Below are 72,089 nucleotides of genomic sequence, written 5' to 3'. Positions count from 1 at the left end.
TTTTCAGATAACTGAATATTTGGGGATTAAATGTGTGATGTTATTTTTAGAAAATAGCATTATTTTTTAAAAACGTCCTGCTCCTGGTTTCCGGTTGTATCTTTCAGAGCACACCATGAGCAAAGATAAGGAAGCATCGTCTTTCAAGTATAGCACTGAATTAAAAGACGCTGTTTTCCAGTTATGGTCTTATTTTGACCTTGTAGTATCCTGGGGATGATGATGTAATCTTTCTGAGCTTTAGTTTCGTCAGTGGAGAGCATCATTGTTAATTACTTTATGGAATTACCATGTCAATTAATAACACATTAATAATCTGATGGTCATAAAGTAACTCTGAGTGTCTTTGAAATCCACATGACGTGGTGGGGACCAATTAGTGTCGTTATTATAAGAAACACATGGTGTTTAGCACCAAAATGTTCATGGACAGGAAAAACTGTGGGCGATTGGGAGAAGACTGGTGTGAACTTGGAAAGAGATGAGTGGTAAGGGGGAGATGACATTTAATTTCAGGACATTTTGATGTATTTGACCAGAGATTTTGCAGTGCTACTTATAAAGGGGTGGACATTTTAGGAGGAGGAAGGAAAAAGAGAGCATGTGTGTTGAAGTATGTCACCTCCTGGTGCTAGGATATGGTACTCAGTACATGTGCACCTCCTCCCTTATTAATACTCCATTGTTATATCTGACTAGGATAGCTTGTATTTTTAAAAGTTTAAAAGATTTCTATATTGTAGTATAACTGATTTATAATGCTGTGTTAGTTTCAGGTGTACAGCAAAGTGATTCCGTTATATATACGTCAATTATTTTTCAGATTCTTTTCCCATATAGGTTAATACAGAGTATTGAGTAGAGTTCCCTTGTCAATTACCTATTTTATATATAGTAGTGTGTATATGTTAATCCCAAACTCCTAATTTATCCCTCTCCCCCACCATTCCCTTTTGGTAACCATAAGTTTGTTTTCAAAGCCTGTAAGTCTGTTTCTCTTTCGTGAGTTAAGTTCATTTGTAGAATTTTTTTTTAATTTCACATCAAGTGATACCATATATTTGTTTTTGTCTGACTTACTTAACTCAGTACGATAATCTCTAGGTCCATCCATGTTGCTGCAAATGACATTATTTCATTCTTTTTTATGGTTGAGTAACATTCCATTGTATATATGTATCACATCTTCTTTATCCATTCATCTGTCAAAGGATACTTAGGTTGCATCCCTGTCTTGGCTATTGTAAATGATCACTGCTGCTGCTGCTGCTGCTGCGTTGCTTCATTCGTGTCCAACTCTGTGCAACCCATAGGCAGCAGCCCACCAGGCTCCCCCGTCCCTGGGATTCTCCAGGCAAGAACACTGGAGTGGGTTGCCATTTCCTTCTCCAATGCATGAAAGTGAAAAGTGAAAAGTGAAAAGTGAAATTGAAGTCGCTCAGTCGTGTCCGACTCCTAGTGACCCCATGGACTGCAGCCTACCAGGCTCCTCCATCCATGGGATTTTCCAGGCAAGAGTACTGGAGTGGGTTGCCAAATGATCACTAGGGTGCTGCAATGATCATTGGGGCACATGTATCTTTTCAAATTATGATTTTCTCCAGATGTATGCCCAGGAGTGGGATTGCTGGATTGTATGGTAGTTCTAGTTTTAGTTTTTTAAAGAACCTCCATACTGTTCAGACGGAGAAGGCAATGGCACCCCACTCCAGTACTCTTGCCTGGAAAATCCCATGGACGGAGGAGCCTGGTAGGCTGCAGTCCATGGGGTCGCTAAGAGTCGGACACGACTGAGCAACTTCACTTTCACTTTTCACTTTCATGCATTGGAAAAGGAAATGGTAACCCACTCCAGTGTTCTTGCCTGGAGAATCCCAGGGATGGGGGAGCCTGGTGGCTGCCGTCTATGGGGTCGCACAGAGTCGGACACAACCGAAGCAACTTAGCAGGAGCAGCAGCAGCATACTGTTCAGATAACTTGTATTTTTGAGCAGCATGTTCAAAACACTGGCAGTTGACCTCTAACATATATGTCCTGGATAATTATAGGCATATTGAAATGTGTGATATTTATTTTCTTTATTACACATTAATTTCTCAAACAAAATTGTGAAATCTCATGTAAGTGACCACAACTTCTGATGAATAATGAGATGGACCCTGGTTTATCCTCCTCCTTTCCTGCTTCCTTTCTTTCTCTCTCTCCTTCCTTTTCTTCCTTCCTTCTTTTCCTTCTTTCTTTTTTAATTCAGAAAACTTTTTAATATAGAAAACAACAGATAACATAATAACTTATTATAAATTTAATAATGACTTATTATAAAATCATAATAATTTATATAGGTTATAATTTATAACAAATTTATAATTTTAATTTAATAATAATTTATTATAAATAAATTTATTATATAAATTATGTTATTATAAAAATAATAAAGAAAACTTTAAACTTTTCTGTTTTGCTACCTTTCAAAGCAAGATTATCTGTCCAAAGAATCTAGGAAATTACCTCTACTGTTTCCAGCTGATTTTGTCTAGACTGTTTCTGTGAAATGGTGGCTCTTTCTTAAAGTCAAAGGAAAACCAGTGTGAGCTTGGCTCTAAGGAGGGCACCAAGGAGGTCTATGAATTGGGGTCAAGATGTCTGTTGCTCTGGCAGGGCCCCCTAACTTCTTTGTTTACTCCTTCAACAGATAGTTTTTCAACCATATACTGCCTTGGGCACTGCAGAGCATAAAAAAGATGAGTAAGGCGTGGTCCCTATCGCCAATGAGCTTATAATCTAACAGGGAAATAACTCTCAGATCAGGCAGTTGGTGATATGTGTGTGTCACAAGCGGTCATGAACAGTTAGGGGTGGGGACAGTCCCTCTGGCTCAGAGGATCAGGGCTGCTTTGTGGAAGAGCTGGTGTCTGAGTGTGTGGCCGACTGTGCGTTCAAGTTGAACAGATAAAGAAGACAAGTGATGGTTGGGTAAGGCTGCTCAGAGAGGGTGCACTGGGAAGGGTACAGAGGAGACTTTACAGGCCAAGAAGCAGGCCTGAAACTCAATGGGTATGTTAAGGAGGGGCAGCCATCAGTTATCCTGGAGTGAATGAGTTCCAGGAGAAAAATCTGGCCAAGTAGATGTGGGCTGGATTTTGTCTTTGAAAATCAGGTCAAGGAGTTTGGAGACAATGGAGGGTACTAGTAATCTCTGAGCTGAGCCATGACATTTGCCAAGAGCATTTTGGGGATGCTAAGCTGGCAGCCGTGTAAGGGATAAACTCAAGAGTGAAAGAAAGCCAAATGGGGAGTCTTATCAAAATAGTATTAGAGGTGAAGAAAGAGGATCAGTGGGGACAGAACATAATGGGAGAGATGGGTGGGGATGAGATGTCAAAGAAGAAAATTAACACAACTCAGGGGTCTATGCACCATGAAAAAGCCTCCAAATAGCAGGGATTATTGAAGGGGACGGAAAGGGTAACAATTTTTCCAAAGGGCTGAGTCAACGTGAAGCTGGAAAATGGTGACATCACGGAATAGGGAACTTGAGAGATGTCATCTCAACGTGGGGAGTTATCATCCACTCACACCACCTGAGTTGCGGAGAGCAGCTTGCTGGCGGTTGGATCCCTCGCACCCTCTAGGTGTGTGATTAATGGGAGCATGGTGTTTCTCAACTCCTCATCTGCTCAGAACCGTCTAATCTCTGGGAACATATCAGATGTCTGGCTCCTGTCGTTTGGATGTATTTCCACGGGTTGTCTATGTCAGGTTGGAAGTGAACGTTTCTGCAGCTTTAGTGGAGAATAAAGGTCATGTATATACGTGCTCATTTCTAAATGGGCTGTAATTATATTCGCAACCCAGGACTCCATGACTCACCTCTGCCCTTATTAACTCCACCCAATGAACTGCCTCTTTCATTCAAATATGAAGTCACTCCTTCTACTTCACTTTTTAAATCTTGGGAGAGACTTAATGATATATATATATATATATATTTTTTTTTTTTTTTTTTAAAGGGAATCTAAATGTTTGAATGCCACACTCTCATGAGAGCCCCCAAGGATTCATAGGGAGACACGTCCACTCCCCAAACATGAGCTGGTTTGGTGTGTCTCTCTGAGATCCAGTGATTTCCACACCATCCCTGTAGGTGAGGAGAAGGGCAAAGGGTCCTTAGGTGGTGAGTAGGTTGACACATTGAACTTCAACCAAAGATCAAACAGCATAGTGGAGATTTTGGTTTCTTAATCTAAGTAGATTTAAACTTCTGGTGAGAGGGGAGAGGTAAAACAAATATGAACATAACATCCTGCTTTTAGCGCTGAGTGAGGCAGTTCACAGGAAAAGACCATAAATCAGAAGGGGCTGGCAGCTCACCCGTGGTCAGTAAAAGCGACATTTTCCACAGGGGAGTGAGCTGAAGTGAGGGAGGCTGGAAAACATCAGAATCCCTTCGGATTCCTTGTAAACACTCGTCTCCATGTGTACTTGTATTTACTACAGTCAGAAGACTGTGGTCAACACAGAGACACAGTTTCTGCTCTCTCCATATAATAAAACTTATTTATTTACCCATCACAGTTGCTAAGGTAATTACAAGGGTTTGCAGATGAGTATTTAGAATCTTTTATGGCTGTACAATGCTGTCTTTGGTCTTCCCTGGTAATTCAGTGGTAAAGAATCCACCTGCCAGTGGAGACTCAGGAGAAGCGGGTTTGATGGCTGTGTCAGGAACATCTCCCGGAGAAGAATATGGCAACCCACTCCAATATTCTTGCCTGGGAAATCCCATGGACAGAAGAGCCGGGCAGGCTACAGTCCATGGGCTCCCAAAAGAGTCAGACACAAGTTAGTGACTAAACAACAATAAATGCTGTCTTACAGATACAATCTTTGAAACTAATATCTTTGGTAATGACTTTGAAAGTATAGTTTTTTCTCTGAATAATCATGATTTTTTAAAAATACTTTAACCATGAAATATTATAGATGGAAAGTAATGATTCCTGCTTGCTTTAAGATTCACATCGGCTCAACATTCATGGTGTGCCCACACGGGATTTTCACATATTTTACACTATTCACAAATGTGAGATGTTTTAATCGCCTCCATATATATATATATATATTTTTTTTTTTTTTTCTTTTTTGGCTGGGCTGCTCAGCTTGAGGGATCTTCCCAACCAGGGATTGAATGTGGGTCCCTGGCAGTGGAGGCTTGGAGTCCTAATCACTAGACTGCCGGGGAAGTTCCTATTTCCCCTATTATAGAGATGGAAACAGGCTCAGAGAGGTTGCATAACTTCCTGAACCTTTTACTAGTAAGTGGCAGAATAGGGACTGAAACCCGGGTCTTCAGGGTGTAAATGCTCTGCAATTGTCCCATGAGAAAAAATAGACTAACCTTTAGGCTGATAGAAAAATATTTACATCTACCTTACCTCTACCCTAAAGTAAAGAGAATTTAAAATCCTCTTGGCATATAGACTTTGGAGTTGAGGACCATTTGGTTTCAGGATACTTTCTTATCCACCCTTCCCTTTTTGGGGTTTAAAATCCAAAGAGGTTATCTCTTGGACATCCAGCAAGCAAATCTTAGGAGATTTTCAGGTCAAATTGTAAAACCCATAATGTTTACATGGTCTAGATAAATTTTTATTGTTTATTTATATTTCAGTTTCCTAACTACTGGTAGTAAAACTGTCCTTACATAAACATGAAAAAAGTTCCCAACACTCAATATTATTTTTATCTGCCTTCAAGGTCTCCAAACCTTTCTGGCAATTAAATAATATGCCATCTTTGCTACTACTGTCCTTCCTCATTTGGTCCTGAAGTTGGACAAAAGTCTAAGGTTACTCTGAAGTTAATAATTAAAATCATCTCCGTGTGGACATTATTCACCATGTCTTGGGAGCCTTCTTAGGTCATCCGTTAGTTTCCAGTTCTGAAAGAGCATAGTGTAGATTCTTCTGTATCCTGTGATAGTGTAGATTCTTAAACAGTGTGATAGAAATTCTGATGTCTTGGCTAATTTTTTAAAGAACTTTTTAGTTTACATTGACGAATAGGTGGTTAACAATGTTGTATTAGTTTCAGATGTACAGTAAAGTGATTCAGTTATACATATGCATGTATCTATTCTTAATGGCTTTTTACCTAATGAACCACCTTGTCCATCTCTACTTTTAACACTTCCCCCTGTTAATCGGTAGCTGTTACGGTCAAGGCCACTTCCTCTTTACCATGTTGCTCTTCAACTAGCGTCTTAGTTCAGGGGAACTGCCTTCTGAAGAAAATTCAGAAACACACAGATTTCTGCTAGAAGAAATTTCCAATATTCTTTTATCCAATGCCTGTTTTAATACATTTTTCTAAACATAATTCTTTTTATCATCCAGACTCTTATGATTCATTCAAAAGAAATCTAGAACCCAAATCAGGTTTTCAAACATGTATTTCCAAGCACTGTTTTGCAGAAGCTGATCTATTTTAAGATCATCCAAAGGTTATTTCAGGTCGGTGAATGAGAATATGCTAATGAACAGCAGAGGCTGCGTTTGTTCATTTTTAAGGGAACTCAGATTTTCAGAGATTTAAAGTTTTTCTTCAGTGATTCATTATCAGTTTTGCAATTTGAAAGCAGTTTATGAGTCATCTGGTTTATTAATCTGTTGTCATTTCCTAGGAAAAGGACTGCCTTTCCTTATGGCTTTTTAAAGTTTAGTCCAGTTATCTGAAAGCTGTCATCCTACCCTCATTTGTCCTACTTCTCCAAGAAATTTCCTTTGTTAGTGGGTAAGGAGGCCTAGAGACTAGTGATGTAAATTATCTGAAGTATTGCTGTTTGGGAGTTTTTAAGTCACAGCAGAATGGATAGTTGTTTTGGGAAAAAAACACACAAAAAACCTATTAAAATACCACTGCCATTCCCCACTCCCCCCCACCCCCCCCACCCCCCCCCTCCCCCAGCCGGCCAAGTTCTAAATATGAGTTCTCTGTTTTCAGTTAACTTGTTTCTGCTCCCCATGCAATAAACTCTAGTCACCTGTAGGACCACTGGGCCATATGACCTTTTGTTAGGATAAAAGAGCAGCTTTAACTGAAAATCTTCAAAAAAAAGGTAAAATACCCTCAGTTAGTCAAGGAATAAACCCAGTAGACTAGTGTTGACAAGGCCCTTGAGCAAAGAAAATAGGCCTGCTTTCAGGTCCAGACAGATCATTTAAAGTATTTTTGGATTCCTTTTTGATCAGGAAATCAGATCAACACCCTTGTAGGGAAAGGTTCACTTGGTCACAGGTGGGGCACTTTAGTTAAAGTGTCTATTTCTTAGTCCATATTAGGCAACAGGAACTGGTTGCAAGGCATTTATTCTTCATTCTGTGTCATTCAACCATAAATGACTCAGTTCTGATATTATTTACCAAGCTCCAGTGAACTCCTAGGAGAGACAGCTGGACAACACATGAAATGCTGATTTTATACTCTGAGCAGGGAAAGCAGTGAGTGACAAGGGAAGGGGGAACTTTTTCCTTAAGATGTTAATTTAATAGCTGATTCACATCCTGGGGACTTGATTGAGCCCTCAAAATGCTTCATTTCTGAAATATTATGGGCTTAATCTAAGTAATTTTACTGTCACTCCCGGCAAAGCTTATTGAAGTTTAAGGGGGAGTTTTTTAAAAGTCACATTTGAAACCACATGGGATTAGAGAAACTGAAATGATTTAGTAGCAGAAAAAAGATGCAAAAATAGTATGGAACATTAATCTAGCATTTGGAGTGTCACCAAATCTTATTACTTTTTAAAAACAGACTTGATTTGTTACTGCAGTTTTAAGCTCACAGCAAAACTGAACAGAAAGTAGAGAAAGGTCATGCGCCCCCTCGTCCCCCACGCCCCACCATGCACAGCCTCTTCCACCATCAGCATCTCCCGCTGGAGTGGTACCTTTGTTACAATCAATGAACCTGCACTGACCCATCATACTCACCCAAAGTCCATAGTTTACATTAGAGTTCACTCTTGACGTTGGATAAATGTATATAAGGGTAAGTATCAAACAAAGCACATAGAGTAGTTTTGCTGCTCTAAAAACCTCTGTGTTCTACCTATTTAGGGATTTTTTTTGTTTGTTTTAAATTTAATGATCCAAATAGCTAAAATTCAAAAGTTTTAAAAAGCACAAGACCCTGAGTGTTTAAATGTAATGGTTGTTAAAAGTCATTAATAGTTTTACTTAAAGCATATAATGTTAAATGTCAGCATTCATATTAAAATTTCATTAATTTGGAATATGTGTCTGAAATTTACCTTTGCAGCAGCCATGAAAAAAAAAATCTGTTGGCTAAGTAAATTAAATGGTTTAACAGCCAAGGTATCGAACCAACTTTTACCAATTCCCTGCCTCTGGAACTTAGTTAAAATTAAGTAAACAATAATAACATAAGACAGAAAAATCTCCAAAGAATCTCTAAATATTAGGAAGATAAAATTCCTAGTATTTCTTTTTTTAATTAGTTCATTTTTAATTGGAGGATAATTGCTTTACAATATTGTATTGGTTTCTGCCATACATTAACATGAGTCAGCCATAGGTATACACGTGTCCCCTCCCTCTTGACCCTCCCTCCTACCTCCACCCTATCCACCACTCTAGGTTGTCACAGAGCACTGGGTTGAGCTCCCTGGGTCACACAGCAAATTCCTCCTGGCTATCTGTTTCACATGTGGTAATGCATATGTTTCAATGACACTCTCTGAATTTATCCCATCCTCTTCTTCCCCTACTGTGTCCACAAGTCTGTTCTCATGTCTGCATCTCTATTCCTGCCCTGTAAATAGGTTCATCAGAAACATCTTTCTAGATTCTATATATATATGTGTGTGTGTGTTAATATATGTTATTTGTTTTTCTCTTTCTGACTTACTTCACTCTGTATAATAGGCTCTGTGTTCATCCAGCTCATTAGGACTGACTCATGTTCTTTTTCATGGCTGAAAGTGATAACAGGCATTGTATAGAACAGTATGGAGAACCCTTAAAAAACTAAGAATAAAACTACCATATGACCCAACAATTCCACTCCTGGGCATATATCCTGAGAGGAACATGATTGAGATACATGTACCCCAATGTTTGTTGCAGCACTATTTTACAATAGCTAGGATATGAAAGCAACCTAAATGTCTACTGACAGATGAATGAATTAATATATTACTCAGTCTGCTACTGCTAAGTCCCTTCAGTCGTGTCTGACTCTGTGTGACCCCATAGATGGCAGCCCACCAGGCTCCCCCGTCCCTGAGATTCTCCAGGCAAGAACACCGGAGTGGGTTGCCATTCTTATCCAATGCATGAAAGTGAAAAGTGAAAAGTGAAAGTGAAGTCGCTCAGTCGTGTCCAACCCTCAGCGACCCCATGGACTGCAGCCTACCAGGCTCCTCCGTCCATGGGATTGTCCATGCAGGAGTCCTGGAGTGGGGTGCCATTGCCTTCTCTGATTACTCAGTCTAGTATTTCTTAATTACACACATTTTTAAATAACCATAAGTCTCAGAAGAAATCATAGCAGGAATTAGAATACATTGTGAACTAAATAAAATTAAAACACAATATATCAAAATTTGTGTCATGGAACTGAAGCCCTAACTGCTTAGAGAGATGCTTATAGCATTTAATACATATATCAGAAAAAATGTATAAAATTAAATATCTAAGCTTCCACCTTAAGAAACTAGAAAAAAGAGCAAATTAAACCAAACATAAGCATAAGTAAAGAGAAGAGTGGAAGCTCAATGAAACAGAAAATGGTAAAAACAATAGAGAAAAATCAATGGGGCTAATAGCTGGTTCTTTGAAAAGATTAATTAAATTGATAAACCTCTAGAAAGAATGATCAGGAGGAAGGGCCAAGAGGGAGGGGATATATGTATACATGTAGCTAATTCACTTTGTTGCACAACATTGTAAAGCAACTATACCCCAATTAAAAAAAAATTAAAAAAGAGGGGAAACACAAATTACCAGTATCAGGAATGATATCACCATGGATCCTACAGATAATAAAAGGACTATAAAGGAATATTTTGAACAATTCAATGCCAATACATTTGAAAACTAAAATGAAACACATTCTTTGAAAGATACAAGTTATTGAAACTGATTCAAGAATAGAAAAATCTTGCATCTATTAAAGAAATTAAATTTGTGATTTAAAAACCCTGACAAAAAAGACGCTCTTCCCAAATGACTTCATTGGAAAATTCTAACAAATATTTAAGAAAGAAATAATTCCTATCCTACACAAATTTTTCAAAACAGAAGAGGTAGCATTTCCAACTCATTTTATGAGGCTAGGATTACACTGATACTTAAACCAGACAAAATTATTATTAACAAAGAAAACCATAGGCCAATATTCCCCATTAATAATACATTAACAATCTCTCTTTCAATATATATAAATATACCTTGAGAGGAAGAGAGAGGCAGAGAGGATAATACATAAGGAAGATATATATCAAAATTCCAGAAATTCAAGGTTGGTTTAATTTTTCAAAATCAACAAATATGACTCATAGAATAAAGGACAAATCTATGCTCTGTTGGTGGTCCCCAAACTACCTTCAGGTTCAATGATTCTTTAGAACTCAGGGTGCAGCATATAGTCATACTCATGTGCTTAATTCCTAAAGCAGTGTGTTGTCACAACTCACAATAAAATACTCTTTACTAGAGAAGCTCAAGAGAGACTCTGCTCAGGGTTTTTCTTGGGAGCTAGTCACATAGGCATTCTGCTTGGCACATACCAAAATTCCAGACTTCTAGAACAAAAGGAGGTGTTCAACATAAACCACATTGCTTATAAAAACAGTTTAGGCACAGTGAACTACTCATCAGTTCTGAGAATGGTGGGAAATCTCCCAAAACCTATGTCCCAGCTGACAGCCAAAGGGCAATCTTGCAAACAGACCTTTCCAAGTACAGCAGTCTCAGGACTGCCATGTTAACTCTTTTCTACATGGTATCTCCACGGATGCATTCCCCAAATGAATGTCATACACTGCCAAGATATCTTTGGCCAAAATTTAGTACCTATTCATAACTGATGGAAAATGGGGAATAGAAAGGAATTTCATCAATGTAATAAAGGATATCTACAAAAAACCTAGTGCTAACTATATCCTTCATGATGAAACACAGAATGCTTTTCCCAGAGATTGGGAAAAAGACAGGGCTGTCCACTCCAATCTTTCCTATTCAGTACTCTACTAGAGATCCTGATCTGTGCAATAAAGCAAGAAAAGGAACTTAAAAGTATACATATTAGAAAGATGTAAAATTAGTTTTATTCATGGATAATAAAATTTTTTATGTAGGAAATCCCAAGAAATCTACCAAACAAATGTTATTAGATGTGAAGTTAGTAAGGTATTAGGAGAGCTTCCTAGGTGGTGCAGTGGTAAAGAATCCACTTACCAATGCAAGAGACTTGGGTTTGATTCATGGGTCAGAAGATTCCCTGAAGTAGGAAACAGCTACCCACTCCAGTATTCTTGCCTGGAAAATCTCATGGATGGAGAAGTCTGGCAGGCTACCGTCCATGGGGTTGCAAAGAGTCAGATATGACTAACTGACTGAGCATAATGACGAAGGTTACAGGATTCAAGGCCAATGTATTTACAAAAATCAATTGGATTTCTATATATTAACAACATACCACTGAAAATTCAAATGTTACTGTTTACAATAGCTATTTAGAAGCTATTTATAATAGCTAGTAAAATCATGAAGCACCCAGGGGTAATCTTAACAAAATATATATGAGATCAGCACACTGAAAATCCCAAAATATTGTTATGAGAAATTCTAAAAGATATAAATAAATAGGTAGACCTTGTGCATGGATGGGAAGACTCAATTTTAAGAAAAGATGTCGATTATCTCCAAATTGATTTATAGATTCATTGCAATCCTAGCTAAAATTCCAGCAGACTTTTTGTAGAAATTGGCAAGCTGATTCTAAAATTTATTTGGAAATAGAAAGAATGTAGAAATGTCAAAAAGATTTTGAAAGTAAGGGGCAAAGTTGGAAGACTCACATTATTTGATTTGAGGATAAATATTCAGCTACAATAATCAGACAGTGTGGTACTGGTATAAAGACAGACACATAGGTCAATGGAATAGTATAGAGTATTAAAAATAAACCCACATATATTTAGTCAATTGACTTTTGACAAAGTGGGCAGGATAACTCATTTGGGAGAAAAGAGAGTCTTTTCAACAAATTGGGCAGGAAAAAACATATCAACATGGAAAATAGGAGCCTTGATGTTTACCTTATGTCCTACACAAAGTTAAGAGATATGATTGAAATGCATCATGTCTCTTAGCACAAAATTTGTAGATGAATATATAGAGAAAAATCTCTGAACTCTTGGGATAGGCAAAAATTCTTTAACTAAGACACAAAAACATGAACCATAAAATAATTTAAAAATGAACTCTATTGAAACAGACATAGAGAACAGACCTATGGACACAGTTGGAGGAGAGAGAGGAGGGAGAAAGGGAGATGTATGAAGACAGTAACACAGAAACTTACAATACCATATGTAAAATAGATAGCCAATGGGAATTTGCTGTATGACTCAGGGAACTCAAACAGGGGCTCTGCAACAGGCTGAAGGGTGGAAGGGGGAAGGAGATGGGAGGAAGGGGACATGGGTGTACCTATGGCTGTTTCTTGTTGGTTTATGGCAGAAAACCACAAAATTCTGTAAGGCAATTATCTTTCAATTAAAAAATTTAAAGAAAATAAATTTTAAAAATGAACTCCATCAAAGTTAAAGCTTTTTCTCTTGCCACAATACTGTTAAGAAAGTTAAAAAGTAAGTCACAGACTTGGAGACGGTATTTACGATGCAAAAAGCAGGTGAAATGCTCAGCATCACTAGACATCAGGGAAACACAAAGAAAAACCACACACGTTCATTGGAACGGCTAAAATTTGAGAGCATGATAATACCAGCATTGATGAGAGAATGGAAAAATTGGAGCTGCCACATATTGCTTGTCCAATCACTTTGGAAAGCAGTTTGGCAGTTTCTCATAAATTTATGTGTATGATTCAATTCCACTCCTAGTTACTCATCCAAGATGAATGAAACGTAAGTCTATAGCAAGACTTGCACACAAATGTTTATAGCATCTTTATTAATAATAATTGCCAAAGAACTAGAAATAACCAGACTGTCCATCCACGGGTGAGTGAATAAATAAATTGTGATATATCCATGCAAACATTATTACTCAATACAAAGAAACAAATTAATAATTCACATAAACGACTTTCTAAAAAAATGTGCTAGGTGAAGGAAGCCAGATGCAAAAGAGTATCTACTGTATCATTCTATTCATGTGACACTTTAGGAAGGACAACTTGAGCCTAGAAAGCAGATCTCTGGTTGCCTTGGGTCAAGTGTGTTTGCTCCAGATTTACTGGGAAAGAACACAAGAGAAGTTTGGAGTGTTATAAATGTTCTCTATATTTTTGTTTTTTGATATGGACCATTTTTTAAAGTCGTTATTGGATTTGTTACAATATTGCTTCTGTTTTATGCTTTGGTTTTTCGGCAGAGAGGCAAGTGAGATCTTAGCTCCCTGGTCAAGTATCAAATCTGTATCCCCTGCATTAGAAGGTGAAGTCTTAACCACTGCACCACAAGTGAAATCCCCGATACAGTTTTATATCTTCATTGTGATTGTAGTTACATGGATATATTATTAATATATATTTGTCAAAAGTCATCAAATTTTACACTTAAAGTATATCTATTTTATTTTGTATATATTCTATCTCAATAATATTCATGGTTGATATTTTGACTGGTTTGATCTCCTTGCAGTCCAAGGGACTGCCAAGAGTCTTCTCTAGCACCACAATTCTGATGTGAAGCTCAAGGACTGACATTGAAGCTGAAGCTCCAGAACTCTGGCCACCTGATGCCAAAAGCTGACTCACTGGAAAAGACCCTGATGCTAGGAAAGATTGAAGGCACAAGAAGAAGGGGCTGGCAGAGCATGAGGTGGTTGGATGGCATCGCTGACTCAATGGACAGGAATCTGAGCAAACTCTGGGAGATAGTGAAGAACAGGGAAGCCTGGCATGCTGTAGTCCATGGGGTCACAGTGAGTCGGACACAACTTAGTGACTGAACAGCGACAACAATTACCTCAGTAAAGTTGCATTTACATCTCCAGGACTCTATTCATCTTGCAAAACTGAAACTATATGCCCTTAAACGGCTCCTTATTTCCCCTCCCGCACTCCTGGCAACCACCATTCTACTTTCTGTCTCTATGAATTGGACCACTCTATAAGTACCAATGGCAACCCACTCCAGTACTCTTGCCTGGAGAATCCCATGGACGGAGGAGCCTGGTAGGCTGTGATCCATGGGGTCACGAAGAGTCTGACACGACTGAGCGACTTTGCTTTCACTTTTCACTTTCACGCATTGGAGAAGGAAATGGCAACCCACTCCAGTGTTCTTGCCTGGAGAATCCCAGGGACGGGGGAGCCTGGTGGGCTGCCGTCTATGGGGTCACACAGAGTCGGACACAACTGAAGTGACTTAGCAGCAGCAGCAAGTACCTCCTTGAAGTGGAATCGTACAGTATTTGTCTTTTTGTAGCTGGTTTATCTCCCTTAGCTCAATGTCCTCAAGTGTCATCCATTCAAACATAATTTTGAGGAGCCATCATAATGACTTCCTAAAAGCTCATGGAGCCTCCTCTTTGCCACATGGATCTGTGTCTGCAGATGTCCTGCAGACGGTACTCAGTGCAGACAGATGTACTGCACTGAGTACTTCGTGGTCCTAGCTGGCACTCCTGTCATTTCTTGGTACCACCCTCACTGCCCTTGTTCTACCATGGCTATCTTGCAGTGGGGATGTTTCCTTCCCACCCCCACCCCCCCACCCCCAGAGTTTGAAACTGGCTGTGAAATAATGAAACCCACAGACTGAGAAGTAAGAACATATTAGGTAAAGAGAATTCCTATTAAACGAAAGGGAGGGGGTGGAAGTCCTTTCACTAAGGGAGGAGAAAGTCAGTAGGAATGAGCCTAGGACATTACCTGAAGCCCTCAAGAACACAGTTACCCCCCAACTTCCTGTGTCCAGTTGATCTGCCTTTCCCAACACACCTTGACTGGCCTGAATTCACAGCTTGATGTGCAGCTAAGATGCATGTGCTGCAGATAGATATTATCCCTGTTGCTGTTGTTCAATCTCTAAGTGGGGTCCAGCTCTTCATGACCCCATGGACTGTAGCCCACCAGGCTCCTCTGTCCATGGAATTCTCCAGTCAAGAATATTGGTGTGGGTTGCCACTTCCTTTTCCAGAGGATTATTCCAGACCAGTATTCAAACCCAAGTTTCCTGCTTGGCAAGAGATTCTTTACCACTGAGCCACCAGGTAAGCCCTAGGTAGATGTCATAGCAGCAAGCAATTATGGTTTGCATTGCCTGTTTTGAGGTACAAAGGCAACTGATTTTTGAAGCTGGTGGTTATCAAGGATAGAATCTGTGATTACGTCAATGTTTATCTAGGACCCTAATGTGCTAAGCATTTGTTATGATTACCAAATAAAGGAGCAGCACAGAGAAGCAATGTGGCCTTGATACTTTGAAGTTTCAAGGTGAAAGGGACCAGTTGCAAGGGTGGTCTGAGTGACTGGACAATTACTAGGTGAGTACCGTGTGGATAAGTATAGGGTGAAAGTGTGAAAGTGTTAGTCATTTCAGTCATGCTCAACTCTTTGCGACCCCAAGGACTGTAGCCTGCCAGGCTTCTCTGTCCAAGTGATTTCCCAGGCAAGAATACCACAGTGTGTAACCACTTCCTTCTCCAGGGGAACTTCCTGACCCAGAGATCAAACTCCGATCTCTTGCACTGCAGGTGGATACTTTACCACTGAACCACCAGGGAGGACCTTAAGTGTATGGAACATATATTTAAAGAAATATAATCTAAACTATTTTTAGGAAGAAGAAACAGTTAAGATGTTGATTATATTTGAGAGACAAGATCTATAAATCATAGTTACCAAGTCAAAAGAATGCTTTGGGTCTTCTGGAGGGATACTGGAGACACATTATATTGTCATTATTTATATTACATGAATACATGGTGAGTGAGTGAATAAACATATTTAGCTAATTACTTGTCTTCCTGGCTCTCATGTCAAACAGAGAAAAGCGCCCTTTCTACTTATTTATTTATTTTGGCAAATTATAGCTTTAATTTGATATCAGTCATGATGGGGTAAGGTTACCCAAACCTGGTGTTACTCTGGCTCCTTTGAAGATGTTTTATTTCACATAAAGCTACCCTGAAAGGAAAAAATTGTAAATAACATAAATAGAAAAGTTTAATATATTTTGATGCTTTCACAAATACAGTTAAATGCCAGACATGCTTCATCCATCTGATGATTGGTTAGCATTGACAAATCAATTTCAAATAGCTAGAGAGAATCTACCAGGTCATCGTCAGTCCATTCTTCCTCCTCATGTTTGGATTTCTTTGAAACATAATCATCATCTTCGTAACCTTTTCTCTTCTTCGTAACTACATTAAGTCCAAGCTCAGCAGAGTGACACCTCTTCAGCTTCTGTTTCAGAAAGCAACTTCTTCAGGTCTGGGTGGTTCGTATTTTTTTACCAAGCTCCTCATGCTTTTCATTATATCTAGTAATTGTGACAAGGAAGTTCTGTTCTCCTTGAGCATCAGACTTTCTGAGAAATAACTTTCCATAGTAATTCCTGCTCTGGATGCACTAAATAAAATGGCAGTCAGGGCAATCTGGGAAGGTGTGTATAAAAGGTGAGCATCTGTCAATGCAACTCTATTAAGAAAGTCATCAGCTGTTTTCCTCAAAATCTCTGGATTCTCCAACAGGGGATAGCGAGTCTTTAAATCAATGGGTCTATAATAGCCCTCAAAGGGTCTATAAGGATTGTGGACAATAAGGTGGAAATTAAGTTGCTGTATAAGCAGTTCATATTCCAGAATCTGTTCGAGGGCTTTCTCTTGTCCAAGAGGGCTCTCCCGCAGATTTCCAACAAAACTGTGGTCTAGATACATTGAATTCATCTACTTTGCAAGCCAAAAATTCACAAGTGAGCATTATTATCCGGGGGTGATATTTCATTACTGAGTTATTAAGATAAAAGCGCTTGAAATACATACAAGCTGTACCCTGGAAAATCCCATGGACAGAGGAACCTGGCGGGCTACAGTCCACACGGTCACAAAAGAGTTGCACATGACTTAGCACCACAACAGATCTTGACATTGCTGGCTTAAACACCGAACAGAATTCCAATAATCTTTTCTCATAATATTTGCAGAGCATTATTTCTTTATGAGGCTCAAGAAAGACTGGGTCATTTGGAAGAACTTCCGCTTACAAGTTCCCTGCCTGTGTTCTCCAGCCTTTCAAACACTGCTTCTGCCACACACGATCAAGAGCGTTCTGGAGACCAGCTCTGCGATTTCCGAACTCCTCCTTTGCACCTGTGGCTCTGTCCGCCGGGAAAGTCCTTTCCCCATCTTCTCCCCACCAGCCACGAAGAGAAACCTACCCCCGGTACATTAGCATCCTACAAAGGGTCTTCTTTGCCTTGTTACTGACTATACAGTCCGCCGCTCGACTGAGGGGATGGACGGCGTTGTCCATCTCCTTACCCACTGTACCTGGCAACGTGCTCGCTGTTGATTAGCTGGATAAACGCACTCTGCGCCTAGGAGGCGGGAGGGAGGTGTGGGGAGGTGGGTCCTGGGGGAGGGAGGGACAGGCAAGAGTTTTCAGAGCCCAAGGCCTAAGGGCGGCAGCCCGAGCCCTCACCTTCCCGTTCGCCACTGCTTTGCATTTGAATTTGCGGTTGGATGGGCCGGTAACCACGCCAGCTGCTCCTCCCTGGCGAAAGTCCAGTGCCTCTTCTGGCTACTGTCGGAGGCGAGGCCTAGGGAGTCTGTGGAGAGAAGACCGGGAACTGTACAAAACCTGACGTAAAGCACCTAAGCCACCTCCAGGATCCCACGGAAACCGCCCCCCCACCCCCACCCTTCTATTTAAAATGGATATCTTTTCCTTTTCCCTGAACCAAGACCCTCAGACCACGTGTCTATCTTCTTAATTTCATTTCTAGGACATGATTGATTAATAAATGAATTATCTAGTCCAGTGGTGGTAACATTTTTTGCATGAGGTCAAGTCAGGAAAAATGAAAATTTGGAGGTGGGGGGATTTTTTTCCCCCGTTTAAATATGACAAGACTTTCAGCCTCGTGGAATATATGTAGACTTTCAAAATTAAGATTATCTTCTTTTTTAAAATTTCAATTAATTAATTTTTGGGCTCTGCTGGGTTTGTGTTGCTGCATGAACTTTTCTCTAATTGTGACAAGCAGGTTTCTCATTGCAGAGGCTGCTGTTGTTCTGGAGCCCAGGCTCTAGAAGCTGTGTGGGCTTCAGTAGCTGTGGGATGAGAGCTCAGTAGTTGCCCCCCAGGCTCTAGAGCACAGGCTCAATAGCTGTGGCACACGGCCCAGTTGCCTCGTGGCATGTGGGATCTTCCCAGACCAGGGATCGAACTCACTTCTGCTGCATTGGCAGGCAGATTCTTTACCACCGAGCCACTGGGAAGCCTAAATTATCTTCTTGATTCAGTCATCAGGTGTGCTTGTGAAAATGGAACTGTGTTGTAGAGATCTGGGCAAAAATTAAAAAAAAAAAAAGTTAAAAAAAAAGTTGCTATGCAATAAAATGAAAAATTTTCTTCTAATCTTTTATCCAAAAATTAGATCTTGTCCTGTGTAATGGCAAGAATTGGTCTGTAAGCTCTACATCATTGATATGGACCTTTGGAGGTTAGGGTATCGACCTCTAACTGTAACCAGTGAGACACAGATAGTATCTACCTTACATCTTCCACTCAACAGGAGTGTAGCTTAAAATAAGACATTTAATGACTGGTACAAAATACAATAATACTTTAGCCATATTGTATTCAGTTCAGTTCAGTTCAGTCGCTCAGTCATGTCTGACTCTTTGCGACCCCATGAATTGCAGCACACCAGGCCTCCCTGTCCATCACCAACTCCCGGAGTTCACTCAGACTCACGTCCATCGAGTCGGTGACGCCATCCAGCCATCTCATCCTCTGTCATCCCCTTCTCCTCCTGCCCCTGATCCCTCCCAGCATCAGAGTCTTTTCCAAAGAATCAACTCTTTGCATGAGGTGGCCAAAGTACTGGAGTTTCAGCTTTGGCATCAGTCTTTCTAAAGAACACCCAGGACTGATCTCCTTCAGAATGGACTGGTTGGATCTCCTTGCAGTCCAAGGGACTCTCAAGAGTCTTCTTCAACACCACAGTTCAAAAGCATCAATTCTTCGGTGCTCAGCTTTCTTCACAGTCCAACTCTCACATCCATACATGACTGCTAGAAAAACCATAGCCTTGACTAGATGAACCTTTGTTGGCAACGTAAGGTCTCTGCTTTTGAATATGCTATCTAGGTTGGTCATAACTTTCCTTCCAAGGAGTAAGCGTCTTTTAATTTCATGGCTGCAATCACCATCTGCAGTGATTTTGGAGCCCCAACAAATAAAGTCTGACACTGTTTCCACTGTTTCCCCATCTATTTCCCATGAAGTGATGGGACCAGATGCCATGATCTTTGTTTTCTGAATGTTGAGCTTTAAGTCAACTTTTTCACTCTCCTCTTTCACTTTCATCAAGAGGCTTTTTAGTTCCTCTTCACTTTCTGCCATAAGGGTGGTGTCATCTGCATATCTGAGGTTATTGATATTCCTCCCAGCAATCTTGATTCCAGCTTGTGCTTCTTCCATCAGTGTTTCTCATGACATACTCTGCATATAAGTTAAATAAGCAGGGTGACAATATACAGCCTTGATGTACTCCTTTTCCTATTTGGAACCAGTCTGTTGTTCCATGCCCGGTTCTAACTGTTGCTTCCTGACCTGCATATAGGTTTCTCAAGAGGCAGATCAGGTGGTCTGGTATTCCCATCTCTTTCAGAATTTTCCACAGTTTATTGTGATCCACACAGTCTAAGGCTTTGGCATAGTCAAGAAAGCAGAAATAGATGTTTTTCTGGAACTCTCTTGCTTTTTCCATGATCCAGCGGATGTTGGCAATTTGATCTCTGGTTCCTCTGCCTTTTCTAAAACCAGCTTGAACATCTGGAAGTACACAGTTCATGTATTTTTGAAGCCTGGCTTGGAGAATTTTGAGCATTATTTTACTAGCATGTGAGATGAGTGCAGTTGTGCGGTAGTTTGAGCATTCTTTGGCATTGCCTTTCTTTGGGATTGGAATGAAAACTGACTTTTTCCAGTCCCGTGGCCACTGCTGAGTTTTCCAAATTTGCTGGCATATTGAGTGCAGCACTTTAACAGCATCATCTTTCAGGATTTGAAATAGCTCAACTGGAATTCCATCACCTCCACTAGCTTTGTTCGTAGTGATGCTTTCTAAGGCCCACTTGACTTCACATTCCAGCATGTCTGGCTCTAGGTGAGTGATCACACCATCGTGATTATCTGGGTCATGTAGATCTTTTTTGTACAGTTCTTCTGTGTATTCTTGCCACCTCTTCTTAATATCTTCTGCTTCTGTTAGGTCCATACCATTTCTGTCCTTTATCGAGCCCATATTTGCATGAAATGTTCCCTTGGTATTTCTAATTTTCTTGAAGAGATCTCTAGTCTTTCCCATTCTGTTGTTTTCCTCTATTTCTTTGCATTGATCACTGAGGAAGGCTTTCTTATCTCTTCTTGCTATTCTTTGGAACTCTGCATTCAGATGTTTATATCTTTCCTTTTCTCCTTTGCTTTTTGCTTCTCTTCTTTTCACAGCTATTTGTAAGGCCTCCCTAGACAGCCATTTTCCTTTTTTGCATTTCTTTTCCACGGGGATGGTCTTGATCCCTGTCTTCTGTACAATGTCACGAACCTCCATCCATAGTTCATCAGGCACTCTATGTATCAGATCTAGTCCCTTAAATCTATTTCTCACTTCCACTGTATAATCATAAGGGATTTGATTGAGGTCATACCTCAATGGTCTAGTGGTTTTCCCTACTTTCTTCAATTTAAGTCTGAATTTGGCAATAAGGAGTTCATGGTCTGAGCCACAGTCAGCTCCTGGTCTTGTTTTTGCTGACTGTATAGAGCTTCTCCATCTTTGGCTGCAAAGAATATAATCAATCTGATTTCGGTGTTGACCATCTGGTGATGTCCATGTATAGAGTCTTCTCTTGTGTTGTTGGAAGAGGGTATTTGCTATGATCAGTGTGTTCTCTTGGCCAAACTCTATTGGCCTTTGCCCTGCTTCATTCTATATTTCAAGGCCAAATTTGCCTGTTACACCAGGTGTTTCTTGACTTCCTACTTTTGCATTCCAGTCCCCTTTAATGAAAAGGACATCTTTCTTGGGTGTTAGTTCTAAAAGGTCTTGTAGGTCTTCATAGAACTGTTCAACTTCAGCTTCTTCAGCTTTACTGGTTGGGGCATAGACTTGGATTACTGTGATATTGAATGGTTTGCCTGGGAAACAAACAGAGATCATTCTGTCATTTTTGAGATTGCATTCAAGTACTGCATTTTGGACTCTTCTGTTGACCACGATGGCTACTCCATTTCTTCTGAGGGATTCCTACCTGCAGTAGTAGATATAATGGTCATCTGAGTTAAATTCACCCATTCCAGTCCATTTCAGTTAGCTGATTCCTAGAATGTCGACATTCACTCTTGCCATCTCCTGTTTGACCACTTCCAATTTGCCTTGATTCATGGACCTAATATTCCGGGTTCCTATGCAATATTGGTCTTTACAGCATCGGACCTTGCTTCTATCACCAGTCACATCCACAGCTGGGTATTGTTTTTGCTTTGGCTCCGTCCCTTCATTCTTTCTGGAGTTATTTCTCCACTGATCTCCAGTAGCATATTGGAGCATAACCGTATGTATATAACTATAATATGCACATGAAAATTACAGATGTGCTGCTATAGAAGAATCACTTATTATTCTTTCTAAGTACTGTGTATGCCATGCACCAAACACACACCCCAAAAAAACTGATCAAGATGGGAAGACAGAAGGTGCAAACCAACAGTACTAAGACTGAACTGGGGCACATAAATACAGATAGAGCAGATAAATACAGATATGCAGAGCTTAAAACGGTCAGAGAACATTAAAAACATCTTTAGGATCACAAATTGATAAATTCCTAGAAAAATGTAACTTAACAACAGTGGCTCAGGAAGAAAAAGTAAACCTGACTGGTCCTAAACTCTTTAAGGAAATTGAAACACAAAACAAAATTTTCCTTTGAGAGAATGTCAAGTCCAGGTGATTCTGCTGATAACTTTTACCAGACATTCACAGAAGAAATAATTCCAACTTTGCACAAACTCTTCTAACTAAGAGAGATGAAGTGAATATGCCTTAACTAATTTATTGAAACTGGAATCGATTTGTATAGTCATGAGAGCAAAACCAGACAAAAATGTACAAGAGGAGTATCCTTGGTATTCATACAGCTGAAAGAACTGAGGTGTAGTTACCACAGTCATTTCTCTCCAGGAACTTGGGTTTGAAGTGCCAGATTAAAGTTCTCTATGTGGGGCACTCTGTGAGCAAGTCAAACTAGACTAAACACAAAGGAGAAAAAGGAAATTTGACACCCCCTGGATTAGAATAGTGTGTGTCCTAGCAAATCACCAAAGGCTAGCCAAATCCTTGTGGAGAGACCATGAGTCCCTGACAAAGGTCTGTGAAAGGCAATAGAGAATAGATCAAGCCCTGAGCCTTTGGAGTGGAAGCACTGACTCCAAGACCCTAGACTACCAGAGAACTAACCCTAGGGAGTATCAAAATAGTGAGAACTCACACAAAGGAAACCACTTGAATACAAGACCCACCATCACCCAACCACCAGTAGCACCCTGTGCAGGACACCTCACCTAAACAGCAAACAAAACAAAAATACAAACCCAGTCATCAGCAGACAGGATCACCACCTCACTCAGCCTTGCCCATCAGAGGAAAAGCAAGCAAACAAACAAAAACCCAGCACAAATCCCACCTGATACAAAGCTTACACAAACCACTGGACCAACCTTCAGTTCAGTTCAGTCACTCAGTCGTGTCTGACTCTTTGCAACCTCATGAATTGCAGCACGCCAGGCCTCCCTGTCCATCACCAACTCCCGGAGTTCACCCAGACTCACGTCCATCGACTAACCTTAGGTGGGCAGAAACCAAAAGGAAGAAAGAATTCAACCTTGAAGGCTGAGAAAAGGAGACCTCAAACACATTAAGTTAAAAAATAAATAATGAAAAGGAAGAGAAATACTACACAAATGAAGGAACAAACTAGAAATACAGAAGTCCAAATACATGAAGAGAAAATAGGCAAACTACCTGAAAAATAATTCAGAATACTGATAGTAAAGATGATCAAAAACCTTGAAAACAAAATGGAGACAATGCAAGAATCTGTTAACAAAGACCTAGAAGAATTAAAGAATAAACACAGACAACACAGTTGCTGAAATTAAAAATACTCTAGAAGGAATCAATAGCAGAATATCTGAAACAGAAGAGCAAATCAGTTAGCTGGAAGAAAATGATGGAAATAACTTTTGAAGAGCAGAATAAAGTAAAAAGAAGGAAAAGAACTGAGGATAATCTCAGAGACCTCTGGAACAATATCAAATGCACCAACATTCGAATTATAGGGGTCCCAGAAGAAGAAGAGAAAAAGAAAGGGTATGAGAAAATTTTTGAAGAAATTATAGTTGAAAATTTCCCCAGCATGAAAAAGGAAATAGTCTCTCAAGTCCAAGAGGCTCAAAGAGTCCCATACAGGATAAACCCAAGGAGAAACATGCCAAGACACATACTAATCAAACTAACAAAGACTAAACACAAAGAAAGAATATTAAAAGCAGCAAGGGAGAAGCAACAAGTAACATACAAGGAAACCCCATATGCTTAACAGCTGATCTTTCAGCAGAAACTCTGCAGGCCAGAAGGGAATGGTGGGATATATTTAAAGTACTGAAAGGGAAAAATCTACAACCAAGATTACTGTACCTGGCAAGGATCTCATTCAAAATTGATGGAGAAATAAAAAGCTTTCAGACAAGTAAAAGTTAAAAGAATTCAGTACCACCAAACCAGCTTTACAACAAATGTTAAAGGGACTTATATAGTCAAGAAATACAAGAGAAGAAAAAAGATCTACAAAATCAACCCCAAACAATTAAGACAATGGCAACAGGAACATATATATCAATAATTACTTTAATGTAAATGGATTAAATGCTCCAACCAAAAGACACAGACTGGCTGAATGGATAAAAAAACAAGACCCATATATATGCTATCTATAAGAAACCCATGTCAGACCTAAAGACACATACAGACTGAAAGTGAGGGGATGGAAAAATATATTCCATGCAAATGGGAAGCAAAAGAAACCTGGAGTAGTAATCCTCATATCAGACCAAATAGACCTTAAAATAAAGAAGATTACAAGAGATAAGGAAGGACACTACATAATGATCAAGGGGTCAATCCAAGAGGAAGACATAACAATTGTAAATATCTATGTACCCAACATAGGAGCACCTCAATACATAAGACAAACACTAACAGACATAAAAGGAGAAATTGACAGTAACACAATAATAGTAGGAGACTTTAACACTCCACTCACACCATGGACAGATCATTAAAACAGAAAATTAATAAGGAAACACAAGTCTTAAATGATACATTAGATGAGATGGATCTCATTGATGTCTTCAGGACATTGCATCCAAATGCAGAAGAACACCCCTTCTTCTCAAGTGCACATGGAACATTCTCCAGGATAGACCACATCTTGGGTCACAAATCAAACCTCAGTAAATTTAAGAAAATTTAAATCATATCAAGCATCTTCTCCAACCACAACACTATGAGACTAGATATCAATTACAAGAAAAAAACTGTAAGAAACACAACACATGGAGATTAAACAACACATTTCTAAATAACCAGCAGGTTACTGAAGAAATCAAAAGGGAAATAAAAAAATTTCTCAAAACAAATGACAATTGAAAACATGACAACTCAAAACCTATGGGATGCAGCAAAAGCAGTTCTAAGAGGGAAGCAATACAATCCTACCTCAAGAAACAAGAAAAACATTGAATAGACAACATAACTTTACACCTAAAACAACTGGAAACAGAAGAACAAAAAAAAAGCCCAAAATTAGTAGAAGGAAAGAAATCATAAAAATTCAAGCAGAAATAATGAAAAAGAAATGAAAGAAACAATAGTAAAGATTAATAAAACAACAATTGGTTCTTTGAGAAGATAAACAAAATTAAGAAACCTTTAGCCAGACTCATCAAGGAAAAAAGAGAGAAGAATCAAGTCAACAAAATTAGAAATGAAAAAGGAGAGGTTACAACAGACAATGCAGAAATACAAAGGATTATAAGAATCCATTATGAACAACTGTATGGCAAAAAATGGACAACCTGGAAGAAATGGACAGGTTCTTAGAAAAGTTCAACCTTCCAAGACTGAACCAGGAAGAAACAGAAATTATGAACAACCAAATTACAAGCACTGAAATTGAAGCTGTGATCAAAAATCTCCCAAAAAACAAAAGCCCAGGATCAGATGGCTTCACAGGAGAATTCTATCAAACATTTAGAGAAGAGCTGATGCCTATTCTTCTAAAACTCTTTCAAAAAAATTTCAGAGGAAGGAGTACTTCTAAACTCATTCTACAAGGCCACCATCACCCTGATACCAAAACCAGAAACAAAGACAACACAAAATAAGAAAACTACAGGCCAATATCACTGATGAACATAGATGCAAAAATCCTCAACAAAATTCTAGCAAACAGAATTCAGTAACACATCAAAAAGCTCATACACCATGATCAAGTTGGGTTTATTCCAACAATGCAAGAATTCATCAATATACACAAATCAATCAATATGATACACCATAATAACAAATTGAAAGATAAAAACTATATGATAATCTCAATAGATGCAGAAAAAAACTTTTGACAGAATTCAGTACCCATTTATGATTAAAACTCTTCAAAAAATGGGCATATAAGGAACCTACCTCAACACAGTAAAAGTCATATATGATAAGCCTACAGCAAACATTATTCTCAATGGTGAGAAACTGAAAGCTTTCCCCCTAAGATCAGGAATAAGACAAGAGTGTCCATTTTCACCATTATTATTCAACATAGTTCTGGAAGTCCTAGCTACAGCAATCATAGAAGAAAAAGAAATAAAAGGAATCCAGATGAGAAAAGAAGAAGTAAAGCTCTCACTGTTTGCAGATGATATGATACTGTACATGGAAAGCCCTAAAGATAGTATCTGAAAATTACTAGAGGTACTCAGTGAATTTAGCAAAATTGAAGGATACAAAATCAATACACAGAAATCACTTTCATTTCTATATACTAACAATGAAAAATCAGAAAGAGAAATTAAGGAATCAATCCCATTCACCATTGCAACAAAAAGAATTAAATATCTAGGAGTAAACTTACCTGAGGAGACAAAAGAACTGTACACAGAAAATTATGACACTGATGAAAGAAATCAAATATGACATAAATAGAGAGACATAAACATGAAAAGATATTTCATGTTCCTGGGTAGGAAGAATCAATATTGTGAAAATGACTATACTACCAAATGCAATCTACAGATTCAATGTGATCCCTATCAAATTTCCAGTGGCGTTTTTCACAGAACTAGAACAAAAAAATTTCACAATTCATATGGAAACACAAAAGACCCCAAATAACCAGTCTTGAGAAAGAAGAATGGAGCTGGAGGAATCAACCTTCCTGACTTCAGATTATACTACAAAGCTACAGTCATCAAGACAGTATGGTATTGGCACAAAAACAGAAATATAGACCAATGGAACAAGATAGAAAGCCCAGAAATAAACCCATGTACCTATGGGTACCTTATTTTTGACAAAGGAGGCAAGAATATACAATGGGGCAAAGACAGCCTCTTCAATAAATCGTGCTGGGAAAACTGGACAGCTACATGTAAAAGAATGAAATTAGAACACTTCCCAACACCATACACAAAGATAAACTCAAAATGGATTAAAGACTTAAATGTAAGACCAGAAACTATAAAAGTCTTAGAGGAAAACATAGGTAGAACACTCGATGACATAAAGCAAAGCAAGATCCTCTATGACCCACTTCCTAGAGTAATGGAAATAAAAACAAAAGTAAACAAGTGGGACCTGATTAAACTTAAAAGCTTTTGCACAGCAAAGGAAACTATAAGCAAGGTGAAAAGACAATCCTCAGAATGGGACAAAATAGCAGCAAATGAAATGACTGACAAAGGATTAATTTCGAAAATATACAAATAGCTCATACAACTTACTGCCAGAAAAACAAACAACCCAATCAAAAAGTGAGAAAAGACCTAAATAGACATTTCTCCAAAGAAAGCATACAGATAGCTAACAAACACATGAAAAGATGCTCAACATCACTCATTACTAGAGAAATGCAAATCAAAACTACAATGAGATATCACCTCACACCAGTCAGAATACGTACGTGAAGTTGCTCAGTCATGTCTGACTCTTTGCGACCCCATGGACTGTAGCCTACCAGGCTCCTCTGTCCATGGGATTTTCCAGGCAATAGTACTGGAGTGGATTGCCATTTCCTTCTCCAAAGAATCTTCCCAACCCAGGGATCGAACCTGGGTCTCCCGCATCATAGACAGATGCTTTACTGTCTGAGCCACCAGGGAAGTCCATCATCAAAAAGTCTACAGACAATAAATGCTGGAGAGGGTGTGGAGAAAAGGGAACACTCTTGCACTGTTGGTGGAAATATAATTGATACAGCCACTATGGAAGACGGTATGGAGATTCCTTAAAAAACTAGGAATAAAACCACCATATGACCCAGCAATCCCACTCCTGGGCATATACCCTGAGGAAACTAAAATCGAAAAATACACATGTATCCCATTGTTCATTGCAGCACTGTTTATAATAGCTGGAACATGGAAGCAACATAGATATCCATTAACAGGTGAATGGATAGAGAAGTTGTACATATACACAATGGAATATTACTCAGCCATAAAAAGAAATGCATTTGAGTTGGTTCTGATGAGGTGGATAAACCCAGAACCTATTACACCGAGTGAAGTGAGTCAGAAAGAGAAAGATAAATATTGTATTCTAATGCATATATATATGGAATCTAGAAAAATGGTACTGAAGAATTTATTTACAGGGGAGAATTGGAGAAAGAGACATAGAGAATAGACTTATGGACACGGGGAGAGGTGAGGAAAGGGTGAGATATATGGAAAGAGTAACATGGAACTTACATTACCATATGTAAAATAGATAGCCAATGGGAATTTGCTGTTTGGCTCAGGAAACTCAAACAGGAGCTCTGTATCAACCTAGAGGGGTGGGATGGGGTGGCATACGGGAGGGAAGTTTAAAAGGGAGGGGATATATGTGTACCTACAGCTGATTCATGTTGAGGTTTGACAGCAAACAACAAAGTTCTGTAAAGCAATTATTCTTCAATAAAAAATTTGATTAATAAAAAAAGTTAGTTACAATCTAAGAATACACTACCAAAATCATTATGTAAACAAATTTAAATATGGTTTAAAAAAATAGGAGGGAAAAGAAAAAAAATGGTACAAGAAAGAAGAACTTCTAACCAATTTCACTCATGAATATAGCTGTTAAAAGCAAGTATTAGCAAATAGATTCAAGGATTATATGAGAAAGATAGTTTATTCTGGAAAATCTATTATAATTTTTCCCATCGGTTGCTTAAAGGGAAAAAATGATGTGATTGCCCCAAATCAATGAAGAAAAGCAAGTTGTAAAATTTAATATTCATCTATAATTTTAAAAAAACCTTAAACTGATTAGATATTCTTTTCTAAGAATATCCTTAATTGAATGAAGATAATTTATTTAAAACAAACAAGCAAAACTACAACAAAACTCAAACAATGGTGAAGCATTAAAAACATTCTTTTTAAAATTAGGAACAACTCAAAGACACCAAGTCTAGTCAGTGCAATAAGACAATAAAGGAAAGAAACATTATAGAATTGAAAAGGCAGAAGTAAAACAGAAACCATTCTGGATAAACAACAAAGTCCTACTGTATAGCACAGGGAACAATATTCAATATCCTGTACAAATCATAATGGAAAAGAGTATAAAAATAATATATATTTGTGCAACTTGGTCACTTTGCTGTATAGCGGAAATTAAACACAATAGTTTAGATCAACTGACTTCAATAAGATTTTAAAAAGAAAAAAGAAATCATTGTAGATGCATTTGACTGTCTTGTTAGAAAATCCTAAGGAATATACAGATACATTAATAAAGGATTTTAGAAATGTGGCTACATAATCAAAACCCAAAGATCATTCCTACAATGTTGCCACACCACCAACAGTGAAAACCAGGTAATAAAACAACACCATTTGCAGTGGTACTTGGGAATAGACATAATAAAAATGAGCAAGACTTTTGTAGAGAATGTTATAAAATTTGCCTAGCAGATATTAAAGACTTAAACAAATGGAGAATTATAGCATGCTTTTGGAGACATAACCTCCCTTTTTTTACTCCCCAGCTTTATTGAGCTTTATAATTGACATATAATGTTGAGTAACTATAACATGTTGATTTGATACACATATATATTGCAATTTGGAGGTTACCACCACAGTGTTAGCTAACGTCTCCATCATGTCATATGATTGCTTTTTCTTTTTTGTGGTGAGCACATTTAAGATCTAGTCTCTTAGCAAATTTCAAGTAAATAGTCAGCATTGTTATCTGTCATTGCAATGCTGTGCATTAGATGGCCAGATCTTATTCATCTTCTAACTGAAAGTTTGTACTTTTGGCCCAACATCTTCCCCACTCCTCCAATCCCTGGTAACCATCATTCTGCTCTCTTTTTCCACAAGTTTGGTTTTTTAAGATTCCACATAGAAGTGATATCATACCATATTTGTCTTCTTCTGTCTGACTTATTTCCATAACCTGTTAAACATACCAATTCTCCCCTAAGCGACCCATAGATTTAATGTTATTCCAATGAAAATTTCAACAAGGTGTTGGATTTGGTGGGATTTAGCAAACTGAACATTTTGCTGGTTGTAAAATAGTACATACAATAAGATTTCATTTTGTAAAAGGAAAACATGCACATTCACTGCAGGCATAAGTGGTCTGGAAAAAATTTTGGGTGGAGGGAGTATGTATTTTCTATCACTGTGTATCTAGCAGTATAAAACAGCACCTATTTATTAACTCAAGGTTCTGTAAGTCAGAAGTCTGCCATGGTGTGGCTGAGTTTCCTGCACAGGATATCACAAGGCTAAAATCAAGATATGGACTGGGTTTAGTTCTTGTTTGGAAGCTCAGCAGGAACATCTGCTTACAGACATAATCTGTTTCTTGTTGGCAATTTTTTTTTCAGCTCCTTGGGGTTGTAGGACTGAGGTGCTGCTTCCTTGCTGTCAACTGTGAGCTATTCTCAATACTTACAAGCTGCGCACATTCCTTGCCATGGAACTCACTCCATCTTCAAACCAGCAATGGTGCAGTGAACCCTCCATGCTTCAAATCTCTGACTCCCTTTTTTGTGACCAGTCAGAGAAAACCCTGCTTTTAAAGAGCTCATGTGATTAGATCAGGCCTACCGAAATATTTTCCCTATTTTGAGGCCAGCTAGTTTGGTACCTTAATTACATCTGCAAATCCTCTCCCTGGCAGTGCCCAGTATTTGACTGAATAGCTGCAAGAAGGTGTGTATGTATCAGGGGCCTGGAATTTAGGTGGGAGATTGCATTTTAGAATTCTGCCAATCACAGTGAGATTGCAAATATGCGTATACGTGTGTATTTATATATTTTACAATTGTTTGACATTGACTTGTTGAATTTCAAATTCTTTATTAGGCATAATATTTGTTTTATGTCCTTGGTATACAACCTTACCAATAAATCATTTTTAAATAAGAAAGTTGTTGAACATTATCAAATGCTTTCTCTGTATCTATTAAAATGATAGTATTATTTTCTCCACTAAACCAGAATTATAGTGAATTACATTGGTGGGTTTTCTGATATTAAACTATCCTTTTGTTTATGGAACACAGTGTTTTATTTAAATGTTTTAAAAATTAAATAAAATTTAAACAGGGGGCAGGGTCCTTGTTTCTCCTAGAGGAATAGACGTAACAGTATCTTTGAATTCTTCAGTAGGAACTAAGGCCCCCATCCAGGTGGAGGATGGTAACTTCAGGCTGAGCACAAGATTCCTGAAGCACCGCCCTGTTACCTCACCACTAAACAATCAGGAGAAAGTCCACATATAGAGGAAGATGCAACGATTCTGACCCTCTCCCCAAATGATTCTCCCTTTAAAAAGTTCATGGTTGAGCAGAATCTTCAGAGTTGGTTTTTGGACACAAGTCTACCTTCTCCCCATGTTATTTTTCTAAATAAAGGAAAATTTCCAGGAGCTTCCCTGGTGGCTCAGATGGTAAAGAATCTGCCTGCAATCCAGGAGACCTGGGTTTGATCCCTGGATTGGGAAGGTCCCCTGGAGAAGGGAATGGCTACCCACTTGAGTGTTCTTGCTTAGAGAACTCCATGGACAGAGGAGCCTGGCAGGTTACAGTCTATGGGATCACAGAGCCCGACACGACTGAGTAACTGTCACTTCCTTACCAACCAATACTTGCCTCTCAAATATTGACTTTTAAGCCACAAGCAGCCAAGCCTGAGTTTGGTAATGGTACGTGCCTGACCGCAGGAAGTTCTATTTGACCTGTTTGTCACCGCATTCCACTCCACAAGATCGTAACTTGTGTACAAATAAATCCGTTTGAGTCAGCCATCAGGCTATGAGTCCAGGCTTCACCTGTTACATTCCTGCTGGGCACCTCCATCACTTCTCACACCCTTCCTGCAAAGACTGGGCTATTCCTTTCAAAGAAAGTTTGTCAAAACTTTGATGTAACAGAAGATGATACTAGGGAACTTAAAACTAGATGCCAGATATATTGACTTGGAAGTCGTGAGGCCCAAGTCTTGAGATTTGGGTGCTCTAGCGTGTTCTGGCGGAGAAGGCAATGGCACCCCACTCCAGTACTCTTGCCTGGCAAATCCCATGGATGGAGGAGCCTGGTAGGCTGCAGTCAATGGGGTGGCTAAGAGTCGGACACGACTGAGCAACTTCACTTTCACTTTTCACTTTCATGCATTGGAGAAGGAAATGGCAACCCGCTCCAGTGTTCTTTCCTGGAGAATCCCAGGGATGGGGGAGCCTGATGGGCTGCCGACTATGGGGTCGCACAGAGTCGGACACGACTGAAGTGACTTAGCAGCAGCAGCAGCAGCAGCAGAGTGTTCTGGTGTCAATCACACTTTCTTTAACTCTCCAACACCAACTGGGAGCCCTGCAATTCAATTCAGTTCAGATACTAACTGCCTGAAGTTAATGCAGACCCCACAACTTAAGGGCTCAGTGTTACCGGACGGCCCCCACATTAGAAGCCAGGTGCAAGTCCTGGGCCACCTGTGCTTCTGACCAACTGGCCCCACAGTTGCAGGAGAGAAAGTGGGGCATGAGAGGTCGGTCACGTCTCAGGGCTTGGGCTAGTCCTGGGATTGGCTGCTGAATGTGGGTTCTTGGTTTTGAATTCTTGGAAAGAATTCAAGAGTAAGCCATAGTAAAGTGAAAGAAGGTTTATTCAGGGAGATGCAAACCCCACAGACAGAGTGTGGGCCATCTCAGAAGGTGAGAGACACCAGGGTACAGTGTTGCCAGTTTTTATAGGAGTGGGTAATTTCACAGGCTAATGAGTAGGAGGATTATTCCAACTATTTTGGAAAAGGGATGGGGATTCCAAAGAATTAGGCCACCACCCACTTTTTGGCCTCTTATGGTTGGCCTTTCATGGTGCCTGTGGGTGTGTTATTTAGCTTGCTGTGTACGACAATGGGCACATACTGAGCATATGTGCTCAGTGGCTAAGTCGTGTCTGACTCTTTGCCACCCCAGGCCAGGTAGTTGACTCAGGCACCATCTTGGACCTATGTATGTGTTCAGTCACTAAATCAGGTCTGACTCTTTGCCATCCCATGGACTGCAGCACATCAGGCCTCCCTGTCCTTCACCATCTCCCAGAGTTTGCTCAAATTCATGTCCATTGAGTTGGTGATGCCATCCATCTCATCCTCTGTTGCCCTTTTTCTCCTGCCCTCAATCTTTCCCAGCATCAGGGTCTTTTCCAATGAGTCAGCTCTTCGCATCAGCTGGCCAAAGTATTGGAGCTTCAGTTTCAGCATCAGGCCTTCAGTGGATATTCAGGGTTGATTTTCTTTAGGATTGACTGGTTTAATCTTGGACCTAGTTAGTTCTAACCAGTTTACGTCATGTTCTCAACAGCAGCATCATTTTTATTAACATTATACCCTGTCCCCTTCCTGTCTCACCACCACTCCCTCCTAAATTTTGATTACTTGCTAGAACCCAGGAAGGCACTTTTCCTATGCTTATCAGTTTATTATGAGAGACACAACTCAGGAATGCCGAATGGCAGAGATGCCCAAAGCAAGATCTGAGGGAATGGGGACTGAAGGGTGGCTGCTGGGAGCTGCTACTGCCCTCTCTGTGCGTGCACACAACTCTCACAGTTTTCCCCCGTATTCACCATCTCACCATCAAAACTTGTTGTTCAAGAGTTTTTATAGAGTTTAATCTTCACCTCCCTCCCTTCCCCTCTATGGACACACCATTTGGTCCTCTGGTGACCAGCTCCATCAGAGGCAATCTAGGGCCCCCACCCAGAGTCACCTTTTTAACAAAAACTCAAGTGTGATCAAAAGGAGCTCACACCTTTTGTTAATGAATGGCAAAAGACACTCTCATGGCTCAGGGAAGTACAAGGGTTTTAGGAACTCTGTGCCAGAAACAGGGGGCAAAGACCAAATATATTTCATATTGCTGTAGGAAGGGGGGCCCCTTCCAGAGCCCAAGAGTGGGCTCTTGTCTAACACTCAGAAATGAATTGTCCAAGGGGACACACATGCTGACAAAGCAAGAGACGTTATTAGAAAAGGGTGCCCGGACGGAGAACAGTAGGGTAAGGGAATCCAGGAGAGCTGCTTGCCAAGTGGCTCACAGTCTCTGGTTTTTTGGGGATGGGATTAGTTTCTGGGCTGTCTTTGGCCAATCATTCTGACTCACGGTCCTTCCTGGTAGCGCACGCATTGCAGGGATTGAACTCGTGTCTCCTGCTTTGGCAGGCAAATTCTTTATCACTGAGCCACCAAGGAAGTCCTTATTTAGTTTTCAATATTTAAAATTTGGAGACTTCGGCTTTCTCTTAAAACATGAGGAGGGACCATGATACTAGTGCATTGGCACCAGCTGTCTGGAGGTAAACGGAGCTGCCTTTGGAGGCAGACCTGCCCTCTCCAGTTTATCATGGTCCCCTCCCCGTCCCGTAGCCTTCCTGACCCCAGGAGACTAACACCATCTACACCTGGGTTTTCTGTTTGAATAACTCTGGGTTCATCAAGTGTTCCTGAAACAGAGGAGCAGCTAAGGGAAAGATGAATTCAAGCTCCCACTTTTGGCAACACAGCTAGTCTCAAAATACCTTTGGAGTCCCTTTCCCATAATAGTCAATTTAAAGATTTTTTTCCCTCATGTGCACCGTCAAGGAGGAGGCCAGTGGAAGTCCTAGGAATCTCTTTTGGAGCACAGGCCACCACATTTCCCCTGGTATACATGTCAATGACAGACTGGTAGTATAAATACTTATAATATGTAGGTAACATTCTGTCTTCATACCATCACTGTGTTTTCATTTTGTAAGTTCCATGTTTAGGGCGTTGGGTGTTTCTAACTTAGCAGGTGGCACCGGTGGCAGGAAATATTTCTCTGGCATGTAGACTGCTTCTGAGCTCTTCCCATTGCCACTTGGGGTAACACTTACTTCCACACTTCTTTTGTGAGTGTTCTGCTCGAGACTTTTGGCTGTTGAATTCCTTTGTTAATAGCTGTAAAAATATCATGGTGGAAATTTTCAACATCACTAAAGAGCTCATGGCAATGGGGGTGGGGGGGAAGGTGCCTTTTTCATGGATGTTTCAGAGTGGACTAAAAGAAAAAAAAAATACAAATTCGAATTCCTCAGAGAACTGACTGTGTTGAAATATTTACAGAAGGTCAAGGAGTTCTTTCCCCTGGCCCTGAGTGGAGACATGAAGCTGCGGCCGCGGTGAAGTGAGGCCGGCCTTTCCTTCCAGCCTTGTTTATTCTGGAAATAACTCTGGAAAAGGCCTCATATGGTTCCCCAGAGACCTGGAGGTGGGCCTGTGTCAGTTCATGACAAATCCTAACAAACCGTTCCTCTGAATCGTTGAGCAAAATGTATAAAAAAGATCTTTCTTAGAACTTCCAGACAGACCTGAGGGACTAGAAACAAACTTGAAAGTGTGAGGAAGTCAGAGGACGGAGCTAGACCAAAAAAACACATTTAACCCAACTTTTTACAACTGCGTTAGATAGTGGAATTTTACACAGTCACTGAAATCCAAGGGTTTGAAGTGGATTTTGAAATGCTTATTTTCATCCATTTCTAGCTCCGTAATGAAGTCATTCCTTGAGGACCGGGCCAGCTGTCCCTTCTCTGCGGGTCTCTGTCTTTTGAGACTCTCCTCCCTCCACCCCCACTTGGCAGCTTGTCTTTTACACCCGGTGCCTGCCCCGAGCCTGGTAGGAGGGCAGCACCCTTGGCTGTTGGATAAACAGAACTTTACATCCAATGGAACTCTCAAGAATGATGAAGGGATGGATGGTCATGAACAAGTCTGTCCCCAGGAGAGCCTAATACATGCTATTGATCATTAATATGATTTCTTGCTATAAAATTCTTAAAATTTTTTAAATTGAAGTATGGTTGACTTACAATATTGTGTTAGTTTCAGGTGTATAGCAAATTGATTCAGTTATACATATATACCTATTCTTTATCAGATTCTTTCCCATGGTAAGTTATAGTTGTTGTTCAGTTGCTAACTCGTGTCTGACTCTGCAACTCTGTGGACTACAGCACGCCAGGCTTCCTGCCCTTCACCATCTCCCAGAGTTTGCTCAAACTCATGTACGTTGCGTCAGTGATGCTATCCAACCATCTCATCCTCTGCCACCCCTTCTCCTTTTGCCTTCAATCTTTCCCAGCATCAGGGTCTTTTCCAATGAGTTGGCTCCTCACATCAGGTGGCCAAAGTATTGGAACTTCAGCTCCAGCATCAGTCCTTCCAGCGAATATTCAGGGTTGATTTCCTTTAGGATTGACTGGTTTGATCTCCTTGCTGTCTAAGGGACTCTCAAGAGTCTTCTCTACCTCCATAAGTTAATGTTATTATATAATGTTAGTATAAGATATTGAATATAGTTCCCTGTGCTATATAGTAGGTCTTTGTTGTTTATCTATTTTATATATAGTAGTGTATATATATTAATCCCAAATTCCTAATTTATCCCTCCTTCCTCTTTCCCCTTTGGTAACCAAGATTATTTTCTATGTCTGTGGAAAAAACCTAAGTGTCCATCAATGGATGAATGAATAAAGAAGATGTGGTATATATGTAATGGAATATTACTTGGGCATAAATAAGAATGAAATAATGCCATTTGCAGCAATATGGATGGATTTAGAGATAAGCATATGAAATGAAGTAAGTCCAGACAGAGAAAGACAATATCATATACTACTTATTTGTGGAGTCTAAAAAATGATACAAATGAACTTATTATTTAAAATCATTTTAATTCAAAGGCACTCTGACTCATAAAGCACTTATAAAATTGGGACTGGTCCTCCAAGAGTCGCTGAGGTCACTGTGGACATCTGGTGCTTTCATTCCTCTCCTTTTCTCTCATTATTTTGATCAGTCTCTGTCCTCTTCCCATCTTCTTCTCTCTCAGAGCCAGGTCTTAAGACTTGGTGTAGGGTTAGGTGGGCTTCTCAGGTGGCACTAGTGGTAAAGAATGTGCCTGCCAATGCAGGAAACACAGGAGACATGGGTTCAATCCCTGGGTGGGGAAGATCCCCAGGAATAGGAAATTGCAGCCTGCTCCAGTATTTTTGCCTGGGAAATCCCATGGACAGTGGAGCCTGGGAGGCTACAGTCCATGGGGTTGAAAAGGAGTTGGACACAACTGAGAGGCTGAGCACCCATGCATGTAGGGGTAGGTGACCTAAAGTACATCAACCTTACTTCTTCCTCAAGATTTTCCAAGCTGGGTGGATCTGAGAGGGAAAATCAATTTTCCTCCATGCTTTCGGAGTTACTAGGATGTGGGACTGGAAGCTGCTGGCAACCAGAGCTCCTGCTACATGGAGAGAGAGAATCAGTAGAGAGATAAGATTTAAGCAGCTTCAAAGCCAAGCGGTCTGACTGATGGCTTGGTAGGTGAGAATGAGGGGACATTCAGGGGGCATCAGAAGCCATGGATCCTGTCTGCCTCTTAAGATAAACTCCATTCTTGCCTTCTGCAGTGTGCTTACCTGGGGCTGCCCAGACATCCTCTTACTAAGCTAGTTTGAATTCAGTTTGCATCACTGACAATGGGAAGAGTCTTGAAAGTACCACTAGGAAAGCCATAGTGGACTCCCCGTTGTGATCTGAAAATGCAGGCCAAACTTCAATGTTCATTAAAAAAATTATTTCAAACTTGAAAGTGCACATTTTGGTCTGTGTGAGGATTTGTCCATTTTAGGGTTTGGTGGCTTTAAAATTTTTTGTTGGTTCTCTTCTCACATTTTTTAACATTCGGTTTCTTTCCCAAACACAAGATACTTTCTGAAAGTGCTGGAACAACACAACCATGACGAGTGTGAGCATTTGAGTATTTACTGTGTACCAGGTGACTGAGCGACTTCACTTTCACTTTGCACTTTCATGCATTGCAGAAGGAAATGGCAACCCACTCCAGTGTTCTTGCCTGGAGAATCCCAGGGACGGGGGAGCCTGGTGGGCTGCCGTCTATGGGGTCGCACAGAGTCGGACACGACTGAAGTGACTTAGCAGCAGCAGCAGCAGCAGCAGCAGGTGCCACTCTATTTGCATTAACCCTTTTCACCCTCATGAAAGCCTATGAAACATAGTGTCACTTCCCCCATTTAACAGATGAGGCAGAGAATGATTAAGCAGTTAACCCTGGGATTACTCAGCTAAGTTAGTGGCAGAGAGAAGGTTTGCACACAAGTTTGTTAGTTCAGAGATAGAGCTCTTTTTGTATTGAAAACCATTGATTTTGTTCAGTTATGATGATCATGTTTAAAACTGAATTATAAATTTCTAAGTTTTGGAAATAATTTTGTGCTATTTTTCAAGACAATGAAAAAGCTACAAATGTCCTGCAGTTCAGTTTAGTTCAGTTGCTCAGTTGTGTCTGACTCTTTGCGACCCCATGAATCGCAGCACGCCAGGCCTCCCTGTCCATCACCAACTCCTGGAGTTTACCCAAACTCATGTCCATTGAGTCAGTGATGCCATCCAGCCATCTCATCCTCTGTTGTCCCCTTCTTCTCCTGCCCCCAATCCCTCCCAGCATCAGGGTCTTTTCCAATGAGTCAACTCTTCGCATGAGGTGGCCAAAGTATTGGAGTTTCAGCTTCAGCATCAGTCCTTCCAATGAACACCCAGGACTGATCTCCTTTAGGATGGACTGGTTGGATCTCCTTGCAGTCCAAGGGACTCTCAAGAGTTTTCTTTAAAGGTATTCAACTCTATAACTTGAACTCACACATTAAAAAAAATATATGCATTTATTTATTTGGCTGCTCTTTGTCTTAGTTGCGGCATGTGGGATCTCTAGTTGCAACATGTGAACTCTTAATTGCAGCATGTGGGATCTAGTTCCCCTACCAGGGATCAAGCCTGGGCTCCCTGCACTAGGAACTCAGAGTCTTAGCCACCGGACCATCAGGGAAGTCCCTGAACTGGTGTATTAAGAGACTCTAGCCCACAGAGGTTTTCCTCTGCTTTTCTGTGGTAGAGGTACATTCCCACTTCTGTACCAGCTGGACCATCCTATGGATGGATCTTCATGTAAGTACTGACTTCACCAAAAAACCAAACTGGTAGCAGTCTGATCGTGAGGAATGGGTCTGAAATGGAAGAGGGGAATGTTGTGAAGTCCCCAGGTCTCCTTTCAATTCTTCACAGCATTGTATCACCACCCCTTGTGCATTTGGTGAGTAAAGAACCTCATCTCTCTGGCCAGCTTTTCATCCTGCAATGGTGTACAATGGATGAAAAGAAATGGTTAAAATGTTCAGCCCCATTTGCTAATGTCCCAGAAGCACATCGAAAGCAGGAAAAGTTCAACCAAGGTTCATCCCTCTGTCATTCCAGTGAAACATTTCATGCAGTTGCTGGGGAATTAGGTTGAAACCCATAGTTGTCATCCGGGGACTTTGGTGAAGTGTTCATTTCTTACCTGTTACCATTTCCTTTTTGAGCAACTGCAAAAACAGTGATCTCCTTAAGTCTCGAGCAGAAGGGAAGAGGGGACTCAAACACCCTTGACCCTGTCATTTCCTGTGAGATTGTGAAACAAAAAAGGTAAACATTTAAGGGGATGTGGTAACTGGGAACAATTGTCCCCATTGTGGAAGGAATACTGGTTTCTTTTTTACACAAACTCTTCCTAGTGGAAAGGCTGAACTGAAGAAGTCAGCTCTGCCATGGGCCCTCGAGGTTGCCCGGATTCACAGGGAGAAAATCCAGGGAGATTTGATTTGTGGGAAGTGTGTAGACTTTGAAGGGGTTGGGCTGCAGCGTCCTTGGGTCACATAGAACAGTTGTCTTTAAAGGAAGTCCTTCCGAGTGCTTCAGGCCTGGCATCCTTCTACGAGGATCCGCATCACTCAACAACCTCATTACTGAGAGTCTGAAACTTGGGTGACCGTGCTGTAATCCGAGACCCCTTGCTCAGAAGCCCTTGGCAGCTCTCTGACTTTCTTCCTTTTTAGGTTTCTCTACTGCGAGCCCTTCACAGAACAAGGTCATGGTGATCTATGGCAGAGGCTCACGCCAGGCCTCTCCAGGCCTCCTTAGCCAAGACACAAGAGTCTTTTTGCAAAATCTCAGGATAGTTCCGTGATGGAGGGCAAAGGGCTCCAGCAGAACCAATTCAGCAGTGTCCCTTGGTCTTTATTTTTAATTATTTGACTGAAAGAATTCCATAGGGACTTCCCTGGTAGTCCAGTGGTTAAGACTCCTCATTTCCAATGCACAGGACATAGGTTTGATCCCTGGTCTGGAAACTAAGATCTGACATGCTGTGTGGCATGATACTCCTGTCCTCCAAAATAAATAAAAGTGTAAAAAAAAAAAAAAAGACTTCCTTGGTGGTTCAGAGAATCTGAGTTAAAGAATCTGCCTGCAATTGCAGGAGAACTGAGTTCAATTCTTGGGTCAGAACTGAGTTCTGGAGAAAGGAATGGTTACTCACTCCAGTATTATTGCCTGGAGAACCCCACGGACAGAGGAGTCTGGTGGGCTATAATCCATGGGGTCACAAAGAGTCAGACATGACTGAGTGACTACACACTTAACTTCAAAAAAGAAAAAAAGAGTTCCATAACTACAGGGAAAGACTTCTTTGGGGTCAGGGTGAACTATTTTTTTTGTCCATTCAGCAAATTCTTACTCAGGAATTACTGTGTGTGTGTATGTGTGTGTGTGTGTGTGTGTGTGTGTGTATGTATGTTTCTGCCCCAGGTTCTACCATTTTATCTTTGACTTTGGTTCTTGACACAGAGCTCCTAAAAACCCTTATAATTTTCTGAGTGAGAGAAGCACCTTTTGTTAAGCGGTAGCTCCTGGATGGCTCCAGGGTAGGGATCAGTCACCAGAAGACCAAGCCATGATTAGAAGCTTGGCACCTTCAGCGTCGCCTCCCATTCTCTAGAGAAGAGAGAGGAGCTGGAAAATGGCTTAAGGATCCATCGTGCTGCCATGATGGAGTCTCCATAAAAATCCCCAAAGTACAGGGTTCAGAGAGCTTCCTGTTGGTGAACACATCCCCCGACCAGCATGGTGACACACTCGCCGCCAACTCCTGGGCACAGTAGGTTCCTGGGCTGGGGACCCTTGGGACCTTGTGTACTTCTTCACTTGTACACGCTATCCTTTTTTGTATAGTAAACCAATAAATGTTAGTGTTTTCTTAAGATCTATGGGTCTTTCTAGCGTCTGCTCAAATCCAAGAAGGGGAGTGTAGGAATCCTGATTCATAACCAGCCAGTCAGAAGCACAGATGACAACCTGGATTTGCAGCTGGTGACTGGAGTGGGGGATGTCTTGTGGGACTGAGCCTTTGCCCTTTGGGACAGAACAGAACTGAGTTGAATCATAGAACATGCAGTTGGTGTCTGCAGGAGGGCTGGACTATTGTCTGGTGTGGGAAAACCCACACACATCTGGTGTCAGGAGTGAAGAATTGAGAGTAGGAGAAAATAGTGTGGTTTTCCTAAACAACCTGGAATTGCCCTAATCTCTGGGCATACAATATTGCTGAAGCTGAAGCTCCAATAATCTGGCCACCTGATGTAAAGAGACAGCTCATTAGAAAGGACCCTGATGCTAGGAAAGATTGAAGGCAAAAGGAAAAGGGGGTGGCAGAGGATGAGATGGTTAGGTAGCATCATTGACTCAGTGAGCATAAATTTGAGCAAACTCCAATAGATAGTAGAGAACAGAGTTGCCTGGTGTGCTGTAGTCCATGGAGTCGAAGAGAGCTGAACATGACTTAGTGACTAAAAAACAATAACTGGGCATACAGTAGTGACCAAGTCAGACAATGTGTTCAGACTCATAGAATTCATAAGAAAATGGCCAGTAACAATTACAGTTTGATAAATACTTTGATGGGTAAACTCCAGGAGATAGTGAAGGACAGGGAAGCCTGGAGTGCTGCAGTTCATGGGGTCGCAAAGAGTCGGACACAACTTAGCGACTGAACAACAACAGCAGCAATGGGCCAAGTCGAGGGTCATGCAAAAATTCCCAAGGAGAGTTTCTGTCCTGGGTTTTTGGTTGGGAAAGGCAAAAAGAAGGAATGATTCATCCAGACCAGGGAAGGTCTCCCTCCTACTGTCTGTTTTCTTCTAGACTGACTTCTTTGAGGTGGTGAATGAACTCCTTTAAGACATATATTTAAGAGAAAATAATACGATGCCTTATTTATTTAAATTTTTGATATATTTTTACTAACCACACAGATCTACTGAAAAGTTGCAAATACAGTAGAAAAAAACTTTGTTCCTGAGCAATTTAAGAGTAAGTTGCCAATCTGATGACCCATCAAAACCAAATACGTCAGCTGGTACTTCTACAAACAAGGACATGCTCCTCCATAACTGCCATCGACCATCAGCATCAGGAAATTAGCTATGACTCATCACCATCACCATACTCTCAGACACCACTTGAGTTTGGTCAGTTGTTCCAAGAATGGCCTTTATGGTGAAAGGATCCAGTTCATGGTCATGTACTGATTGCGTCACATACCCTTCCTCACTGTTTCCTTGACCTTTGTGACCTTGTTATTTTTGAAGAGAATGGGACAGTTGTTTTGTAGACTGTTCCTCCACTTTCATTTGTCTGATGTTTCCTCATTCATCTATGTGTGTGTGCTCAGTTGTGTTCGACTCTTTGCATCCCCAAGGACTGTAATCCGCCAGGCTCTTCTGTCTACAGGATTTTTCCAGGCATGAACACTGGAGTGGGTTGTCATTCCCTTCTTCAGGGGAATCCTCATGACCCAGGGATTGAACCCATATCTCTTAACGTCTCTTACATTATAGCAGGTGGATTCTTTACCACTGCACTACCCAGGAAACCTGATATTTCCTCATGGTTAGATTTAAATTGTGCATCTTTAGTAGACACATCTCAGAGGTGAGATTGTGTTCTTTATGGCATCATCATGTGTGGTGCAGGATTGTGAATTGTTCCATCATTAGATAAAATGGCATTTGCTAGGCTTCTTCACCAGGAAACCACTCTTTTGCTCTCTGTGATTAATATGTATTTTTTAAAATTATGTTTATTTATTTATTTATTTGGCTGTGCCAGGCCCTACTTTGAAGCTGCAGCATGAAAACTCCCAGTTGCAGCATGTGAATCCAGTTCTCTGACCAGGGATGGAACCAGAGATGGAACCAGGGATAGAAGCCAGGCCCCCGCACCCCCTTGCTGGGAGCTTGGAGTCCCAGCCACTGGACCACCAGGGAAGTCTCAATATATATTTTGAGGGAGGAACTGAAAACATCCCATTTCTCATCAAGTCCTTAATTCAGTATGGATTCATGATTTTCTGTTTTATTCAATGGGTTATGTATGTACTCAGTCTCTCAGTTGTGTCTGATTCTCTGTGGCCCTGTGGACTGTAGCCCATCAGGCTCCTTTGTCCATGGGGTTTTCCAGGCAAGAATACTGGAGTGGGTTGCCCAGGGATCAAACCTGAATCTCTTGCATCTCCTGCATTGGCAGGTAGATTCTTTACCCCCTAGTGACACCTGGGAAGCCCTCAATGGGTTGTAATCCATTACAATTCTTTTTATGCTCAAATTGTGTTATATTTGAGCCCTTTCAAGCTGACTTCTGTGTCTTTGTGACATTTCCCTGTCATCCTTTGAACATTTCCATATCTTTTTCTGACACAGATAGATGTTCTAGGTTCGACTTCTACATACCCTGTCCTAGCCCTAGAACCAGCTGCTTCTCCAAGGAGCGTTTAGTGGAGAATGGTACTTAGAAACCAAGATCTGGGCACTAGGTGTGCTCATGGCTATGGAGCTATTGCTGCACCAAGAACCTCTTGGTAGACAGAGCTAGAAAATACATGAATGTGTCAACACACACACATTCATTTCTATGTGTATTTTTATTGACACCTTTGAGTTCACACCAACACCTTCAATTTCAACCCAATATCACAGGGCTCTTTCTCATCTTGTCTATTTCCATATTTGCAATTCCTTTCTCTTACAGTGAGAAACCTAGATCCCATTTTTCTAAGTATATTTACTTATTTGATCCATGCCCTGTATAGAATCAGTCTCCACCCCTCCTCCCCCATGTGGACTTCCTCCCTCTATTGGCTCTGACACCCCATCTGGACCTAGAATATGCACAGAATCCTGAGCTCTGAGTCCCCTCTCTGGGCCACCTCTCCTCACACACACCTCATTTGCTCTATTGACCTTCATGAATTACAGACTTAATTATTGAGAAAGGGACAAGATGCTAAGAGAAGGAAAAAGGGAGAAAAAAAAAAGGAAAGGAAAGGGGAGACACATGAGGGAGGTCAGGAAGGCCACTTGCAAGCTTTTAGCTTCCGTTTCCTTCGTTGCACCTTTAAAGTACTGTGTTATCTATCATCACATCAGAATTCATGTTTACTTTGCACAAGTGCTCCTGGTTCAGCAGCCTCTCCATTCCTCTCTCTACTTCCCTATCTGTATCCAAGAATCCATCCATCCTGGTCTCAGCTGCTCATGGAGTTAGCTCCAGAGTGTGCAGTTCTGGACTATCTGGTTTGTCAGCGTCTTTGAAGAACCAGTTGTCTGAAAAGAATGAAGGATCTTAGCTTCCCTCCAGCAGAGCACGTAGAAGTTAAGCACAGGACATCTGATATCTCAGGTGTAATTCCATGCAATTATGAGATCATATCTCTGAAAGGGAAAAGGCAGTTAAATATATCTTTTAAGGTTTTGTTCTCTTGTTAATATGCGAGTTAGCACCATTTTTTGTTATTCAGATAATTTCGTCATTTAAATAGGTTTTCAATACCTCAGTATTGCTCAGTTCAACTTTCCTAAAACTAATTAAGAATGTCAGAAAAACACAACTCAGTTAATATTAAGAATTTGAAAGTCTAAAGGTACTCCTTAAATTTAAGTATAACATTTCAAGATTCAACCTTCTTTAATTAATCAAGATTTAATGTCTGCTTCCATTAAAATTAATTAATAAACAAAACAAATCCTCAGAACAACTCGAGCTATAACATACTTCAGTTGAAAATTTAATTTTACGTTGCATCTGCCTTGAGAAGTGGTACATCTTAGGGATTTTTAAAATAGAAGTAAGACCAGGACAACTATAGAAAGTTCTAATATAAATGTCCAATCTAATATAAATGATCCTCATGCATGGATTATATGAGCACCTCAGAGCTCAAACGCCTCAAAGATAAGAATTGTCTTACTTAGGGCGACTCAGACCAGTGAGATATGCTTCTGTCGGTGTCACAGGAAAATGACAAAGCTGGAATTGTAGTATTCATTTCAAGTAATATGAAATGCCATTTTCTAATGACATCAGAATTCTATTTAAAGCTTTTCAAATTCATCAGATGGTATAACTGGAGATGAAAACCGAACCTCCATAAGCATGCCATCTCTTGGAGTCTGGTTTGTCCAAGCTTTGCACCTCCTTCACATGTACACCCCTCCCCAGGAGCCGTTGGAGCCCTGTGAGCTCACAGATCACAGACCCTAACCACTGTCCCTGAGTTGAGGGAATTTGTCCTAGGATGGTGGCAAGAGGACTTGGTGGGGAGGTGCAGGTGGTAAGTGGTGATAAGGATTGGGAGAGCTTGGAGTAAAGATGTCCAGATTGGGTGGACATCAGGAGGGATTCAGAGGAGAAGGGTTGAAGAGCCAAAAGGCTAAGCTAATTGCCAAAGAAGTCTAAAATGCAATGATGTTACATTCACAAACATAATTCAGTACCTAAAAATACTATAATATCAAAAGGGAGTGAGGAGACTTCAGGGGAGTAATGGTACTGCTCACTATTTTGATTAGAATGATGGTTTCATGGATGTATGAACACACAAAGCTTTTCTAATTGCACACATTTACACAAATTTTTATTTTGGCTGTTCGGGGTCTTAGTTGCAGCCTGTGGGATCTTGGCTCTTCAGTCTTTGTTGAGGCATGCGGGATCTTTAGTTGAGGCCTGTGGGATCTTTAGTTGAGGCATGTGGGATCTAGTTCCCTGATCAGGGATGGAACCTGGGTCCCCTGCATTGGGAGTGTGGAGTCTTAGCTACTGAATCATCAGGGAAGTCCCTAATTGTACACTTCCTAATGTGCACTTTATCTTTTGTCTGTTTTACTTTATGCCTTAAAATGTGTGTGCTAAGTCATTTCAGTCGTGTCCAACTCTTTGTGACCCTATGGACTATAGCCCACCAGTTTCCTCTTTCCACGGGATTCTCCAGACAAGAATACTGGAGTGGGTTGTCATTTCCTCCTCCAGGGGATCTTCCCAACCCAGGGATTGAACCTGAGTCTCTTACATCTCCTGCATAGGCAGGTGGGTTCTTTACTAGCACCACCTGGGAAGCCCTTATGTCTTAACAAAACTCTTTAAAAAATATGGTACACAGTAATGGTAGAAACCTGTACAACCATTGCTAGCTGTGTCAAAATCTGAGCAGGTCAACCTGATATTGAGCTTTCTGTTTGGACCTGGGAAGGGTCTGGACCAGTGATTTATTATAGAAATGAATGCTTTTGCCAAGTCATGGTAGCCTCACTATCTTAACTGCCTTCAGTGAGTTTTTTTCATGGGGGCTGGGAATTAAGCAGAGGGCTCTGATTTGTGTTTTAATTTTAATTAGTCCTTGCATGCAGGTTTCGGGGAAGAAAAAAATGTTTCCTCCACCCTCTTAGGTTCTGTGCTGAGGGACTTAGAATTAAACGAAAAAAGATAGTTTAAGGGGGGCAGAATATGCAAGTTTTAAACACATTTACATAAATGAGAGTTCACATTAACAAAGTGGAACTCAAAGAATCAGTAGATTTGGGGATATCATAAAAGATATCATTTTTAACCAAGGAAGGAGAGTTTGGGCTTCAAGAGATGATAAATCCTGGGGAAGAAGTAGAAAATACATGGGGGAACTAATGGAAGATAAAGGTTCTTATAGTCAGGGCTGTTGCTTGTTTGTTGAAATACTGATTTATTTATTTGGCTGTTACCAGGTCTTTCTAGGTGGTGCAGCTGGTAAAGAATCCTCCTGCCAATTCAGGAGACACAAGAGATTCTGGTTCGATCCCTGGGTTGGGAAGATCCCCTGGAGGAGGAAATGGCAACCTATTCCAGTATTCTTGCCTGGAAAATCCCATGGACAAAGGAGCCTGTCGGGCTACAGTCCATGGGCTTGCAAAGATTCAGATATGACTGAGCCCAGCATGCACACACACACACACACACACACACCCCAGGTCTTGGTTTCAGCATGTGGGGTTCCCTGAACGGGTATCAGACTCATGCCTCCTGCATTGGGAGCACAGAGTCTTAGACACTGGGCTGCTGGGGTAGTCCCCAGTCAGGTCTGACACCACCTTGGCTTGGTGTCATTCTTCGTCTCTGTCATGAGTTCTCTCCTCTTCTGGTACAGGGGTGGGGTGGGACCGTGGGATTTGGGGAGTGCGAGTGGGGACAGAGGACACTTTCACACTTGCAAATGTGTGCCCTGATCTTAGGCAGTTAAGGGGAGAGCAGAGAGCTTCTCCTACATTTGCTGATTCTCAGGTGCTTTCAACTCAAAATAATTCTTATGCCAAAGAGGAAGATTTTGGGGTGGTGAATTCTTATCTCCTTCCCAGGGAAGACCACCAGGAACTGAACCTTTTAGATTTTGTGCCTCAGCTCCCCACCCATGTTATTGTCACTTGATCGTGGGACAGAGAGTTACAGGAGCCTCATGCCAGCCTCGAGGACAGAGCAGGTGCTTCCTCTGGGGTTAGCATTTTGCATCTTGACTATCTCCTTGTCTGTGTCTCTGAGTCTGCATCCTGCTCCCTCCGTCTTGCCTGGGGCACCCTGTTTTGTCTGACTTTCCAACTTCCTCCCTCCTTGCTCTCACATCCTGAGCTAGGGCTCCAGGAATGGCTTTTATCACTTTAAAAACATTGTGCAGTATTTTCTCTCTTGACGTTGTTTCTGTCAGATGCACATTGTATCTGACTTCACTGACTTGATGCACTCTACAAACACTGAGAATTTAGTTTTCCAAGAAAAAAAATCTATTTTCTTCTGTTTAATATTCTCCATATAACATTTTTTTTTTAGTTTTATTTTTTTATTTTTTTTAAATTTTATTTTATTTTTAGACTTTACATAACTGTATTAGTTTTGCCAAATATCAAAATGAATCATTTTGATATTTGGCATATAACATTTTTGTACTTAAATAATATCCCCTTCCCCCTTTTTTTAAAGAAGGAGCTTGGCTCAAAAACCTCAAAAGCTGTGGCCACCAACTGAGATCCTAAAATGACCTAGAAGTGGAGCTGGGTCAGCGTGAAACAAAATAAACCCCTTTCCAAGAAGTTCAGCCTTGGAGAAGAGCGTTCGTGAACAAAACCGCAGGCCCCTTGCCATCCTCCGCCTTTCTGCTTTGGTTGGCTGCAGTCCTGTCATCTTCCCTCCTAACCAAAACGATGCCTCTGAGACGATGCGGATTTTTACATTTTTTCCTTAAAAAAAAAAAAAAGTTCTATATCTCAAATATTTAAGAATTCAGTATAGAATGTACCTTTGAAAAAGTACATACTGATGTCTGAAACACAGTCCTCCAACCACCATTAAAAAAGATTCAATATCTGACACACGTCTCAGAGTTCCAAGGTCACAGATTTCTTAAACTTTGTAAGAACAGCCAGACCAGCTCACACATGCTAAAATGTATTATAAAGGGTTTAAAAGGAATAGGAAGACTTAAGTGGTTTTCTTTGCTTTTCTGGGATGTGAATGTGTTCATCAGATTCTTGCCCCTCTTAGTTTTTTTTCTCTTTCTTTTTAATCCTTAAGAAGAATTGAAGAATTGGCCAGCTCTCACCCAACCCTGCCAACCACCCCATTTTATACTTTTGTAGTCCGGGAAGGGGGGTCTTTGGGAGGGTTTTCAGGGTCTTTTCCATTTCCTTAACTCCCCCTTCCACCCCAAATTTTATCATGAGCACTTTCAAGCAAACCAGATACACACAGTGAATAAAGCAAGGCCCAGTTGGTTCAGTTCAGTTGCTCAGTCATGTCTGACTCTGCGACCCCAAGGACTGCAGCATGCTAGGCTTCCCTGCCCATCACCAACTCCCCAAGCTTGCTCAAATTCATGTCCATTGAAAAGGTGATGACATCCAACCATCTCATCCTCTGTTGTCCCTTTCTCCTTCTGCCTTCAATCTTTCCCAGCATCAGGGTCTTTTCCAATGAGTCACTTCTTTGCATCAGGTGGCCAAAGTATTGGAGCTTCAGCTTCAGCACCAGTCCTTTCAATGAATATTCAGGCCCCTCATCCAGTTTATTAATCAATGCTGTTTCTCAATGCTGTTTCATCATCCTGCACACAGGACATAATTTTACCCATTAACACTTCAGTGCTCCTGGGACAGAAGAAGACTTTTTCTGTGGTTTTTGTTCGGTCACAAGTTCAGTTCAGTCACTCAGTCATGTCTGACTCTTTGCGACCCCATGAATCACAGCATGCCAGGCCTCCCTGTCCATCACCAACTCCTGGAGTTCACTCAGACTCACGTCCATCGAGTCAGTGATGCCATCCAGCCATCTCATCCTCTGTCATCCCCTTCTCCTCCTGCCCCCAATCCCTCCCAGCATCAGAGTCTTTTTCAGTGAGTCAACTCTTCCCATGAGGTGGCCAAAGTACTGGAGTTTCAGCTTCAGCATCATTCCTTCCAAAGAAATCCCAAGGCTGATCTCCTTCAGAATGGACTGGCTGGATCTCCTTGCAGTCCAAGGGATTCTCAAGAGTCTCCTCCAACACCACAGTTCAAAAGCATCAAGTCTTTGGCACTCAGCCTTCTTCACAGTCCAACTCTCACATCCATACATGACCACAGGAAAAACCATAGCCTTGTCTAGATGGACCTTTGTTGGCAAAGTAATGTCTCTGCTTTTGAATATGCTATCTAGGTTGGTCATAACTTTCCTTCCAAGGAGTAAGCGTCTTTTAATTTCATGGCTGGAGTCACCATCTGCAGTGATTTTGGAGCCCAGAAAAATAAAGTCTGACACTGTTTTAACTGTTTCCCCATCTATTTCCCATGAAGTGATGGGACCAGATGCCATGATCTTAGTTTTCTCAATGTTGAGCTTTAAGTCAACTTTTTCACTCTCTACTTTCACTTTCATCAAGAGGCTTTTGAGTTCCTCTTCACTTTCTGCCATAAGGGTGGTGTCATCTGCATATCTGAGGTTATTGATATTTCTCCCGGCAATCTTGAATCCAGCTTGTGTTTCTTCCAGTCCAGCATTTCTCATGATGTACTCTGCATAGAAGTTAAATAAGCAGGGTGACAATATACAGCCTTGACGTACTCCTTTTCCTATTTGGAACCAGTCTGTTGTTCAGTCACAAAGTCATGTCCAATTCTTTGTGACCCCCATGGACTACAGCATGCCAGGCTTCCCTGTCTCTTGGAGTTTGCTTAAATTCATGTTCATTGAGTCAGTAATGCTATCTAACCATCTCATCCTCTGCTGTCCCCTTCTCCTTTTGTCTTCAATCTTTCCCAGCATCAGGATATTTTCCAGTGAGTTGGCTCTTCGCATCAGGTGGCCAAAGTATTGGAGCTTCAGCTTCAGCATCAGTCTTTCCAATGAACATTCAGTGTTGATTTCCTTTAGGATTGACTGGTTTGATCTCCTTTCTATCCAAGGGACTCTCAAGAGTCTTCTCCAGCATCACAACTCAAAAGCATCAGTTCTTCTGTGTTCAGTCTTTCTGAGAGCAACACCATTATCAACCTAACACAATTAACAAAATACCTGTAAAATAGTAAAAAGCAAGAGAGTTCCAGAAAAACATCTACTTCTGCTTTATTGACTATGCCAAAGCCTTTGACTGTGTGAACCACAACAAACTCTGGAAAATTCTTAAAGACACGCGAGTACCAGATCACTTGACCTACCTCTTTAGAAATCTGTACACAGGTCAGGAAGCAACAGTTAGAACTGGACATGGAACAACAGACTGGTTCCAAATCGGGAAAGGAGTACGTCAAGGCTGTATATTGTCACCCTGCTTATTTAACTTCTATGCAGAGTACATCATGAGAAACGCTGGGCTGGAAGAAGCACAAGCTGAAATCAAGATTGCTGTGAGAAATATCAATAACCTCAGAGATGCAGATAACACCACCCTTATGGCAGAAAGCGAAGAAGAACTCAAGAGTCTCTTGATGAAAGTGAAAGAGGAGAGTGAAAAACCTGGTTTAAAACTCAACATTGAGAAAACTAAGATCATGGCATTTGGTCCCATCACTTCATGGCAAATAGATGGGGAGACAGAGCAAACAGTGACAGACTTTATTTTTGGGCTCCAAAATCACTGGGGATGGTGACTGCAGCCACGAAATTAAAAGACACTTGCTCCTTGGAAGAAAAGCTATGACCAACCTAGACAGCATATTAAAAAGCAGAGATATTACTTTGCCAACTTTGCCAAGGTTGGACGGACCCAAAGGTCCGTCTAGTCAAAGTTATGGTTTTTCCAGTAGTTATGTATGGATGTGAAAGTTGTACTATAAAGAAAGTGGAGCGCTAAAGAACTGATGCTTTTGAACTGTGGTGTTGGAGAAGACTCTTGAGGGTCCCTTGGACTGCAAGGAGATCAAACCAGTCCATCTTAAAGGAAATCAGTCCTGAATATTCTTTGGAGGAACTGATGCTGAAGCTGAAACTCCAATACTTTGGCCACCTGATGCGAAGAACTGATTCCTTGGAAAGACCCTGATGCTGGGAAAGATTGAAGGCAGGAGGAGAAGGGGACGACAGAGCATGAGATGGCTGGATGGCATCACCAACTCAATGGACATGAGTTTGAGTAAACTCCAGAAGCTGGCGATGGACAGGGAGGCCTGGTGTGCTGCAGTCCATGGGGTCACAAAGAGTCAGACACGACTGAGCGACTGGATTGAACTGTAAAATAGTAACTGCTTGGGTCAGAGTGAACCACAGCCAAGCATCTGGGGATGGGATCAGGACCACCGTAGGCCGGCAGAGTTGGTGGACTGGGAGAAGTGTTGGGTGGGAACAGAGGAATACAAGCGGGAATCCACTGATTCCTCTGTGCCCCTGTCCTGCATGGCATCATCACAACCTTGGAGAGCCTCTGTCTCCCAAATCTGGTGAGAATTCCTCTCTTGGCCTCTACTAACCCAGAACTACTTCAAGAAAGGGATCTACAGAAATATAGCTCCAGCTTGGCCAGGATGACACAGTACAAACTGCTGCAATCATCTGATACCCAACTGAGTTCAAATTTCCCCCAGGGCCTCAATAATGGGGTTTTACAGTTGATTTGTTCAAAACTGGATCCAAACAATATCCACATATTGCATTTGACTGTTAGATCTCTTATGCTTCTTTCAAGCTGAAATAACCCCCTCCTCCTTTTTTTCCAGAATGTTTGTTTGTTGGAGAACCTGGGTTGTCTGTCCTGTAGAAAGTCCCCACATTTTATGAAGGTTTCTTTAAAAAGTAAAAATAGAGCTTGTGATCCTGCAATCCCACTCCTGGGCATGCATCTGGAGAAAAAGCATGATCCAAAAGGATACACACACCCCACTGTGCATTGCAGCACTGTTTACTATGGCCCAGACACGGAAGCAACCTAAACGTCCATCGACTGAGGAATGGATAAAGAAGATGTGGTACAGATATACAATGGAATATTACTTAGCCATTAAAAAGAATGAAATAATGCCATTTCCAACAACATGAATGGAACTAGAGAGTGCCACCCTGAATGAAATAAGTCAGAGAAGGAGAAATATCCTATGATGTTCCTTATTTGTGGAATCTAAAAATAAATGCTACAAATGAACTTACTTACAACACAGAAAGAGATTCACAGACTAGAGAAGCAAAGTATAGCTGCTGGGGGGAGGGAATAGTTAGGGACTTTGGGAAGGTCATGTACACACTATTATATTTAAAAGGGATAACCAACAAAAACCTACTGTATAGCACATGGAACTCTGCTCAATGTTATGTGCCAGTGGGAGTGGGAGAGGGTTTTGGGGGAGAATGGATACATGTGTATGTATGGCTGAATCCCTCTGCTGTCCACTTGAAACTATCACAGCATTATTAATCAGCTATACCCCAACACAAAATGTTTTTGGTGTTAAAAAAAAAAAGGCTTTCACATTAAAAAAAAATGAATGATATTACAGTAAAACAATGGCCAATCTAATTAAAGTCCCTGATGCCAGGAAAGATTGAAGGTAGGAGGAGAAGGGAGAGACAGAGGATGAGATGATTGGATGGCATCACCGACTTGGTGGATATGAGTTTGAGCAAGCTCTGGGAGTTGGTGATAGACAGGGAAGCCTGATGTGCTGCAGTCCATGGGGTTGCAAAGAATCTACATGACTGAGTGACTGAACTGAACTGAAATGAATATAATTAACTAATGAAAAATATACTGACGCTTCAAAGATAAAATTAAATAAATAAAATGGATAACCAACAAGGACCTATTGTATAGCACATGGAACTCTGCTCAGTATTACATGGCAGCATGGATGGGAGGAGGGTTCGGGGGAGGATAGATACATGTATATGTATATGTATGGCTGAGTCCCCTCACAGTTCACCTGAAACTACCACATTGTTAATCAGTTCTACTGCAATACAAAATAAACAGTTAAAAGTTTTGGGGAAAAAAAGAAAATCCCCATATTTGGAATCTGGCTGATCCCATCCTCCTGTGATCATGGTAGTGAGGTCTAGAAGTTTGAGAGGGTTCTGGCTTTCGCTCTTGTTCTGCTTTGGCAAAATGCCCTGAGGTTCCTTAGCTTTTTGACTCCCTCTGAGATCCAGAGCTGTCCCACATCCCAGACTGATAGGGTTGGGAAAGCCAGGAAGCAGTCAGTGGGCTACCCTGCCCTAGGTCAGCTTCCTTTCAGTCATCACTGATCATGAATGGTCTCCTCTAGGGAGCTGGGTAAATTCTACAGATATAATTCTTTCAACCACCCTTGGCCTCACACCATGGGCTCATCTGTTTCCATCTTGGCAATAGTTAGTTCACTGGTTCTTCTTTCAACTGGATGAATATTGTAAGAATGGTGATGCCAATTTCATTTTTGACGCCATCTTGGTATGTTGGTTGGATTAGAATCTAGTGGGAAGAGCCCACACATATGCCTTCTCTATAAGATTAGGTTAAAGTCTGTATTTTTTGAACAAAGGCTATTGAAGCTCATAGGAAGTGGGGCAGCCTTTCCTTCCCAAGGGTGGAAGCAGATGTACCCTAAGACCCCAACATATGAATGAGCTCCATTTTGAGAGTGCATTTGTAGGTCCAACAAATAGCCTAGATACCCAACTAACACAATCAGCTATATAATTGTTGCCTGAAGCATGCCAGGCTTCCCCATCCTTCACTACCTCCTGGAGTTTGCTCAAACCCATGTCCATTGAGTCAGTGATGCCATCCAGCCATCTTGTCCTCTGTCATCCCCTTTTCCTCCTTGTCTTCAATCTTTCCCAGCATCAGGGTCTTTTCCAGCGAGTCCATTCTTTGCATCAGATGGCCAAAGTATTGGAGCTTCAGCTTCAGCATCAGTCCTTCCAATGAATATTCATGACTGATTTCTTTTGGGATGGACTGGCTTGATTTCCTTGCTGTCCAAGGGACTCTCAAGAGTCTTCTCCAACACCACAATTTGAAAGCATCCGTTCTTCAGCATTCAGCCTTCTTTATGGTCCAACTCTCATAGCCATACATGACTACTGGAAAAATCATAGCTTTGTATGGATCTTTGTTGGCAAAGTGATGTCTTTGCTTTTTAATATGCAGTCTAGGTTTGTCATAGCTTTCCCTCCAAGGAGCAAGCAGCAGCTATATAGTACTATACTGTAATAGGTTTATAATACTTTTCACACAAATAATACATAAAAAGCACAAAAAATAAAGGAAACATTTTTAATCTTACAGTACAGTACCTTGAAAAGTACAATGGTATATAGTCCAACAGCCAGCACACAGCGGCTGCCATCAAGTGAAGAGGCAAGAAGCGTTACTGACTGGGGAGGGATAGGAGGTGGGAGATGGCAGAGCTGAAGGATCATCAGCAGTAAGAGATGGAGGACAAGCTGCAATGTCAGTCACACCTGACACTGGTGGGAAGCATGTTGATATCTTTGGAAGTTCAAAACCTGAAGGTTCGTATGTAGGGGACATACTGTATTCTGAGATACAACTCAGAGTAGCTTCCCAGGGACCAAAGTGGACGCCTCCATGGACTCAAAGTGAAAGTTGCTGAATCATGTCTGGCTCTTTGCAACCCCATGGACAGTACAGTCCATGGACTTCTCCAGGCCAAAATACTGGAATGGGTAGCCTTTCCCTTCTCCAGGGGAACTTACCAACCCAGGGATCGAACCCAGGTCTCCTGCATTGGAGGTGGATTCTTTGCCAGCTGAGTCACCAAGGAAGCCCAAGAATACTGGAGTGGGTAGCTTATCCCTTCTCCAGAGGATCTTCCCAACCCAGGAATCGAACCGGGGTCTCCTGCACTGCAGGTGGATTCTTTACCAACTGTGTAATCAGGGAAACCCATGGACACAAAGGGGCCCATCAATACAGTCCATGTTTTTTTCTGTGTCCTTGAACTTTTTATACCCTGGGCTCATTATCCTTATTGAAGAAGATCTTGCTCCAGCAATCACGGTGGTGTTCAAGAAAGTGCTTATCAACATTGGACTCTCTTGTTTCTTGAACCAAACTCAGTTTCAGGTCATGTCCTCACTGGGTAAGAGAAACTGAAGTTGGTGCCTGGGTTTCCATGAGCTCTAGCTCCGGTTCCAGATACCCAACGTTCTAGATACTTTGTTTCCCAGAATTGACCCCAGGACTCTGGATGAATGCTCCTTAAAATGAATGTTTCATGCAGAGTTTGGTGTGAGGCCCATAATCCCAGTGTAAGAAGATTGTATTAATCCTTTGAAGATTTTCATGGAAAAGAAAATAATTAAAATACTTTAATAAAACAACTGTGGCTGTGTGAGGATGCATCTCTGGGACAGACTTCCAGGATGTTTGAGCACATCTCATTGGTACCTAACAGGTCCACAGTTTTTCTGACAGATAATATATGTCAATGCGTGCTCAGTCAATCAGTCGTGTCTGACTTTTTTCGACGCTATGGACTGTAGTCCACCAGGTTCCTCTGTCCATGGGATTTTTCAGGCAACAGTACTGGAGTGGGTTGCCATTTCCTACTCCAATATATATCAATATTTGAGCTAAAGCTAATTTCTGCCCAGAATTCTGACTGGAGCAGACAGGGATGGGCTCCTGTGGTTTACACTGGGGTCACTGGTAGAGTTGGCTCAGCTGGTAAAGAACCCACCTGCCAATGCAGGAGACATAAGAGACATGGATTTGATCCCCAGGTCGGGAAGATCCCCTGGTGGGGGAAGGGGGGGCATGGCAACCCACTCCTGTATTCTTGCCTGAAGAATCCCATGGAGAGGAGCCTGGCAGGCTACAGTCCATGGAGTCGCAAAGAGTCAGACACGACTGAGCACGCAGACAGCAGCAGCACTAGTTAGAACTGAATTTAAGCAAAAGGGAATGCATTAGAAGGGCCACACTGGCTCTTAGAAGGGATGTGTGGTGTGGGCCCTGGGTTTGGAATGGAAATGATGCAGTTCCGGTTCTGGTTCTGGGAGACCTGGAAGCATGTCTCTTCAAGCCCTCAGTGGGAGGCCTGAGCCAGGGTTTTCAGTCCCATCAGGTTGCCCTGAAGGGGAAGAAGCACTTCCATAAAAGGAAGTTGGTCGGCCATCAGGATGGCAGGATGATTACAGGGCGACTGAAACCTGACCCAGTCCACTTGCCCGTACCATAGAACAAGAGAACCACGACCAGCTTCCTCTTAGGAAAAAATTTAGTTTCTGGGCTGAAGGGAAAAATGAAAAAAAAAAAAAAAAAAGTCTAAAACCTTGAACCTAAAGGAATGCATTTGCAAAAATCTAACTCCATAAACAATGCCATGAAAGGCCAGAAGGAAGGCTGTCAGATTGGGGTGTTTGTGTTGAATTTCTCAATTTACCACATTCCAAGAGCAGAATTTGTACTCATTGGTGGGGAATGTTTCCAAGGACACCCGGGGTCAAGGAAATGTGGTCGTTTGCATGTTGAAACCCAGAACTGTATGTTTCTACAGCTGCTGTCTTACCAGCTCTCTGGGGGCGCAGGCTTAGTTCATCTTGGCCGAGGGACAGCATGGCTGAATGTCTTCTCTGGTCACAGAAATTACAGGACATCTGAGCAGAGTTAGACAGAGGAGCAGTCAGTGGGCTGGAAAGATGGGCCCTGAGCTCAAGGATCTGAGATATCAGCAAGAGATTTGGGAGGAAGTGAAGTTTGTCATGGTGGATCCAAAGGTTTACATCCTTAAAGACAGCAAAGTGACATGCTTCCATTTCTATTTTTTAAAGTAAAACAATGACTAAACTTAACCTTTGGTTGGTTTTCTCTGAGCCCTGAGTGGTATCAACACCTTGGGCCCTCAGTCTGGTACACATAAATCATTTTCATTTTTAAATTTCTTTTTTTAGAACAGATTTTATCCTACTTTATTTTTTGGCTGTGCTACATGGTATGCAGGGTCTTAGTTCCTGAGCAAGGATAGAACACATGCCCCCACAGTGGAAGCTCCTAGCCACTGGACCATCAAGGAAGTCCCCTTTTTTAAATTTCTAACCATAATGCCTCTTGGATTAAAGAAAGCTTAAGGAACACTGATGATGAAAAATAAAGGCTAAATGGCAAGATGTGTGTGTATGTGCGTGTGTGCACTCAGTTGGGGCTGACTCTTTGCGACCCCATGGACTGTAGCCTGCCAGCCTCTTCTGTCCATGCAATTTTCCAGGCAAGAATGCAGGAGTGGGTAGCCATGCCCCTCTCCAGAGGATCTTCCCAACTCAGGGAGTGAACCTACCTCTCTTGTGTCCCCTGCACTGGCAGGTGGATTCTTCACTGCTGCACCACCAGAATGATAAAATTTCCACAAATTGGCTATAATATGGTTTCCCAGCTTTCTTAGTTGTTTTCATCAGATCCAAATTAAAATTTTTGAAAATTAAAAGCTAAAAGTATCAAATTGCCAACATCTGCTGGATCATGGAAAAAGCAAGAGAGTTCCAGAAAAACATCTATTTCTGCTTTTTTGACTATGCCAAAGCTTTTGACTGTGTGGATCACAATAAACTGTGGAAAATTCTGAAAGAGATGGGAATACCAGAACACCTGATCTGCCTCTTGAGAAATTTGTATGCAGGTCAGGAAGCAACAGTTAGAACTGGACATGGAACAACAGACTGGTTCCAAATAGGAAAAGGAGTTCGTCAAGGCTGTATATTGTCACCCTGTTTATTTAACTTATATGCAGAGTACATCATGAGAAACACTGGACTGGAAGAAACACAAGCTGGAATCAAGATTGCCGGGAGAAATATCAATAACCTCAGATATGCAGATGACACCACCCTTATGGCAGAAAGTGAAGAGGAACTCAAAAGCCTCTTGATGAAAGTGAAAGAGGAGAGTGAAAAAGTTGGCTTAAAGCTCAACATTCAGAAAAAGAAGATCATGGCATCTGGTCCCATCACTTCATGGCAAATAGATGGGGAAACAGTGGAAACAGTGTCAGGCTTTATTTTTCTGGGCTCCAAAATCACTGCAGATGGTGATTGCAGCCATGAAATTAAAAGACACTTACTCCTTGAAAGGAAAGTTATGACCAGCCTAGATAGCATATTCAAAAGCAGAGACATTATTTTGCCAACAAAGGTTCGTCTAGTCAAGGCTATGGTTTTTCCTGTGGTCATGTATGGATGTGAGAGTTGGACTGTGAAGAAGGCTGAGTGCCAAAGAATTGATGCTTTTGAACTGTGGTGTTGGAGAAGGCTCTTGAGAGTCTCTTGGACTGCAAGGAGATCCAACCAGTCCATTCTGAAGGAGATCAGCCCTGGGATTTCTTTGGAAGGAATGATGCTGAAGCTGAAACTCCAGTACTTTGGCCACCTCATGGGAAAAGTTGACTCATTGAAAAAGACTCTGATGCTGGGAGGGATTGGGGGCAGGAGGAGAAGGGGATGACAGAGGATGAGATGGCTGGATGGCATCACTGACTCAATGGACGTGAGTCTGAGTGAACTCCAGGAGTTGGTGATGGACAGGGAGGCCTGGCATACTGCGATTCATGGGGTCGCAAAGAGTCGGACACGACTGAGCAACTGATCTGATAGGACAATGATGTCCAATCTTGCTTGTCATTTTTTAGGAATAAAGATTATGTACACCCAGGTTGTGTTTTTGCTGAGGGCGCTTTCAACTGGTAGTCTGGAACCTTCCCATTTGTCATTTAGAAGTAAAAATAGTGTGATTTATCTATAAATAAAAACCTCAGTTATTAAAACCTAGTTTTAAAAATGCAAAAATTTCCAAATAATCTATAAAATCAGTTCTTTTTTTGATGCCATCAATACATACTTTGAATCTACATTTGTCACAAAATATATTGCTTTAAAACTTGCTGATAAATTATACTTTTCCTAAAGGAATTCATTTAGAGTAAATTAAGCATGAGGCTCCAGGTTCAATCCCTGGGACTCTCAGTTGGAACTTAACTTCTTGTGCGGCATTCCCTGGTGGCTCAGACCATAAAAAATCTGCCTTCTAATGCAGGAGACCCAGCTTCAATCCCTGGGTTGGGAAGATCCCCTGGAGAAGGTAATGGCAACCCACTCCAGTATTCTTGCCTGGGAAATTCCTTGGACAGAGGAGTCTGGTGGGCTACAGTCCATGAGGTCCCAAAGAGTAGGACATGACTAACACTGAAGAGTATGTCTTTCCTTAAATGTGATAAAGTTTAAATAAACATTTTTAATATAAGTTGAGATTTGGTGATTGTGTTTGAAATTTGCCATTAATCCCCCCACTACCATCCCAGCAACCTAAATAAAAAATAATCTGCAAATGCTAGCATCTTGCTGTGCAAATCCTGCCTGGCAGCTTTGCTGTGTCTCTTCATCTCACTGTCTGCCAGAATGCTGCCCCTCAGGCCCTTCACATGGACGATCTAAGACTGCCACTCAAACCAGCTCTGGCTGATGAAGGCACAAAGGCACAGGAGGTCCTGTTGTTCAGTCGCTAAGTCGTGTCTGACTCTTTGCAAGCCCATGGACTGCAGCATGCCAGACTCCCCTGTCCTCCACTAATCCCCAGAGTTTGCTCAAACTCATGTCCAGAGGTGGTCCTGAGGGAGCTCAAAAAAATGGGCAGTCTGAGTCATCTGGTCTCAGAATAACTCCAGGACCTGGGTGGAGCTATAATCTGAGCTGAGCTATAATCAGCCTCTTCAGAAGTGCAAGTTCCTATTTTCTCAAAGCTTTTGAGATGAGTTGCCAGGTGGCCTTCTAGAACAAATTTGGAAACTTTGTGCATTGGTCTATGTGCCTCTTCCTTCCATAGCTGCTCCATGCTGGGCTCCCTGATGGCCCCTTGTCTGTGGTCTCAGCTCTACCCCAGGTTCCACGTTCAGGTCCATCAGAACCTTGACCTGTCAGCAGCATCTGGTGTGGACAGTCACTCAGGTGTGATTAGGCAACTTCACGTGACTCATGAATCCTGGGACCAGGCATCCCTAGGAGTCATTGCTCTTGGCCCTTGCATGTGGCAGACACTGGTACTTGCCTGTTTAATAACCATTATCTCCTTTTCTCTAATTGCTGTTGTTATTCAGTCACTCAGTAGTGTCTGACTCTTTGAGACCCCATGGACTGCAGCATGCCAGGTTTCCCTGTCCTTCACTATCTCTGGGAGTTTGCTCAGATTCATGTCCATTGAGTCAGTGATGCTATCTAACCTTATCTCATCCTCTGTATTCCCCTTCTCCTTTTGCCTTCACCTTTCCCTGCACCAGTCTTTGTCAAAGAACTCAGTATTGACCATTCTAGGGTTGTTTCCCATTTGAAGCAAACTGGAAAGGTGAAAACGTGGGTGCATCATGAGCTGACCACAGATTTTTTAAAAATGTCATTTTAAAGTGTCTTCTCCTCTTATTCTACACAACGACAATGAACCATTTCTCAATTGGATCATGATGTGCGAAGAAAAGTGGATTTTATATGAAAACCAGTGATGACCAGCTCATGGTCATCAGAGAAGAAGTTGGACAGAGAAGAAGTTGGACAGAGAAGAAGTTCCAAAGCACTTCCCAAAGCCAAACTTGCACCAGAAAAAGGTCATGGTCACTGTTTGGTAGTCTGCTGTCTGTCTGATCCATTACAGCTTTCTAAATCCCAGCGAGACCATTACACCCGAGAAGTATGCTCAGCAAATCAATGATGCTGTTGTTGTTGTTCAGTTACTCAGTCATGTCCGACTGTTTGTGACCCCACGGACTGCAGCACACCAGGCTTCCTTGTCTTTCAGCACCTTCTGGAACTTGCTCAAATTCATGTCCATCCAGTCCATGAGGCCATCCAATCATCTCATACTCAGTTGTCCCCTTCTCCTCCTGCCTTCAATCTTTTCCAGCATCAGGGTCTTTTCCAATGAGTTGGTTCTTGGCATCAGGTGGCTAAAGTATTGGGGTCTTCAGCTTCAGCATCAGTTCTTCCAAAGAATATTCAGGACTTATTTCCTTTAGAATTGACTGGTTTGATCTCCTTGCAGTCCAAGGGACTCTCAAGAGTCTTCTCCAGCACCACAGTTCAAAAGCAGCAGTTCTTCGGCACTCAGCCTTCTTTATGGTCCAAGTCTCACATCTGTACATGACTACTGGAAAAACCACAGCTTTGCCTAGACGGACCTTTGTCGGCAAAGTGATGTCTCTTCATTCTAATTCACAAATCAATTAGAGGTACCGAAAACTGTAATGCCTGCAGGCAGCAACGGTCAACAGAGAGGGCCCAATTCTTCTCCTTGAGAACACCTGACTGCGCATTGCACAATCACCACTTTAAAAGTTGAACAATTTAGACTACGAAGTTTTGCCTCATCTTCCATATTCACCTTACTTCTCACGAACTGACTATCACTTCTTCAAACATCTTGACAACTTTTTGCAAGGAAAACCCTTCACAACCAGCAGGATGCAGAAAATGCTTTCCGACAGTTCATTGAATCCCAAAGCATGGATCTTTACACTACAGGAATAAGCAAACTTATTTCTCCTTGGCAAAAATGTGTTGATAATAATGGTTCCTATTTTGATTAATAAAGATGTGTTTCAACCTAGCTTTAATGATTTAAAATTCACTGCCTGAAACCACAATTATCTTGGCAATCTAAATACTTTGTTTTTGTGATACACTGCCGCCTTATCCTCTTCTTCTTTGTTTTCATCTTCCTCCTTGGAACGTGGCCATGAAACTGGAGCTGGAGCAGCCACCTTGAACCATGAGGTAAGAATCCACAAAGCCGAAAGTGACATGCTAAGGATGGTAGAACATAAAGATAAAAGGAGTCTGGAGTGGCATGTTGTGGAGGGTAGGCCTGCTCTAACCTTTGTAGGGCCTGGGCAAAAGTACAAAGAAAGCCTATATATTGTGCCCAATTTTTAAAATTATCAATCAAGTGCACAAACTGTTAAACAAAATATGTTCTATTCTCTTACCTTGACAGTATACTTCATAATGAACTTTAAAAAATATGCATAAAGATACGGCTTTTATATGACTTAAAAGTCAGCAAATTATCCAAGAAACCAAATATTTTGGTGCTCTTTTCAGTTTTCCACTGCAAATTAGTTCATCATGAATTATGACTCAGGATGTACTGGGCCTTGGGATCAGCATTCTGAGCATTAGATATTGTAGAGGGGTGTGGACATAATGACGTTGGATGATGCATGCTGAATGAATCACTCAAGGAACACCAGAACAAAAACTGGCAGTTTTGTTATTGTTTTTTTTTTTTTTTAATAAAGTAGATTTTATTTTGGGCTTATTTAATGATATGTTAGGCAAGAATACTGGAGTGGGTTGCCATTTCCTTCTCCAGGGTATCTTCCTGACCCAGGGATCAAACCTGGATCTCTCGCATTGCAGGCAGATTTTTTACCATCTAAGCCACCAGGGAATACCCATGATATGATTTACGTTCTTTTAAAAAAAAAATTACCAACCCCTTCTATTCTTGTTAGTTTGGAAGATTTTTTTGGCTTGATCCTAAAGGGTTGCATTTTTTCTCTCTTTGTACATCTTGTGCAGGCTCTGGAAATGGAGCAAAGCTAAATAATTATGAAAACAGTTTCATAAGATAAAGTTTAAAGAAGTTCTTTATAAAGACACATGACGGATGACAGCTTTCCCTTTCCTAAATGGCAGTTGCACAGGTCAAGCAGAAGGCAAACTTAATAGGTAGCTATTATGTCAAACCACAAAGAACTTTGAATTCCGTGGTGGCAGATCCTCTGACCTCAACGCCAACACGCAGAGACTTAAATCTTCTTGCGGTTTCAGATTCAGAAATGCAGTATTTCCATCAACCTCCTCCAATGAGTTATCAAAGGAAAATGCTTCCAGAATCATCAGTGTGAATGCAGCTATGCTTCAGAACAGCGGTTAAATGTTTACAAGGGTTCAGCTGATTTCCAAAAGCATTAATGAGCAGCGAGCAGACATTGGGGCTTTCAGGAGGCAGTTCATATTGATATCCCAGAGTCTGGAAAGCTCCCCCAAGCCTGGGAGATCAGCTTGGCCATGATCCAAAGTTTTAATTCTGGAAATTCCAGTTTATTTCTACTTCTGGTCTAGACTAGACACTGGCTACAGTCCCAGACACTCACTTTTTCTATCACTGCTCATTCAGGAAGACAGAACCCACATGTGAGAGGAGGAACTGAATTGTGTCCCCCTGAATCCATAAGTTGGATTTCTAACCCCCAATAAGACTACATTCAGAGACAGGGCCTTTAAGGAAGTCAGGTTAAATGAGGTCACAAGGGTGGGGCCCTAATCCAACAGGACTGGTGTCTTTATAAGAAAAGGAAGAGATACCCTAACTCTCTACCCATCTTGTGAGCACACAGCCAGAAGGTGGCCATCTGCAAGACAGGAAGGGTGCTCTCACCAGAACCTGACCATGCTGGACCTTGACCTTGGTCCTTCAGCCTCCAGAACTGTGAGAAAATAATTTCTATTGCTGTCTGCCGTGTTGTGTCTTGGCAGCTGGAGCAGACTGCTGCAGTATGATTTGCCCCCAGTTCATTTCTAAGTTAAATGCGGTGCATGAGTGCATGCCAAGTTGCCTCAGGTATGTCCAACTCTTTGCGACCCCATGGACTATAGACCACCAGGCTCCTCTGTCCATGGGACTCTACAGGCAAGAATACTAAAGTAGATTGCCATGCCCTCCTCCAGGGGATCTTCCTGACCCAGGGATGGAACCTAGTCTCTTATGTCTCCTACATCCGTAAGCGGGTTCTTTACCACTAGCACTATCTGGCATGATCCCCTAAATTCTTCCTTCCCAGGATATTGTTTAGGAATTTAGCTGCACAATTTGCTTAAAAATATAGACTATTTTATGTTTGCACTTTGCTTTTTCTGATCCCCTGGCAATTGTTATTTGAATGTGAAAGTAGAATGAAACTTTTAATTTATTTATTTAGGTCATGCAGAAGGATATGTCCTGGGCCAGGCTGCCACCCAGTTGAGACTTCCCCCTGGACTTGGAGGAGAAAGGATTGGGTGAATTATAATGGTAACACCTCTGATAAATGCCTTTTAACTCATCATATGTGATCAAATTGGTACCTCATGTTTACTCTTAGAGGCATATGGCACACATAAAAGTATGTCTATTTCAGAGATGTTAAAAGTGAGGCTTAGGCCAAAATTGTGCAGCTGCTGGTGAGTGCCCAAAACTAGACTCCCTGCTCACGTAGGGGAAGATGAATGATTCTGTTGTGTGGTGCTGATTAAAGGGGTTATTGGGGCAGGTCGCCATAATAAATGGAACTATATCATGTCATTTAAAGAGGCTTCATAAGGAGAGAGTCTGGCTGTGCTCCCCTCTCCACTACACCGAGGCCTGCAGTCTGGGTACCACCCACCTCCATCACTTGTGACCTAAAAGCCATCCACTCTTGGCAGCAGATGCTCAGATCCTTTATCTGCTACTCCCTTTCAAAACAAGAAATATTTTCAAAGACATAGACCTATTCGTTATCTCTCTGAGTCATTTCTAAAAAGTGTAAGAAAACTCTTGGTAAAAGAAGTCATTCAATTGGGCTGTGCCCCATGGTTTGTTTTTGAGATGGCAGAAAGTATCTTTTATTCCCCCCTCCATCCACTCCACTGGTGGAAATCTCTCTTAAAAAAAGAAGAACACAAAACCAAAACACAAACTCAGTCCTAGTTGAAACAAGAGAGAAACATGCAACTGAGCTGTTAGTGGTGATAAAGGGGCAGGATTGGTGATACAGGGGAGGAGAGCAGGTGGAGGCAAGGAGCCCAAAGCCTGTGGAGTAGAGAGGAGGCCAGGTGAGGAGGGGGCTGGAGATGGGAGCCCTTAAAAAACACCTGCTCACTTCTTTTTAGACTGCACCCTGTGGCATGTGAGATCTTAGTTCCCTGACCTGGGATCAAACCTGTGCCCCCTGTAGTGGAAGTGTGGAGTCTCAACCACTGAATTGCCAAGGTAATCCTTTTTTTCTTCCAACTTGCTCACTTCTGTTTAGGCCAGAGGTTTTTGCCCTGGCTACATCCAATCACCCAAGGGACTTTAAAAATTCTGATGCTCAGGCCTAGCCACAACCCTCCCCCCTCGCCCCTCAACTCACGCCTTCTCTCCAGGATTATGACTTGCATGGCTGGGGACACTGGGGAGAAGGAACTGGACTTCATCGTGCTCCCCTCCCTCTCTGCTCCTCAGTCTCTGCCAGCCTGCGGAGAGCAGGTGTCCCATCAGTCTCGCCCATCTGGGGAGGCTGCTGCTTTCCGGCACAGCTGGGTGGGTGCACTTAATTCTAGGGTGTAGAGGGAGGATGAGCCCTTGGCTGGCTGACAAGGAGCCACCTCCTCCAAACAGGCCTGGCAGTGAGAAAGCTGCTGTTCTGACCTCCATCTCTCTTACTCCAGCACCTACCTTTCAGCTGGCTCTGTATACTTTCTCAGGAAGCTGCTGGAAGATGTGGTCCACGAAGGGGAGGGAGGAACCTGAATAGCCAAGAACGAGGAAGAGGAAGTCCCAGGAAGGCGGGCTTAGAGGAGTAAAGGGAATTTCCAGGGTGGTGGTGAGGGGAAGTCCAAGGACAAATTTATGGCACCTGCCAGCAGAGGGGAACGAAGTTTAGCCACAATCAGTGAGCCTGGGTTCCAGGAAGGAGCCTCTTGGAGACAAAAATGGAACCAACTGATTATCAGCTGGGAAGAAGGAAAGTTAAGGGATGAGGGGAGAAAGTACAGATATGAATAAAACAAAGGAAATCCAAAATATAAGGCAAGTATTTTTAAAAAGGGAAAGGGACTTGCCTTGCAGTCTAGTGATTAAGACTGCACTTCCAATGCAGGGGGTGCAGGTTTGGTCCCTAATCAGGCAACAGTGATCCTGCATGCTGTGTGGCCAAAAAAAGAAGAAAGGAAGAAAATAAGGAAACTATTAATTTTGAGACAAACAAGAAGTTGCAAAAGAAACTATAATCATAGTTTATTACTTGACTCAGCAGTGAACAATGTTTCACATGGTCTTAATAGTATAGATTTTAAAGATTGATTTAACCAAAAGTTAATGCTGTAACTATAATTGGGTGTCAAAGTACTAAATTCTCAGCTACCATAACGGGAAGACAGTAGATGGTATCTAAGTTGGATTAGTCAAGACAGAGTTGTAAATCAACTGTGAAAGAATGAAAGTGTTAGTCGTTCAGTCGTGTCTAACTCTTCGGGACGACGTGGACTGTAGCCTGCCAGACTCCTCACTCCATGAAATTCTCTAGGCAAGAATACTGGAGTTGGTAGTCATTTCCTTCTTTCTGACCCAGTGATTGAATCTGCATCTTTTATGTCTGCTGCATTGGCGGGTGAGTTCTTTACCATTAGGGCCACCTGGAAGCCTATAGAAGTGTGTGTGTGTGTGTGTGTGTGTGTGTGTTAGTTGCTCAGTTGTGTCTGATTCTGTGGCTCTAGGGACTGTAGCCTGCCAGGCGCCTGGGTCTATGGAATTTTCCAGGCATGAATACTGGAATGGGTTGCCATTTCCTCCTTCAGGGGATTTTCCCAAACCAGGGATCGAACCTGCACCTCTTAAGTCTTCTGCATTGGCAGATATGTTCTTTACCACTAGCGCCAACTGGGAAGCATTGTAACAACACGCTAAATCGCTTCAGTTCAGCTCAGTTCAGTCGCTCAGTCATGTCCGACTCTTTGCCACCACATGAATCGCAGCACGCCAGGCCTCCCTGTGAAACTCCTGGAGTTCACTCAGACTCACATCCATCAAGTCAGTGATGCCATCCAGCCATCTCATCCTCTGTCGTCCCCTTCTCCTCCTGCCCCCAATCCCTCCCAGCATCAGAGTCTTTTCCAATGAGTCAGCTCTTAGCATGAGGTGGCCAAAGTGTTAGTCGTTCAGCCATGTCCAATTCTTTGAGACCCCATGGGCTGTAGCCCGCTGGGCTCCTCTGTCCATGGGATTCTCCAGGCAAGAATACTGGAGTGGGTTGCCATTTCCTCCTCCAAGGGATCTTCTGGACCCAGGGATCAAACCTGAGTCTCCCATATTGTGGGCAGATTCTTTACCAATTGAGCCACCAGGGAAACCCTTGTAAACCTGTACTTAAAAGTAGGGAAATAACTACCAGAAGAATCTGCTAAGAATTGGAAGTATCTACACAACAGTCTGCCCGTGATGCAGGAGTTTCAGTTTTAGTTTGGTCGCTCAGTTGTGTCCTACTCTTTGCGACCCCATGAACCACAGCACGCCAGCCCTCCCTGTCCATTACCAACTCCCAGAGTCCACCCAAACCCATGTCCATTGAGTCGGTGATGCAGGAGACCCAGGTTCAATTCCTTGGTCAGGAAGGTCCCCTGGAGGAGTGCATGGCAACCCTCTCCAGTATTCTTGCCTGGAGAATCCCATGGACAGAGGAGCCTGGTGGGCTACAGTCCATATGGTAACAAAGAGTCAGACAAGACTGAATGACTAACACTTTCACTTTTTACAAAAAAACAATTAGATGTAGACATGATATCAAAAACAGTCCTCTTCTGGGGAAGAGAGTACAAATGCAGGGTTTTGAAAATGCATTTGAAATCAAGAGATTAGCAACTGAAAACAACCACATATCTATTAGAGACTGCTATCCAAAACATCAAACCAACTGCAAACCAAGAATCTAAAATAGATATACACACACACAAGACAAAGAAATCCGAACATAACACTAAGGAGAAGAGAACAAAATTGCAATAGGAGAGAACAAAAGAAAAAAGGTGTAAGTGGGGGGAAAGACCTACAGGAGTTGGAAGTATCCAATGAAATTAAATGGGGCAAGTGACCACTCTTTTGCTTTGGTTTTGTAATGAGCCTTTTAATGCTGTTTGACAAGAGAGGCCCACACACACCCAAACCAGACACCCATGTTTCATCTTAATAAAAATGTAAAAACAGTTTGGGTTTATATTCAGTTCTGACCTCCTGCCCAGATCTCAGAGAAGGCAAGTGTAACCCAATATACACCCCAAGAAGAACTTCTACTGTCTTTTTAATCTCTGGCTTATAACCAAGCTGTGCATACTCTACCTGCATAATTCCAATGTATTGTTAGGAATAAAAACAATTAGCTATGTATTAAGAATTCTGGAGTGTCTTGAATAGCCGAAAGTGCAATTCTGTCTGCTTATTTCTGAGAAGGAGTTATTTTTTTAAAAATTTTATTTTATTGTAGTTGATTTACAATGTTGTTAATTTCTGCTGTGCAACAAAGTGACTCAGTTATACATATATATGTGTTCCTTTTCATATTCTTTTCCGTTTATAATCTATCACAGGACATTGGATATAGTTCCCTATGCTATACAGTCGGACCTTGTTTATCCATTCTCTATATAATAGTTTGCATCTGCTAATCCTAAAGTCTCACTCCATCCCTCCCCAACTCCCCTCCACCCTTGGCAACCACAAGTCTGTTCTCAACATCTGGGAGTCTTGATGAACAGCAGTTTGGATTTGATTCCAGCTAGGAAGCAGGAAAATTTGGTGTCTGTAATTTTTGTGCATGTTGAGGTAAACCCCTGCTGAGTTCTCTACCTGACACAGCAATGCTTGGTCCACGTCGTACTTAGAAAGTGTGTGGGATGCTCTAGACTCCCAGGGCTGGAGGTAAGAGAGTCATCCCACAAGTCGGTTCTGTTAGCCAGATCTGTGGTAAACCTGATTCTACTTGGCAAGGTTTTAAAAAGTGAACTTTGTAGTGTGAACTGTTATGCATATTTCAATACAAATTTGTATTCCTATTTACTTCCAAAGAGGCTTAGAGGCAGCTTACAATAAAGTGATAGTAATGAAAATCAGTAAAAATCAGTTCCTTTCTTCTTCTTACTAATCAGTAAAAATTGGTGGCTCAGGGGCAAAGAATCCATTGGCCAAGCAGAGATGTGGGTTTGATCCCTGGATCATGAAGATCCCCTGGAGGAGGAAATAGTGACCTGTATTCTTGCCCAGGAAATCCCATGGACAGAGGAGCTTGGCAGGCTACAGTCCATGGGGTCACAAGGGTCAGACACAATTTAGTGTGACTAAACCACCACCACTAAAAATTAAAAGCAATCAAGATATTCTTTCATAAGCAAATGGATAACCAAATTGTGGCACATCCATGCAATAGAATATTATTCAGTGAGAAAAAAAAAAAATGAGCTCTCAAGCCACAGAAAGGTATGGCGAAGGCTCAAATACATATTACTAAGTGAAAGAAGCCAGTCTGAAAAAGCTATATACCTCCTGTATGATTCCAACTGCATGACTGTCTGGAAAAGCAAAACTAGGGAGATGGTGGAAAGATAAGGGTTGCCAGGGGTTATAGAGAAGGGAGAGGATATGAATAGGTGGAGCCAGGGGATTTGTATGGCAGTGAAATTTTTCAGCATGATACTTCGATGGTGGATACATGATATTATGTGTTTATCAAAACCCTTAGAGCACAGCACAGAGAGTGAATCCTAACATAAACTATAAGCTTTAATTAACAATAATGTATCAATACTTCCTTATCAACTGTAGCAAGTATACCATGAATGAAAGATGTTAATAATACGGGAAACTGTATATAAGGAGAGGAAGGGGAGATATGGTAATTCTCTGTACTTTCTGTACAGCTTTTCTATAAATCTAAACAATTGCTTGAATGAATGAATTAACAAAGAATTAGTACCTCAGTGAAACCCAAAATCATTAAAATAAGAGTCAAGTGACAGGTAAAATTACAATGAAGGACTCAGGGTAAGAAAAAGTACTGAACTGAACACTGACCTTTACTCTAAATTCTCTAACAAGAAAAGGATGGATTGCATAGCATATTGTCTGCAAAGAGGAAATGGACCAGTTTGTCAGCTGAGACAGATAGTCTCAGAGATTAATTTATTTTTAAGAGACAAACACTGTAATGGGGGATGACCTTGATTGGACTTTCAGAGAAATTTTTGAATTTATTTTTAATTGAAAGATAATTGCTTTCCATTGTTGTGTTGGTTTCTGCCATACAACAATGTGAATCAGCCATAAGTATACACATGTCCCCTCCCTCCTGAACCTCCCTCCCACCTCTACTCCCATCCCACCCCTCTAGGTCATCACACAGCACCAGGTTGAACTCCCTGTGCTATACAGCAGCTTCCCACTAGCTATCTGTTCCGTACACGGTAGTGATATGTTTCTATGATACTCTCCAAATTCATCCCACCCCCTCCTTCCCCTGCTGTATCCACAAGCCTGTTCTCTATGTCTGCATCTCTATCCCAGACTTGCAAATAGGTTAATCAGGTAGAGGGTGTAAAGAAAAGGGAACTCTCTTGCATTGTTGGTGGGAATGTAAATTGATACAGCCACTATAGAGAACAATATGGAGATATCTTAAAAAAATTGGAATAAAACTACCATCAGTTCAGTTCAGTTCAGTCACTCAGTCATGTCTGACTCTTTGCGATCCCATGGACTACAGCACACCAGGCCTCCCTGTTCATCACCAACTCTCGGAGTTTACTCAAACTCATGTCCATCGAGTCAGTGATGTCATCCAACCATCTCATCCTGTTTTCCTCTTCTTCTCCTGCCTTCAATCTTTCCCAGCCTCAGGGTCTTTTCCAATGAGTCACTTCTTCACATCAGGTGGCCAAAGTATTGGAGTTTCAGCTTTAGCATCAGTTCTTCCAATGAATATTTAGGACTGATTTCCTTTAGGATTGACTGGTTGGATCTCCTTGCAGTCCAAGGGACTCTCAAGAGTCTTCTCCAACACAACAGTTCAATTCTTTGGCACTCAGCTTTCTTTATAGTCCAACTCTCACATCCATACATGACTACTGGAAAAACCACCGCTTTGACTAGACGGACCTTTGTTGGCAAAGTAATGTCTCTGCTTTTTAATATGCTGTCCAGGTTTGTCAGAGCTCTTCTTCCAAGGAGCAAGTGCCTTTTAATTTCATGGCTGCAGTCACCATCTGCAGTAACTTTGGAGCCCAAGAAAATAAAGTCTCTCACTGTTTCCATTGTTTCACCATCTATTTG

General features: G+C 41.5%; 1 long non-coding RNA gene and 1 pseudogene across 1 annotated transcript; both read right to left on the bottom strand.

Moving 5' to 3' along the window:
• Window positions 1-16,435: 16,435 nt before the first annotated feature.
• Window positions 16,436-35,287, bottom strand: LOC129654281 (cyclin-H-like; annotated as a pseudogene).
• Window positions 35,288-37,200: 1,913 nt separating this feature from the next.
• On the bottom strand, window positions 37,201-44,954 carry LOC129654002 (uncharacterized). The gene is made up of 3 exons (XR_008715343.1): window positions 44,699-44,954; window positions 39,726-39,826; window positions 37,201-37,274 (listed from the first exon to the last, which is right to left on the bottom strand). It is a non-coding gene; the product is annotated as an uncharacterized LOC129654002 (long non-coding RNA).
• Window positions 44,955-72,089: the final 27,135 nt, after the last annotated feature.

The sequence above is a fragment of the Bubalus kerabau genome, chromosome 5 (assembly GCF_029407905.1).
Source record: "Bubalus kerabau isolate K-KA32 ecotype Philippines breed swamp buffalo chromosome 5, PCC_UOA_SB_1v2, whole genome shotgun sequence".
Classification (NCBI taxonomy): Eukaryota; Metazoa; Chordata; class Mammalia; order Artiodactyla; family Bovidae; genus Bubalus; species Bubalus kerabau.
This window is presented reverse-complemented; position numbering and strand designations above follow the sequence as displayed.